Below are 71,834 nucleotides of genomic sequence, written 5' to 3'. Positions count from 1 at the left end.
CCTGTATCCCACTCTGGAGATCGGTGGGCTCAATGAATCCTTTCTTCAGACTGGCTGTAAAAGTTAATGAACACCTCCACAGTGACTCATTTCCTCTCTCCTGCTGGTAGTATTTGCTTCACTATCAAGGGATGTTGTAGGGCATGCTTGCATTGGTGTCCATGGTTCATATCTCTGTCAAATATGAAATGCAAAGTTCAAGACCATAAAAATTTGTACCCTCTAGGGACAGTAAAGAGCTCTTGATAGTTGTTTTTTTTAATAATGAGTAGTTCATGTTGTTTTCTTAGGGCTTAGAACTGGGGGAAAAAAGTTAAGACTCACTTCCTGATCATATAGCCTCGTCACATCTTTCACAAATCCTTCTAAAAGACTTCATTTGGAAAATATTCTCTTAAAATGCATTCTTTGATCTCTTTTTCATGTTTACCATTCCATTCAGTGCTTTCCACAGCACTACCAGTGATTGAGGCTCTTCTTTCATGATAATCTAGTACTTAGATGTAAAATAATAATAATGATGATGATGATAATAGAAACTTTGAAAATACTTTGGACCAGAAGCAATAATAAAATAGAAACTGTTCATTAGTTAAAATAGATACTACATGAGTTGCTGTCATAGCAAAGCTAGAAAAAATTATCCCTGAATTCAAATGAAGAAACAATGAAGGGTTTCACTATTTGACTCAAAAATGGAGCTTATCAATCATTTAAGGAGAAAGTCAAGGGGTCACTGTGATCTAAGCTTCATCCAAGGAAAGTAAAGCCAGAAAAAACATGGTAGACTTGATGAAAAATTCAGAACTCAGCTTATAACATCACACACAGTGACAAAGCTTTCTCATCAAAGTGTACTTTACTTGTCAGCAGAGACCCTAAAGCTTAGAGATATAATTAACTTTGGCTTAAATGCAAGTTTGACAGCTTCCTTCCATACTCCCCACAGTTCCTTCAAGTTCTTAGGACTTACCTGTACAAGTTTTCCTCTGTCCCTAAACTTCCCTGCAAACAGAAACAATTTTTCTTTTGGTATTCATCAACTCATCTCCACAAGAAATTGGTTCCCATCTTGCTGGCCTGCATTATCCAATGTGGTAGCCTCAAGTCACACATTGGCATTTAACAATAAATTTTATTATTAAAATTAAATAAAATTTAAAATTCAATTCCTCATCATCACAAGTCACATTTAAAATACTTAATGAACATGTGCTTTCGGTGACTACCCCATAGATATCACAGATTGGAGCATGTCTATGAGCATAGAATATTCCACTGGATAGTCATACTAGTATGTCATGAATTGGTGAGAGCTCACTGAGTATTTGTGGACACACGAGAAGAGGTTCTGGGAGTGGATTCCAGAGCCTTGCACATGCTAGGTATGTGCTCTACTATTGAGCTATATCTCCAACCCAATGGAAGCATTATTTTTTAATATATATATTTAGTTGTCATTGGATCTTTATTTATATGCGGTGCTGAGAATTGAACCCTGTGCCTCTCACATGCTAGGCAAGTGCTCTATCACGAGCCATGATCTCAGTCCCTAATGGAAGCATTTTTAATCATGCATCTTTTTTCTGGAATGTACTATCCATAGAGATATATCAATATGTATGTTCCCATTTGGAAGGGTCTTTTAGGAAGCCAAGTGGAGTCATTACATCACTTAAGGTATGAATCCTTCCAAGAGAGGAAAGAAAACATCTCTCCATGAAAAAGAAGTGAATGTCTTCTCCCACAAAAAGAAAAAAATGTTAAGTAAAAGGGGGAAAAATGATCAACATGAGCTGACTTGTTTTCTAGAATGTGTGGAAACGCCTTGGAAGGAAAGGGGCAGGTTTGGAAGCAGCTGTCTTTCCTGAGTTCTGGGTCAGTTTAGACACTAAACTTTCTGAGCACAAGCTTAGAAAGTTGAAGGAGGTACGTTTCTTCTTTGGGAGTGGCTTAGAGATTTATTGACAAAGGCATAAAACTGAGACTTCAAATGCAAGGATGGGGCACATGAGCCGCAGGGGAGGCATCTCCACTGTCCGAGAATGGAATAAGGAAAAAACTTCCAAAAAGTTGTGGACCAAAGCAAGCTGCCATTGTTGAAAGCTCTCACATGACAGGGATAGGGTCAGTGTTCTGGAACTTTTCTTACTTCTTGTTCCCTTCTTCATGGTACCTACACCCATGCACCCAGATCCTTGCAATCACATTTGCTAATTATTGGATTAATTAAGAGATGAATAAACACCATCAAAGAAAGAGAAGAAGGCATTGCAAAAAGGGAATAGCATGAAAAAGGGCACAGAAGATGGCCCTGGGGGGAAATACTGACATGTGGTATTGGGGGAACAGAAATTCAAGTGTATGGGGGCAAGAGTGACAGGAGGGACTGGGATGTGGAAGGGGTTTCCTGCTGTTCTAAAAGTCTGGGTGAAGGTGGGGCTCAACTGCAGTTTTCCTTCATAACCACAACAACACAAGTTTGCATGTCAAGAGTACTCTGGTAATACATATACTCAGAGTTCTAATAAAGTCTAAATTTAATCCACATCTGATTTTAGAACATTTTAACTTTATTCCAAATTCTCTCTAATCTCAGTTGTTAATTTCTGGTATTTTAATTCCTGTTCATATTAAAAATAAAGATACTACCAATCGTATTCTAAGCATAATTGTAATTCAGTCAACACTCATTTCTTTATTGATTCACATACTTTTCTTCTGGGGTCATTCTATGTTCTTGCCAAAGGAGATACTGGTGCAATAATTGAAACAAAACAATAAATAAAAACCTTTTAAGATCATATGATTTCAACATGTCTTTATCCCATACTCACCCTTAGTGATTGGTTGGCTAGGTGTAGAATTCCAAAGTGCTTCTCTTCACACTTTCAAGATAGCTCTCTCAAGCTGCCTGGATCCTCTTTTATTTCTCCATTATGGAGTCATTCTGATCTTTCATACCTTATACGTAATTGTTGCTGATTTGTGGTTTCTAGGGTTCTTGCTTTCTAAATTTCACAGATAGTGTGTTTTCATGAAAATGGCACTTTCATTTTAAACTAATTTTACTCCACATTGGGTGGATCTTTTTGATCCAGATATTTTTCTAGTCCATCATAGTCTTGTCCCAAAATTTCAGGTATGGCCAGATGTGGTGACACATGCCTATAATCCCAGAAACTAGGGGGGGCTGGGGCAGAAGTATTACAAGTTCAAGACCAGTCTCAGCAATTTAGCAAGGCCTTAAGAAGGGGCGGGGGGAGTTTCAGTTGTATTCTGTGAATGCCCTCATTTGGAACTAATCAAGGGAGGATTCAGTGAGAGGCTTCTTAAGTTCTAGAAATGGCTAATTTTATTAGCTGTTCTATTTCTCTCTCCTCTTTTGTTCACTATATGAAATCTTTATACAGTGGCGGAGAATAGCAGAGCAAGGGACAGGGTGGAGTGGGAAGTGATCTACCTATTTTGTAAAATTACCTATTTTGTAATCACATATTTTGTAAAAGCTTGGTTTTTGTTTTGTTTTTGTTTGTTTGGGCTCTGAGGATTGAACCCAGAGGCACCTCACCACTAAGCTATATCCCCAGACTGTTTAATTTTTTTTTTTCTATTTGGAAACATGATCTGGCTAAGGTGATCCATCTGTCATCCTTCTGCTGGGATGGCAGGCCCACACCACAATTCCTAACCTGTAAAAACTTTTCTGTATTACATCTGGACCTGGGTTTTGGAACTTAAAAGGCTTGGAGTTACTCTCTTTGTTGTCCATTGTGCTGCGAAGGAGTGGTGATTCCCATCCAGCTGCCTAACAGAAAAAGGTTTGTGTTAAACAGGTAGTGCATACAATGAAATTCATCTGGTAATACCATCCTTCCACATACCGATGTGAAATCCAAGGCTCAGAGAGTTTCCATAGCATGTTCAGTGCTACCCAATGAAAGGGGGCCAAGCTCCATGGGAAACCAGACCCCCAGAGCATCATCAGAGTAGAAGTTAAAACGTCCTTTGTAAACCATTAAAGCAGAGCCTTCTCAGGTCCTATCATGACTTCATGCACAGGTTGGAAAAATACAATCAAAAAAGGCTCAGTAGCATTTTTAAAAACAACACTGAGCTTGGAGCATGGAAGCTTAACTTCTGATGTCAGCTTCACCTACAACCAACTGTGGACTGAAGAGCTCAGGACCCTTCTCTGGGCCTCAGCTCCTTTCCAGTAGAGTAAGATTTGATAATTATCACAGTTCTTTCCAGGTTCAAGGTTTAAGTTTTCCAAACACACAGACCCTTTACATACTTCAAGACTAATGACTTCTGGCAACTACAACATTGTTTAATACTTTGCCACCTACTGCTGGAAAGGAAACCTTGTTGCCCTTTCCAAAAAGTTTATTTTTTCAACAAGACCATGCTTCTGCAAGCAGGGCCATATTTTGAGTCAGAGGTTCTAGTTCCACTACTGGCCAGCATTGAGAACCTGTGCCCGTTTCCTAATCTTTCTTGACATTGGGTTTCTTGAGGGTGTAATGGGGATGCCTTGTCCTACATTGATCATAGGGATTTTATTAGGATTTCATCTGATGATCTAAGAGATACCATTGTAAGATATTATATCCACAAAAGATATTTTGACATCATTGCCCTGCATAAGAACAAGATTTCAGTATCTTGTTCTACAGGAAGAACTCACATAGTAGAAATCTGAGAAACCCAATGCATGCTGGGAGAGAGGAGGTTGGGCTTCAGAGAGGGAATCCTGTAAGGCAAACCACACGGGTCATGACACATAGGTCCATCCCTGATGGCAAAACCTGTCTGCAAGGATAGAAACATGATTCTTTGGAGCTAAAGTGGGGCATCTTTCTAAAAAGGAAGGGGAGATACGGGCAATCTGTAACAAAATATATATAAAGACAGAGAACAAAAAAAATAATAAGTGAAGTAAGGGGAGAGAAAGATGGGCTATCAACAGACTGTAGGATACTGTTGATTTTTATAACATGGGATATAAAGGAGAGATTCTGTTTGCATACTGGGAGAGGTTCCTTTTCTGGCTGTTCAAAGCACAAGTTGCCTCTATCCTTAAGCCATCACTTGCATGGTTACATGGTGAATTTTCTTCTCTCTCATTTTTTTTTTACCCCAGATAAGGCTTATTGGTTGGCAAATAACCTTATTGCCCCTATGATGAAAATTAAGGTTATTAAATCCTGAAGCCAGATGATATAAGAGCTCCAGAAATTTTGCCTGGGACCACTGGAGACGCTGAAGAAGGCAGGGTTCTCAAAGCCTCGGGGCCAACCAGGTAATGATCCTCATGGAAGCAGGGTCAGAGGGCTTTCTTTGGACTTCTGTTTTCCTCTGCTAGAAATTACAAATCATAGCTCTCGTGAGGTTAGTGATGCTTTTTGTTGCTGTGCTGTCTGATTTGAATTGCTTATTTTCTTTCTCCCTCATTTTGAGGAGCATCTGCTTTGGTGTCTCTCAGTGTTGGGTTAAATCACAGCTCTGCTGCCTACCAGCTGTAAAACTTTCGAAATGTGACTTAATCTCAATGAACATCACTTTCCTCACCTGTAAAATAAGGTAATGATTCCAGTAATGCAGCCTAATTGTGGGACTTAAATACCATGGCATAGGTATCCACTAGACATCAATGATTCATTTAGATTGATTTTTTTTTAAAAAGCTGCATCCTTCTTCCCCCAGACATCTTGATAGATAAATTTTAACAATTTGCATATAAAGGATTTTAGGACACTGATAATACTCCATTACTTGTGGGAGGATATAAGTGTGTATTCATGTAATTAATAAAAAAGGAGGGTATACAACAGTTCCACACTCTGCACCTTTTGTTTTCTCCTGTTAACGCTCATGAAAGTGTTCATATGGACCCCAGATTAGATTTTCCAGGAAAGTCTTCAGTTCAGATCTGTAATTCCACTATTCTCCCTAAGCCATCTATTCTTTGATAGTTCTACCATGTGACCTGACTTTTTACCATAAATTATGGTCAAATAAAAACTGAATGGGTCATTCACTTAAATAATTATTTGACAAAGAAAATCTAGAACCCAGTTTCAGACTTACACTAACATAAAGCCTAGATAGATGAAAAAGAAGGGAATAAGGATGACTATTTTAAACTTATGCAACAGTGACGGTCAGATAGTCTGATATAAATTCCAAAAATTCTAAGGGAGATCATACATAGGACAATGTAATTTTTTGAAAATTTTAGAATGGTAAAAAAATATGAACCAGAGAAAAATAGAAACTGGGAAACACTGTTAATAGCATATAAAAGACATACAAAAAGGTGTCACAAATCATGATCAAAAAGAAGGATGAATGCAAAGTGGTGCACGCCTGTAAGCCCAGCAGCTCTGGAAGTTGAGGCAGGAGGATCGAGAGTTCAAAGCCAGCCTCGGCAAAATTAAGGTGCTAAGTAACTCAGTGAAACCCTGTCTCTAAACAAAATACAAAATAGGACTGGGATGTGGCTTGGTGGTCAAGTACCACCTCCAAAAAATGATGAAATAGAAAAATATTAAAAACTGTCCACTTAAAATTCACAAAAGAAAAACAAAAAGCTAATCATTATTAAAAAAAGATGATTTTATTAGCAACTTTAATATAGTGACAAAATACTGATGTTTTCTTTAATATACCTAAATTAGGGGGAAAAAAGTTGGTGGGGGGTGTGGGATTTTGGTGTAGAGGTTGGAGAAACCAACATCCCTGAAAACTACTGGTGGAATACCTGGTAAAACCTTTCAGAAGGAATTTCAGCAGAGTTTCAAAACAAAAATGTGCACACTCTGTTAAGTTGCAACCTGGCATAAGTGAACTTATATGGGAATCAAAACTGCATGAGGAAATGCGACTACAAGAACACCATTAAAATCGATCTGTTTCTGAGAAACAAAACCATAATAATGAAATTTATATAAAATTGTACAAAGAGATTCATAGAAAAATGTCTGTAGGGCTATTCACTGAATAGTTTAGTTCTGAGCAATGGTATTTAATTTTTACTTTCTGGTTTTGCATTGATGTTTTCATAACATATACTTTTTGATAATGGAGGAAGATAACAAAGCTACTAAAAAAAGTGATGTCAACAAACTATAAAAGAAAAAGTGCTGGGTTGAAGTCAGATCTAGCTGTAACTAGTAAAAATGAGACTTCATAGCTATAGACCTCAAGTTTTTTTACCTTTAAAATCTGAATGTTGGGCCTTATGTTTAGTTTGAACCTTAACATTAGTGTTGGAACCATTTGATTTGCTTTTCTTGACTTTAGAAAGCCCATCACTATCTAGTTGAGAAAGCTCGCCCTCTGCTGGCTCTCCTGAAAATAACAGGAACCGGCTTTCCTGTAGTTATTAATTGCCTTCTCCATTTAGACTATTAAACTGTTCAGACTGCTGTAGTTAGGTCTCCGGCACTGGTCCAGAATGCCTTGCAGGAAAGAACAAAATCGTTTAAATTAAGTTTTCCTATCTCTACATTAACTTGATATTCTCTTCATTGCAAAATCTGGATTTCACCAGAAAAAATATTATTTTCCTCCATTAAATTCCTAGGTCCTTTACATTGGTGCAAATGTGTTTCTGATTGCAGATCTAGGAAAATCTAGGAGTTGCAAAGAAAAACTAACAAGGACTCTGAGATTCTTGGAGTTGAAGTATCGAAAGTACTGTCCTTAGGGAAAGAGAAAGAATGGCATCCAGAAGTATGCGACTTCTCCTGCTGCTGAGCTGTGTGCTCAGCCCTGAAGTCCTAGGTGGTGAGTAAGGCCATTGAGCGGGACCTGAGCCCATGGTTGATCCCACAATGCTCATGATACAGTCGTGGACTTTCCCTCTCCTGCCCCCACCTCCAAAGAAAGCCATTTGAGCACTGCAGGAAATACATATTAAAGGTGCAAATGAACAACAATGTGGTAAAAAGTTCAAGGGCTCTCGAATCAAACCAACCCTAGATGGTTGTAAGCCAGACTTAAATAGAATAAATTTTGAAAGTTTATTTTGAAGGATATAGAAACTGTTGAAAACACCATACACCTAGCAGACCTCCAATAAATGATAGCTATCGTCAGAACGTTGTAATATTTAGGCACTGTTTTCCTAGAGTTCCACTGAGCAGGAGCTCCAGTTTGCAAGAAATCTGCAACCTATTTGTAGAGATGACTCTTCCACACTTACAGGCCAGGAGTCTAGTACAAAATAGCATGTCGACAAAATGGGAAGCAATGCTATAGAATCTACCAATGGAGGAAGTGGGGGATGGGGAACTGAGTGTGCTAAGAATAAATATCATGGAATATCTGAAATCTTCCATTTCCATAAAATATGGGTTTATATGATGTAACTCTTTTGTTCTGCTTATGAGAAAAATGAGGTCCAGAGAAAGGTGGAGACTTGCCCAAGATCACACAACAAGATGATGTTTTCCTCTGGCTGGCTCCTGGCCCTAAGTGTCTGGTATAATCCCATGTGGCCTTCTGGGAGTTGTATGTGCGAGAGTGAAGAATCCTGACTTGAGCATCACTTCTGTTGAGAAGCAGGGCTTCTGAGGGACCCTTAACTTAGCATTGCTGTCCATAACTTAGCATTGTTCCCACTTACCCTTGGAAGGAAATCTGAAGGAAAGCAAGCATTCTTGGGTACCATGTTGGCCCCCACAGTTGAAATCTGTGGACCTTGCTCTCTTCTACTCTTTATACATCCTTGTACTACGTGGTTCTCTGTCCTCAACCTCACAACTATTTCTAGCTACTAATTCTTTCAACCATTTATGGGTGTTCAGATTCTGGGAACTCAGTCATCTTTTCTTTCCTTTCTTTCTTTCTTTCTTTCTTTCTTTCTTTCTTTCTTTTTTAGAGAGAGAGAGAGAGGGAGAGAAAAAGAGAGAGAGTTCTTTAATATTTATTTTTTTAGTTTTCGGTGGACATATATCTTTATTTTATTTTTATGTGGTGTTGAGGATCGAACCCAGTGCCCCATGCATGCTGAGCAAGCACGTTACTGCTTGAGCCACATCCCCAGCCCTTCCTAATATTTCTTATTGGTGCATTATAATTACACAGAATGGTGGAATTCATTGTTAAATATTTATATACGCACATGATACATCAGTGTTGAGGATCAAACCCAGTGCCCCATGCATGCTGAGCAAGCACGTTACTGCTTGAGCCACATCCCCAGCCCTTCCTAATATTTCTTATTGGTGCATTATAATTACACAGAATGGTGGAATTCATTGTTAAATATTTATATACGCACATGATACATCAGTATAATTTGGCCAATAGCGTTCCTTATTATTTTCCCTTTTCCTCCCCTCTTTCCTCCTCCTAATCCTTTTCCTCTACTCCACTGATATCCCTTTAATTTTCATGAGATCGTCCGCCCCCCACTACCTTTCCTTTCCTTTTTCCTCTGTGGCTTCCATACATGACAGAAACATACAACCCTTAACTTTACAAGTCTGGCTTATTTCACTTAACACAAAGTTTTCAACTTCCATTCCTTTTCTTGCAAATGGCATAATTCTATTCTTCTTTATGGTTGAATAAAACCCCATTGTGTATACATTTTCTTTGTCCATTCATCCATTGATGGACATCAGCCACTTTTCTGAACTGGGCAAGAGTATGCAGGACTGCCCTGAACGCCCCTGCACGGTTACCTTTGTGGCCATTTCTACATGGACAGGTAGTTTCTTGCTGCTCTGGTGCTGGGCTGACCTCAGACTGGGGCTTGGCATTTGTGTCTGCTATCTCCTGGGGAATAATAAGCAAACCCGTATTTCAGATTTCACCAGCCTCTCTAGTTTCCCTCTTTAGGAGCATATGATGTAAATATGTCATATAGAGAATCTGTATATTCTCTGTGCCATGGCTTACGGGAAAAGTCTGATCTTGCACTTAAAGGAAGTATGGAGAACTTAGAAATGAATTTTCTCTCTCAGCAGGACCTATGGTCATGATTGTAACTCTTATTGTTTCTGCAATGATTTCTTTGTTCTGGACTGTGTCTGTCCTTCACCTTGGAGCAATGCACAGGACCAATTCAATGGTTAGAGAGCCATAGAGCATCATGATTCAGAGACAACAAAAAAAGGATTCATCTAGTTAATATTTTCAACAATATCACACTGACTACAGTAATAATGATGATTTTAATAGCAGTGATTCTATCAGCTAGTATTTATTGAACAATTACAATATACTAGGTTCTGTGCTAATCACCGTATATTCGTTAAACTAATTAATCCTCCCAGGAACTCTCTGAAGAAGATATATATTGTTAAGCCCACTCTGCAGACAAGAAAACAAGACCAGAGGAGGTTAAACAATGTTCCTAACATTGCTCCTCTGGCAAGAGAAGCAGTGCCTCAGCATAACACTCCTGGTAAAGAAGTTGGTCTCTGGTGGAGAAAGTACAGACCAGATAGATGTCAACAGCTGAGACTTCTTGTCACTGCATGCATATAATGAGGAGCTCTAGCATCATGAGAGGTGGGATCTGGGGTCTAGGGCTGCTGGAAAAACATTGATCCCTTCCTGAGGGTCCACTACACTCCCCATCTGGTGACTTCAGAGGGTCTTTCTGAGGAGGTCTCTTCATCTGTACAATGAGATACCCATCCCTATGTCTCAGGAAGGGTCTGGTACTTAGGGCATTCTGAAAAAATGTAGTTGGTTTTAAAACAAATAGCTTCAGAATAGTAACTAAGATGACAGGAGCTTCTCCCTGGAGTCAGACTCTCTGGGGTGAAATCTTGTCTCTGTCTTTGCTATGTGATCCTAGGACATGACCATTTCATTTTCTCATCTGGATCATGGGGATGAGTATCTAACTCATAGGGTTATTATGTGGATGATTGGAATATATGTAAATCGTCTGGAACAGTACCTGGTACACAGCAAATGCTCCATGAATGTGTGGAGCAGTAGGAAGCACAGCAGTGCCTCAGCAGAGCAGCAGTTGGTTGCATTTTCTAGGAGCTGAAATGTCTCCACCAGGGGGCACATGGCCAGAGCTGCACTCCTGCGGGGCCTGGGGGAGAGGAGGGGTAGATGGAGAAAGAACAGAAGGCGAACACAGAATTGCAGATAAAGAGAGACATACAAGCCCTTGCCATTAGGAGAGAAAGTAGCTAAGTCATCTTTAAAGAGTAAGAATGAAGAATCTTGCTTAAAAAAAAAAAAGAGTGTCACCCAGAGCACAGAGACCAAAGAGAAAGAGAGAGACAGAGAGACATGGAGACAGAGAAAGAGAAACCAACACTTAGGAAGACCTGGAGGTGCACAGAGACAGAATGGGGAAAATAACCGAGATGGTCAGAGATGGAGAGCAACCCTCAAAGAAACAGACACAGAGGAAGGAATAAGGGGAGAAGAGATTACTGAAAGGTAACATTGGGTCTCCTTTTCCCGACACCCCACCCACCCACTCTGGATCCTCTGCCTGCGCCCCTGGGATCTCTGCTGTCACTACCCAGCGTCAGGAGAAGGAAAAGGCCACCGCGGTGGAGGATCTGTCCTGACCCATTTGCCCACAGAACCCCAAGGATTCTGGCATTTCAGGATTAATGAGGAATTCCGATCCAACTGCACCAAGAATGTTGGGTGTGAGGTCAGGGCTCTTTGTCCTCAGACTTAGGGCAGAAGACTGGGCTCTTCTTGACCCTTCTTTCAGGATATCCCCACCAATATTGAGACAGAAGCTTTGCCTCTGAATGTGTCTTCAGGCTGCCCCTTTCAGACATCGGAGCCCAGTTCATCAGCTCTGTCTTTACGGATGATGATCAATGGCCAGCCTCCCTCTTAAGAAGATCAGCTTTAACTTCAAGGGTCAAGGATCTTCTTTGCTTTCTTTCCTCCTGATGTCGTAAGCGAGGCATCCCAACCTGCTGATCATTTCTGTTGCCAAATTCCTAATTTCCAATTATTTCGTATTTATTGAAGGTTGCGAGAGTCAGTGGCAGGAACATGGAATTTTAAGTCTTAGAACTGAATCTGAAAAGCAGCTTTTCCATGTTACTGTGTGACCTTGAGCAGGTGACCACCTCCACCTGTTTCCTCATCTCCCTAAATTATTCTGGTAAAAACATAATATGGATAAGCCCCTTTGCCTAGTACCTGGCACCAAGTAAATGATTCCTATGTAGAACTTGGTGATAGTGGTGACAGCATTAGGAGCAGCAGTGGTATAAAGTTTTTCTTTTTCACGTAACATAAAGTTTTATCCAATTTTCTAGAGGTAGTTGAACACAAGGCATTTAAATAAATGAATATCTTTGCTGCTTGGTCTCAGTGCATTTCTGGTACCCCTCAGCACTTTTCCTTCTTAGCTGGGTGATCATTACCCATCATTCATAGACACAACAGCACATGGGAAGGATCTAAATCTATCATGAGCATCTTGTTCCAAGCCACAGCTGGGACTTACAGTACAGGAAGATGTGGCTGGATACTAGATTGAGAAAGTCCTTAAATGCTAATGAACAAGAGCTTATGTGAAAGCAGTGGGGAGCACCTGGAGATGAAACAGATCAGAAGGGCAGGGCAAACCAATGACAACAGTGTCAACTGATTGGGAAGAGAAGAATGTTACTATGGTAACTAGTCCGTGGACAGCCACTGTGGGAGGAAAGACCCTTGTACCCATCCAGGGTGTCAGAGTGTAGCCACATTGTCACAAAGCCCAGACTGCTAGCTTGACATTCCCTTTGTCACCTAGCCCCCTCTGTACTACCATCCACATCCCCTTCATAAACTTCCAAGTCAAGTGATGTGGCCCATTCACCAGTTGGTGAACAGAAAGAGTGTGAGTTGCCCTGAATCATGGCTTTCTTTGCCTCAAGGCCTCTTCTGCCCAACCCATCCCCTTTTCTTAACATGTCCCCTCCCCTTGCAACAGAAGCACAGCCCACCTGTGCCCTGCTTCCAGCCAAGTTGCCTTTGAACCTGTTCCATGTATCTCCACCTAAAGGATTCTTTCCTCTCACTGATACCTAAACCCACCACTTTATACCCCTCCTCCAGTCCTGTGTGGCCTGAATCATGGTTGTTTGGTCTCAGATACCAAGGTGGTTTTCTGCCAGATGCTGAGTATGTTTACCCAGTTATGCATTTTAGATCTGAGGAAATGACCACAGTTGGTTAGCGGACCCACTGTGAGACAGACCTGAGCCAAAATTCCATTGTTCACCTGACCTCTATAAGCCCCACTCTATCACAGGATCATTTTGGGTCTCCTAGAATTAGTGTCAGTTCAGAGTCAGGGTCCAGCAGTCCCAGAAAGCTCTGACTATTTCCTTTTCTCCACTGCACAGCTCTTCTGGTAAAAGGCCACCAGTCCCTTTGGGGAAGGCTGAGGGAAAGATCAACAGTGTACATTTTTAGCAATGCAGCAGCGTCCTTCTGAAGAAAGGGCTCTTCTATCTTCTCTTTCAAAGGGTTCTCATTCTATAAGCTGCATCAAGTCTGGGCTTGATTGTTTTTGCTGTCATGACTTTTGATTTTTCTTGCTTTTGTTAATGAACAGATATCATCATGAGACCCAGCTGTGCTACCGGATGGTTTTACTACAGGTCCAATTGCTATGGATACTTCCGGAAGCTGAGAAACTGGTCTGATGCTGAGGTAAGGGATTTGAGCATTTGGCTTCTCTCAAGCAAGGGGCCGTCCAGAGCCCCAGATCTCATTTGATTCAGAATGAGGAAGAGATCCCCCTTGGCATTTTGAGGAGAAGCCACCTGGATGGTGAAATAAAGAGAAGAGGGTTGCTGTGTTCAACTCATTCCATATTGTAAGCACTGATAAAGCAGATAGGATATGCTCAGGCCCTGGATGGGCTGCAAGGACACAAAAATGAATAAGAAACAGCCCCTGAGCTCAACATAGAACAAAGGAGAATGAAAAGACCAGCAGCTTGCAGGAAAAATTAATTGAATTCTTGAGTGAGGTTTACCAGAAAGAGAGTAATATGTAGAAAGGCATGGAACAAAGGCCTAGGAACTTCCTAAAGAAATGGAAGTAATCCCAATAAATGGGAGGTTTCATTGCTCTACACAACCCCAAAATGTATTGATGTTGTTTCATTGAGACTTTGTGTGCAACATCCCCAAATAACCAGTCCCAGTAAGTGGAGATTCACTGTTGCCTCTGAATGTGGTTTGTTGAAGCGACTGGCTGGGGAGGCCATGGGGGTATGATGTGGCATGATCTGGTCTCAGAGTCCCTGCACATAACTTAAAAGAAATAAAGCAAGGGTGCAGCACTTGCCACGTGATAGCTACTGAGGACTCCAAAAATAATCTATGGCTTTAAAAAGTACAGGATGAGTGAGGATTGTGACATTTGAACAGAAAAGGCCAACACAGCATGAGCATAGATGACTTTTCTAAGATTATACAAAAAAAATGACTAAGAGGGAAAACCCAGGGAAATCTGCAGTAATGCAGTGCTTTCCTGAGTTGAGTCCTGAATAACCAGAGAGAGAGAGAGAGTGTGTGTGTGTGTGTGTGTGTGCGCACGCGTGCAATGGAGGGAAGGAGGGAGAGAAAGAGTGTGTGACAGAACATTAAGCAAAGGAATTTCCCAAACTGCAATTTTGAGGAAACTGAACCTCAGAGAGGTGAAGAGACTTGTCAAGGTCACAAGCACTAACAAGAGGCAAGACCAGGTCATCAGGCACTTCCTCTGACCCTAAATCTCTTGCCTTCACCTTGCACTGCCTGTTCCTCACAGACCTGACTCTGTGGCATTGTTTTTTCCCGTGGTGACAGGAGTCTCCTGTGGGATTTAGGTCTTAGTTGCTGGAGGAGTAAAAGGGGTCTATGTGAGTCCCTTCTGCTTGGCACACTAAGGCTCCAAGGAGAGGGCTGTGCTTTGGAACGTCAAGGCATCATTAATGGGACCTCTCCTTGTGTGCAGCTTGAGTGTCAATCTTATGGAAACGGAGCCCACTTGGCATCTATCCTGAATCTAAAGGAAGCCAGCGTCATAGCAGAGTACATACTCGGCTATCAAAGAACCCAGCCTGTATGGATTGGCCTGCATGACCCACAGAAGGTAACCCCAGACATGGCTCACAAATGCCTTTTGAAAAAGCCAGGAAGATAGCCCCTTTCTGGGAGATGGCCTCATGGCCCACTAACAGGGGCACAGGTAGTGGCTCTTCTGTCAGGTGCCTCTAACCGATAAAAGCCAAGACATCAGGGTCAGGAACCCAGATCTGGCCTACAGTGGACGATATAATTTAAATAGTACCATTTTACAAACTTCTATCTAATTAAGGTCCTCTTGAATCTGAAAATGTGAAATTACCAGCTTTCTAGACCCTTTCAAAAAAGAAATTAGGTTGGTGTCAGTATGTGTGTGTCTGTCTGTGTGTGCATGTGTGTGTGTGTGTGTGTGTGTGTGTGTGTGTGTGTGTGTGTGTGTGCAGGGAGACTTATCATGAAACTCAGATTTATTACATCTTCATTAGATCTAGAATGAAAATTGAAAACTCTTTGCTGATCTTTTTCTCAGATGCTGTTATTTCTTTTCATTATCCTTGAGTTTTTTCCCACTGAACTCTGGCTGTACCTTCCATCAATACTTCATTCTAAGACATGCCGTGTGAGGTCTCTGAAAGGTTGCTGAGGTTCTGCAGTTTATAGATATTTTGTTGAGCTTTGGTTCTTAACTCACAGGGACACAGGAGAAAACCCCAAAACTTTGTTTCTTGGTCACACTGCAAGAGATACCAGACATTCATATCACATCTGTCGTGAACACATATTTATCCTTTAGAATGTACCATAAATATCTTCCTGTTTTTTCTCCTCTTGAATAGTATGAGAAAACCAGTAACCTTTGGTCATAGTTGCTACAAATATTTTATACAGTTACTCATCCTTTAATGATATTTCTTTGATTATCATAAATTTTACATTTTTATCTATTCATAATTGCTGTTAAATAGAATTCTGCTCTTCAGAGATAGGATAAATATTTACATCTATTTCTAGAAGAGCTTTGTAGTTTAATGTTTTATATTTGTGACCGAGAAAAATAAGTGACAAATAAACATTTTAAAAATTGAGTAATGTCTCTTGCAGTCAAATAATGTAAATTAAGATAATATAATTTAACTTGTTAGATTGTCTAATTTTTGCTTTGTCTTGATGAATATTTTTAAGTATATTGAGAAATTGTCCTTATGCCTGGTTTGTAAGCATGTAACTTCTACAACTGAACTATTTTGAAACATACTTTGTCAATTCATATCAATAATCCCCAAATATTCATACCCTTTAACCCATTAATTCTACTTCTGAAATTCTATCATAAGGAAATAATGTAAAATATGAAACAGCTTTATGAACTATTTATAAAGTATTTAGAGCAGTATTCTTTATAATAATTTAATTTGGAAATAATATAAATGTCAATAGAAGAAAATAAAGGGAAATTATTGTACATTTTTTCCATTAAAAATATTTGGAAAGCAAGTTACAAATTGAATATATATTTTAATTTATTGAATATATATATACAACATTGGTAAAATACTTCAAAACAATGATATGGGAAAAGTTGTTATTGTTTTTTTTTTTGGATAGGACCCAAAAAAGCAAAGGCAAAAATAGAGAAATAATCTCTGAAGAGTAAAGTTCTGTTTAATAGTAATTATAAATAGATAAAAATATAAAATTTATAATAGTCAAATAATCATCAAACTAACAAGCTTCCCTGTAGCAAAAGAAACCATCAACAGAATGAAGAGACAGCCTGCAGAATGGGAGGACATATTTACAAACTATTCACCTGACAAAGGATTAATATCCAGAATATATGAGGAACTCAACAAACTTAACAAAAAAAAAATCTAATTAAAAAATGGGCTAAAACTCTGAATAGATGTTTTTCAAAAGAAGACATACAAATGATCGATCAGTGCTGGAAAATGTTCAGCATCACAAATCATCAGGGAAATGCAAATCAAACCCACCTGTCACCTCACCGCCATGAGAATGGACATTATCAAATAGAACCAATAATAAAGGCAACGGTTAGGATCTGGGGGAAGAGGGAACCCTGGAACACTGTTGATGGGAATACAAATTAGTACAGCCATTATGGAAAACAGTATGGGGCTTCCTTTGCAATTAAAAATTGAGTTATGATAGGGCCCAGAAATCCCACTATTGGGTATTTAGCCAAAGGAAAAGAAACTATTATGTCAAGGAGATACCTGTACTCTCAAGTTTATTGCAGCACTATTCAAGTAATGGAATCAACCTAAGGATCAATAGATAAGGAAAACGTGGCCCTGTATACAATGGAATTTTATTTATCCATAAGAAAATAAAATCCTCCCGTGTGCAGCAACATAGTTGGAACTGGAGATTGCTAGGTTAAGTGAAATAAGACAGACACAGAAAAAATGCCACATCTTCTCACTCCTCTGTAGAAACTGTGAAGAATGGAGTGGAACAGTGGTCACTAGAAACAGGAAAAATCAAGTCTTCCTGCCCTCCAGGAGAGGGAAATGATTGAAAATTGGGCACCAAAACACAGATTAGAGGAATTTTTTTCTGTCTTTCCATAGTGCAATAGGGTGACTGTTGTCTTCAGCAATCCCTGACATATTTCAAAATAACTTGAAGATTATCAACATTCTGAACACAGAGAGATGATTAATATTTGAAGAGATGGAAGTGCCTTTACCCTAACTGATTATTACCCATTATATATGTATGTATTTGATTATCACATTATAAGTATATACAAATATTATTTCTTTATGAGTAAACAGAGAAATGCAATGATCCATGAAAATATTCACTTCAGAAGTAAGTTTGCTGAAATAGCAGCAATTTTCTCCTCTCAGTGTTTGAGGGCAGTAACTTTTCTATTTTTCATTCTTTACATATTCCTGTACTTCCCAGTTTTTACAGTGAAAACTACTTTCAAAAAGCCTACTAGGGTTCAGGCTTGGGATAGTAGGCTGGCTAACTTCTGTCTCCTGTCATTGCAGAAGCAGCAGTGGCAGTGGATTGATGGGGCCTCATACCTGTACAGACCCTGGAGTGGAAGGTCCCTGGGTGGGAACAAGCACTGCACCGAGATGGGCTACAGGAGCAGTAAGTGAACCTGCATTCTGTACCTCTTCCCAAAGCACGGCTCCTTGCCTTGATCTGTTGAGAGCAAAGATGGACATTGTCACATTTTCCCTGTCACACCAACAATTGTCTCCTACAGGACAATGGCATTGCCAAAGCAAATGCTTACCAAACTTCAGTCGTCTGTGACCACTGAACAGTCTTTGCCATGTCAATATACAAGCTGTTCAACAATTTACTCTGCATTTTCTTTAGATCCACTCTTACGTATTTTCTTAAATATATTTATTTTAAAATCATACTGTATACCCTGAAGGGGACACATGTCCCGCTTTGGTAAATCCAGGCTGAATCTCAGCTGCAAACTGCATACACTCAGTCACTTGGGGTTCAGGCTTGCCTTTGCTTGCTTTCATTCTTCTCTCTTTATGATACTAAGTTATATTTTCCAACCTTAATACCAAGGACCAATGATGTGGAATGGAAATTCATTGTTGGGGGTGGGGGCTATTCTGTATAATCTGGGAGGTTTAGCAGCATCCCTGGTCTCTCTAGTCCATAGATCCCATAAACACCACTCTCCTTCCCAGGATGTGCCTACCAAAAAAATCTCTCCAGACATTGCTAAGTGTGTTCTCTGGGGTCAGATTCACTGGGCATTGAGAACCACAGCCAGTAAGTGAAAGGAAGTTTTCAGTGGCAAAATAAAAACACAGAGTTTTAAAGGTGAAAGAATATGTATATTTGAGAACATCTTTGTGAGTCTAAAAGACCACCATAAGTGACACCAGACCCCTCTCTTAGCCAAAAAGTGGACTGGTGCAGGGACTGGGTCAAGTACTCAGCAGCTGGGTGTAGGGTAGAAAAGGGACCAGGTGCTTTGGTTTACTGCTGACTGAGGGATAAAGCTCATAAGAACAACAACAAAAAAGAGTGAGGGAACTTTCTAACAGCAAAGGGGGTGGGGAGGGTGGACATGAGGAGACAGACTTGAGGAAGACCCTCAGAGACAGAAAGCTGGAGAGGGGATTTTCACTGACCATCAGAGTCCATACTGCTGTACAAGGCATCCAACAGCTCAGCTGAAAGAAACACAGTCAGGACCCATCAGCAGAAGCTACCAAAATGTGGATGCCTACCCATACGAAGGAGAAAGCAGAGCTTTCAGCACCATCCAAACACACCCCAGGCTCGCCCAGGAAGTTGTGATAAACCCACTGCTAGAGCCAACTAAGCAAAAGGTGGACATCATAGTTTTCATTGTAGTTGAAACATTCAGAGTGTTTGGCAAGAAGCTTAATGGCACACAAAAGATCCACTGGGGAGCATGTTAAACTATGAATTCCAGGTATTCATTTCAGATCTACAACATAAGACTCTCCGGGGCTAGAAGATGGACCAGCTTTGGGGAAGTGGTATACCAGATGCCTCCCAGAGTCCCTCGCAGACAGGTTTCTGAGGTTTCCACTGGTCAAAGTTCTCAAACAAAAAAGTCTTTTCCCTGTCAGCCCTTGATCAGATGACCAAAAAAAAAAAAAAAAGCCATAGAGATGTCACCTGTATGATAATGCTGGGAACCAAGACCCTCAGTTTCTCTGGAGCATCTGGTCTGTTGCATCTCCTTCTTTCCCTGTATTTACTTACCTCAACTTGACTCCTAGAGAACAGGCTCCCAGAAAGAAACCACAAGCAAGGAACCAAGGCTGAGTGAAAACCAGGTGGAAGGTAGAATTGGAAAGGACACGGTCTTCAACCCCATCAGTGTCATTTCCTATGTAGAAAATGGATTTTTGCCCCCAGATTCCCTTTCTACTTTTTAATTTTAAAATTCAAAGTGTGTAATATTAATCTCCCAACTCATAGTGACATACACATTCTCCTCTCTCAGTGTCAAGGCTCATTCCTTTTGATGATTTCTATTTAGAAAAAAAAAATAACAACAGAAAAAAAATAGGAAATTTTATTCTGTGAGTCCTTTGGTCATCCTCTGGGACCTTCTGCTTTTATACCACAGTGTAACTGTTTTGTGACTCCCTGGTGGTGTTGTGTTTCCTGACTTATCTTTGGTTCACTTTGAGATATTTAATAATGGTAACTACATTTTGCAGTTTATAAAGAAATTTCACATTCAATCTTGTTCGTGGACAAGAGCAGGGGTTCTGTATTCTGAGTGCCCAGGTAGAATTCCAGCTCTTCCCATTCCGTTGTGCCTCAGATGCCTGAAGGAAACAACAACTTCACCAACATGTGAAGTGCTTCCACTGCAGTGCAGGCTGGGCTCATGACTCCTGTGCCCCAAAGTGGAGGAGTTTGATCTTTACTCCCCCTTTCCCTGCACTTCCCCTCCCATAATGGAGAAGGAAAGAGGAAAGAGAAAAAGATTTCTCTCTAGGTGGGTACCTGGGGTGAGCTGGCTGTTCTTGGTTACTTGAAGCTTCAGTTACAGTTTATTTATGGAATCTGTGTCAACTCGAAAGGACCCAGTAAGAACACCCTCCATCTCAAGCAGCACCCAAAGCATTTATGCTCCAAACCAGACTCAACCAGACCCCCTTGGGGTAAATTCCATGCTAGTGACCTCATGCACCATTTTTTTGCCCTGCACTGTGAAAATGCCCAATAAGCCTGCCATCTCCATTGCATTTACACTATGTGTCTCCAACTTTGGGCTCCATGGATGCGAACATGGCCAGTCCCTTCTCTGTGCTTCCTGAGATCTTGGAATGGGAGAGGGAATGGAGCAACATCCCTCCCTCCTAGGCTTTCTCAAACCCAAGAAATACACACTGCCAACAAGATCATGTCTGCTGGCCAAAGCCCAAGCAGACACCGAATTGGGGAAAGATGCGTCACTCTGTAGCAGAACACCCTGGGATGACAGGGGACTCTGAAGAGCTTGATTTGGGGGGAGTGAAATAGTTGAGCCTCTCCTCAAAAACATCTCAAGTCCTTCAAAAGGCTACCTGCTCCTGGCTCCATTCATCTTTATAAATGGGTAGCCTGGTGGGATGTGACTGGCTTCAGCAGCTTCCAGTTCTTTGAGAAGAAGCTTCTTAGAGATCAACTATGGACTTTACGAAGGAGCACCCCCAAGTCCTCACTGTACCCTTTGTCAAACATGAGACATTTTCAGTAGACTCACGTCAAGCCTTACCTTCCTCCAAAACAGGATGGAATGGAGCTTTTGCAAGTGTGTGTAACCTTTAAATTGTTCTTCTTTCTGTTAGTATTTGCATTAGTAAGAGATCTCCAGAGAAACACAAATAAAAGGATGTATGTATATAGAGAGATTTATTTAAAGGAAGTGGCACATGCAATTGTGAGGACCGGTCAGTCTGAAGCATGCAGGGCAGGTTGGCAGACTGAAAATTCCTGCAAGAGTCAACACTTCATTCTCGAGCCTAATGACAGTCCAGAGGCAGAATTCCTTTTGCTTTAGGGGACCTTAGTCTTTCCTCTTAAAACCTTCAACTTATTAGACAAAGGTTCACCCACATTATGGAGGGTAACTTGCTTTACTCAAAGTCTACTAATTTAAATGTCCATCATAACTAAAAAAAATACTGTCACCACAGCATCTAGACAGCTAGACAACTAGCAACTGCTAGACATCTGGACCAAAAAACTGGACCTCATAGCCCGGCCAAGTTGATACATAAGATAGATATAATTAGCCAGGTGCAGTGGCACATGCCTGTAATCCCAGTGGCTTGGGGGGGCTGAGGCAGGAAGATCACAAGTTCAAAGCCAATCTCAGCAATTTAGTGAAACCCTGTCTATAAATAAAATGCAAAAAAAAAAGGGGGGGCTGGGGATGTGGCTGTTTGGTTAAGTGCTCTGGTACCAAAAATACAAAAATAGAAAAATAGCCATCACTGGGCTTTCCCCATGACTAAAAGCAAAACAACAAGACAACATGGGAAAGCTCTGTACTGAACTGGATTGATGATTGATTTAAATGTCTGTTTATTCTCTTACAGACTTTGTAACTTGGAACAAAAATGAATGCAGCAAGCGCCAACACTTCTTGTGCAAGTACCGACCATAGAGCAAGAATCAAGATTCTGCCAGCCCTTGCACAAACTTCTTGCTCGTCCTCCTCTGCCCTGCTGTCTAAATCTGATCATTGTCTCAGACAGTAGACATAGCCACTAAGGTGGATAAGGTCTTGGTGCACGGATTTTATTAGGCCTAGAGACAGAGATCTCAGGATTGGTATGCCAGTGGCTTCTAGCACTAAAAGCTCACCCTACAATCTCTTTCCATTGTACTCTTTTTTTTCCTCCTCCTCTCTCTCTGATTGTCTCAAACAGGCTAGGGGTGTGCATTTCCAACTGAGGAAACAGCTAGGTCTTTGGCTGTAAGTGTAAAGATTCAAAGACAGCAGAAACATAAGAAGGAGCTTCTACCCACTTCAGCTTCTCCACTCTCTCCATAGCTCATGCCCACTCCATCAGCCACTGGCATATTCTTCCTTTTACCATGGAAACATTCATCACTAGAGTCCTTAGTAGACTGAGCTGGGCTATGAATTCTTTTAATAAATAGTTACATATATAGGAGGATTCTGTGTTCCAATCCAGTGAGTAGAAAGGTAATATTAGACTCAGAAATACTCCTAAGCATTTCTTCATTTTTCTCCTTTGAGTCTCTGCCTCTCACCTGCTCAGCAGTAGCCCTGGCTGGAATAGGGGAGAAAAGGAGGTGACATGCCTGCCAACCTCAGAGCAGGGATGAGTGGTGGTGGGGGGGGGGTCATTGGATTATGCATACTTCAGATCTAGGAGCTGGGAAGACAATCACAGATAGTGCAGCCTAGTGGGCCTAGGAGTCACCTACATGGCCTTTCTCAATTCTCTTTTGCTTTGACAGTTGAAATTGTTGTATGGTTACTTCAATTATGAGGAAATAATTGTACCCTCGAACAGACTATGTCCCCTAGATCATAAATCTGCATAGCAATCTAAGAAGAAATAAAAAAGACTTGATTATAGAAAGTTTTTCTTTGGCAGGATCACATTCATATTTCTTAGAGGCAAAAGCAATGGGAAGGTCTTAGAGCCCCACCTTGCAGTCAGGCTGGGAGAAGGCAGCTGCTTCCTCTATTGGCACAGCAGCCAGTAAACATGCAGACTCTGCTTCCCTAATTTGAAAACATTCCTTATCACCTCAGCAGTCCAAGACCACCCGCTGAGTGCTGGCTGAAAGAAGGATTCAGGGAAGAAAGGACCATACTCTTCCTTGCCAAAGAAGAAACCATCAAAAGCAATGAATTTTTCCTCTGAAGCTTTAGAAAGGATTGTCCATATAAAAGATAAATCTGTTAATAGTGAGATTTCAGATGAGATGACAGGCAAGTGGCAAAGGGTCATCTTTTGGAAGAATAGAGTTAGTTTTAGCAAAATAGCAACTACCAGTTCCTAAAAGGTCCCGAGTAGGTTGCCGCTGGGGAAAGAAAAGTACCAGATTCTTGGATAAAGAAAATAGATAAATTCAGATTGCCAGACTGATGTGCGCCAGAGAAGCCTGCTGAGTTAAATGCCATATATGTCAAGGAAATATGGATGAAAATATACCCTCAAAGTAGATCTCATTTTTTTTCTAAGACACATACCAAGAGATAAAAGAAAATATGGCCCACCTTCCCTTCTTAATTTATTTACATTTCCAGGAGGAATAATGCCTCATGATAGTAAAAGTAAGGATGAGCAACATGAGAAGCCAAAAAATAATAGACAGTAGATACATCAAAATAAAGTAAAATCTGTCATTCTGTAAATATACTAAAAATATTTAAAATACATTTTACACCAATGAAAACTCAAAACCAAAAAAAAAAACCTGATAAAATAAAATTGAAAAAAAATATTTTAAAGTAATTCCAATTGAAAAGCATGGCCACCTTAACAGTCTTGATGATGTAATAATAATACAGCACTCTCCCTGGAATTGCTGAAATACAAAAGATCTGCATGTATACATTGGGATTCTCATGACATTGCTAAGAATTGACAAGTAGTCACCTTTCTTACTACAAGGAGGCTTGGGCTGGAGGTATAGCTCAGTGGTAGAACACTTGCCTAGAATATGTGAGGCCCTGGGTTCAATCCCTAGTACCACAAAAAAAGAGAAAGAGCACTAGGCTAGTCCACGGTTAACTCTAGAACTGTGATGATTTTCACGTATGCATTTGAAATTTCAGTTATCCTTAGTGATTCACTGAGTAGTTACATCATTCAGCAAAACTTTACTTAACACAAATTGTGTACAAGAACTCGTTTTCGGGGCGGAGAATCCAGCACTGAACAAATATCACTGAACAAACAAAACATGGAGCATGCATTTCAGCAGGAGTAGGGAATAGAAGCAGACAAGTACTAAACTAAATAAAAAATACAGTATGAGAAGATGGAAGATTCTGTAGTGAAAATAGAAGGCCAAGACAGGGTGCAAGAAATAGAAATGTGCTGGGGTATGTATGGAATAGCTTATGACAACCAAATGAGAAGAGAATTTATTGGTTTATGCTATTTCACATTCTATAAACAAATGGGAGATTCAGGTATAACTTGACCAATGGCTCAATAAAATCACCAGGATAGGTTTTGTTTTTTTGTTTTTCAAAGAAAGTAAAATTTGGGAGGGGGGGGCGGCTAATTAGGATTATAAACAGAAAAAACAGATTCAAGTAGTTTGAAAATGTGCTGAGGTTTCACAAAATAGCAGATGTATGTATAGCTTTAAACCACAGGAGCATTGGAAATTACATCTCTTAAATGTTTTTTTTGTCCTGATGCATTATAGTTATACATAATGGTGGGATGCATTGTGACATATTTTACATGCACATAACATAATTTGGCCAATTCCATTCCCCAGTACCTCTCCTTTCCCTCACCTCCTCCCTTCCCTGGTCTCTTTCCTCTATTCAACTAGTTTTCCTTCTGTTTTCAAAAGATTCCTTCATACCCTCTTCCTTCTTTGTTCTCCCTAGCTTCCACATAATGAGAAAAAACATACAACACTCAACTTTCTGAGTCTGGCTACTTTTTAAAAATTTTATTTTTATTTACTTATATGTTTTTTATTTGTTTGTTTTTTATTCAAATTTGTTATACATGACAGCAGAATGCATTGCAATTCATATTAATATACAGAGCACAAATTTTCATATCTCTGGTTGTATACAAAGTATATATTCACACCATTCGTGTCTTCATACATGTGCTTAGAGTAATGCTGTCCATCTCATTCTACCATCTTTTTTACTCCCATGCCTCCTTCCTTCCCCTCCCGCTCCTTTGCCCTATCTAGAGTTCGGCTGGCTACTTTTTCTTAACATAATGCTGTCAAGTTCAAGGTTAAGGTTTTCTCTGTTCATTTTTTGGTCATTTTTGCTGGGAATTAGCTTCATTACCAGGCTCCATCTAGTTGCAAGATGGCTATAGCAGCTCCAGCACTCATCCCTACCAGAAGAGAGGTCTTCGTCCCTCACACAAAAGCCTCCAAATGAAGTCTCATTAGCCAGGAGTAGCCTGACCTGAGTTATGTGTCATTCCCCCAACCAGTCACCACAGCCAGGAAGATAGAATGTGATGATTAAGTTGACCAAGTTATACCACATGTAACTCCTCTACAGCTCAGGAATTTACTCGGCTTACCTGGAAAGAGAGGACCACTCCTAGCCCACATGTTGACTTGGTAGAAATTGAAAAGGGATCACTCCTTATTTTCATGGGAAAAAACAAACCCATGGGCTCATAGGGCCAAAGCAGACTGGATTTTAGCCACCATTTGCCCTCTTAGCCGTGTATTCTTGTATTGTGAACAAACTCCACAGCCCTATTCTGAGACTTTGCTGACATACATGGGCTGAGAGTGGGTCAGAGTGATTCTTTACCCAAATAGCCAAGAGTCCTTTGAGAAATTCTATCCTAGGTTTCCACTACAAGACCTGAGACTTGGGAGTCTAAACTAAAACTGGAGAAGCACCTGACGTGAGAAAGAGAAAATTCAGGTAGGTGTTATTTCATGAGACGGGTCCAGTTACGTAAGAGTCCCATCTCAACCCATGGGGGTGAATTACAGTAGGAAGAACAGAGGATCTGTCTGGATCTGTCTGACATCCCCAAACTGGTTGTGTGACCTAGAGCTTCATTTCTCGATATTTGTCTTCTTTTCTCAGGGATTTGTGCATTAAATTAGTTAAGATATGAGAAGAGTTTGGAATGAGGACAAACATTATTGTCCTCTATGGAAGTCACAGGAGCAGTCATAATTAGCTGCTAGACCACAGTAGCTGCCAAACTATAATTTAGCACCCTCTACTGGAGTATGGGAGGACTGCAATAGGAAAACCGTGGGCTCCAGCAGGCTCTGTGGACAGAGCGGGCAGTATAGACACAAGATAGCCAAAGAAAGGGAAGACTGAGCATTATCTCAAAAGTACAACGAGCACTTCCACCAGATTTATTTATGTGAAGTCTTTGTAGCCATTGAATCAATAAGTACAAAGTAACCTGATCACATCAAGACAGACAAACCATTGATTTTTAGATTAAAAATGGGTGAAAATTTGTGTGTGATCTCAGGTGACATTTCTTAGGACACAAAAAGCACAGGGTATAAAAGAAAAAAAAATGACAAATTTGGCTTTGAAATGTAAATCTTTGCTCTTAAAATACACTGTGAAAAATCTGAAAGACAAGCTGGAGAATGGGTGGAAAACAGTTGTACCACACATGTCTGGTAAAGGACTGTGACCAACAAGGGGAAAAAAAAAACACTTCAGGTTTAAATCTATCTATTGACAAAAGCCCACCCTGATCATGTTGCGTACCTTTCATCCTCATCCCTTGTCAGAATAATTGTTTTGTTTTTATTAGTGCATATAGTTACACATAATCTGGGGGATTGTTTTGGCACAATCATATCTGTATGGGATAAAATTTGCTGTCCTCAGAATTTCCCTCATCAGAACTCATTATTTTCCATCCAAGCCCTGCCCTCCTGTGTACACTCTGTGGATAGGAGTTACTTCCTGAGAAGAGCCCACTTAAGTAAGACTCCAGCCAGGGCCTACTGCAGTTTATTACAGTAGGAGGAGCAAAGGGTTTGGAGTTAAGCTGTTCTGGATCTGACAGTCCCAGACTAGCTGTGTGACCTTGTGCCTACTTTCTTAACCAAAATACCAAGGCACTTAACCTTGGCAACTTCTCAAAGAGCCCCGGTGAAGTGAAATGAGAAACCCATGGATTAATCACTCTTCCTCCTTTAAAACACATCATGACTTGTAGCGGAAATCCCCAGAACTCCTCCAACTGCTATTGACGATGCAGTGTCCCACCACCTCTAGGCACCTATCCTGCTTCTGCTAGCCTGTTTCTCTTAGCTGCTAGAGCACACGGCCTCTGCCTATTTAATTGTCATTTCTGATATGTGACTCTTTCCCAAACCTCAGTGTCATTATCTGTAAAATGAGGTCCTTGATCTAAACTCCAGCACTTACAGGGTCTTAGGTGTGAATAAGTGTAGTGCTCTGGTGTCAGGTAATTAGGACTGGGAAGCTAGCATTAAAATGTATTTCTTTCAACTAGGTGTGATCCAAACAAAGTGGGTGTGTTGCACTTTGCCCCTGAGGGTAGGTTGATAACCCTGGAATGAACAATCCCTCTGGCTCCAATGCTCTCTTGTTCATTTGTATCATGAACATGTCATAGCATTCCCTGTCCAGGATCAGTCTCGGAAGTCATTGGGAACTTTTATAAAAGTAACCGTGACCATAAAATAAAAGAACATACACCTTAATGAAGGATTGATGTGTTTTATTAGCAGTCAATCCAGGCTATGTTGCAAACAACACAGCACAGGTGAACAGATTATGAAAGCAGAAGTTTATGACCAGGCTTAAGGCCCTACCCTGCAGCCTGAGGGCCCCATGCAGGCAATTGGAAAGGAAGATTTAGGGATAAAGTTCAGGCAAAAAGGAGGCTGAGGTGGAAGCCTAGATTTGAGAGTATTGCTTTGAATTTAAGGCTGTTTAAGTTTCTAGAATATAGTGCTACACCACAGTAAATACATAGTAAATACCTGATTGATTGCATCTAATTAAAACCATTATTGCTTCAAAAATTTCCGAAGATGACACTCAGTCAAGGAACGGGTCTAGAATCTAATAACCTAGAATGGTATGTTATAGGCAATGTATAGATTTTCTTTGAAACACAATTTTTTTCTACATTAATAATTAAAATGAAATCATCACAACACCTATGAGTAATTTATTGCAAAAGAAAACAGGAAGGCTGGGGATATAATTCAGTTGATAGAGTGCTTGTCCCACATGTACAAAGCCCTGGATTCAATCCCTAGCACCACAAAAAAAGGAAAAAAAAAGTGAAGAAGAGATTAATAACCTAGAGGGTAAAAAAAAAAAATCTATCCCAAGAGGAATTGCTTAAGGAGGAAACAAGGAGAAATCAGAAAAATAATTCCACATTTATTCAAATAAATTACAGATAATATGTTAAGCACTACATGACTAACTCTCAAAAAGAGATCGAAAGAGAAATACAAGAGAATTCTAGGAAAGAAAGAAAGAAAGAAAGTGCTATAGTTTGGTCCTTAAATGTTCCCCAAAGGCTCATGTGTTTGGAAGCTCGATCCTTAGTGTGATCCTTTTTGGAAGATGATATAACATTTAAAAGGTGAGGCCTAGTGGGAAATCTTCAGTTTATTGAGGGTATGCCCTCCAAGGGGATTATGAGTCCTCAGTCTCTTCTTCTTTCTCTTTTCTTTTTGCTACCCAACCAGGAGGTAAACAGTTTTACCCTGCCTTATGCTCCTACCATGATATGCCACCAAAGGCTCAAAGCTTTGGGGGTTCAATCAATCATGCACTAAAACCTCTAAAACTGTGAATCAAAGTAAACCTCTTCTCTTTGTAAATTTTTTTTCTTAGATATTTGTAATCGTAATGGAAAGTTGACTCACACAGAATGAAAGTAGCACTAAGATGAGAGCTAGAGTAGCAACGATTAAAAGTAGAAAAATATTTCTAAGAAAATGATGTAGCATGGTGACTTGGCTGGAGGAAATCACATAAAGAAAAGAAAAATATCCTCACATATTTAAGTGTTAGAGAAAAGGTGACAGGTATGGAAAACATAAAAGAATAAATGTGTGATTTTTTTTTTGTTCCTGAAGAAGAGACCAGAACATACAGAACAGAAAAAAAAAAAATCAAAGATAAACTACAAGAAAATTTAAACTCCAGAATAGAATCTGCTCACTGAAAAGACACAAATGTTCCTTTGAAAAGATGATCCAATTTTTACTTCTCAGGTCTGAGGATTAAAAAAAAATCCCAGTGGATATGCAGGCAAAAATAAAGTCAAATGTATAAAATACATTGCTAATCTCCAACTTCTTGACAGCAATGCTCAATGGCAAAATTCAGTGAAGTTAAAATGCCTATAGTCCAGACATTCAGGAGGCGAAGAAGTCAGCAGGATCACTTGAGCCCAGGAGTTGGAGACCAGTCTGGGCAAGGTAGTGAGACCCTATATAAAAAAAAATCAGTGAAGTAACACTTAAAAACTTGTGGAGGAAAGAAATATAGCCAATAGTTGTATACACAAAGTAAAAAGGTACTAAACACTGAAGCATGCAAGATCTCAGGAGATCCAGACCCTATGAGGCTCTTTCCTGGAAAGAATATCCAGTAATGAAATATAAACAATCAAAAGAGAAAACAAAATAAAGAACTCAGCAATGGAAAAAAAACATAATTCAAAATAACAATAGTGATTAATTAAAATCAAGATTGTCACTATTGGTACTCATTGACTCCATAAAACTAGGACTGAGCAACTATGTGAATTATGGTAATGGAATGGTATGCAAGTGTTTTTAACCTCAACAACATGAAAAACATTAATATAATATTAGAAATATGAAGGGGAGGAAATGAAGTACAAATGTATAAATTATCTCATTTTTTTTTTTTTTTAGTAAGGAGCTAATAGGTACTCTCTAGAATTGAAATGTGTATTTCTTACAATAAAAGTTGTTAGGGTTCTCAAGATTGTTTTAAAATGATTCCTCAGATAGTAATATTTTCTATCAGAAAGAACATTTATCCAAACTTGAATTCCTTTAATTTCACTGCGCAGTTATTTCTTTTCTATAAAAACCAAACTTGACACTTTTGTTTAAAATGTTGTATCTGGTATGATCTCATATCTGTAAAATTATTTCCCTCCCCTTCCATTTGCATGTTTGTAGAGAGATAGTTAAAACCATGCTTATCATTAGCAATGTTTATTTTTTGCAGTAGTGGGATTGAAGTACACTTTTAAAAATTTACTTTCTCTGTATTTTTTTTAGAATTAATTTTTATAACATGCTCATCTTTTTTTTTCCAAAAAAAGGTAAAGCTTTTAGACTTTAATTTTAAAACATTTTAAAATTTGAATTATGTTCAGATTTTATAGAGAGGAAAAATTTTGTAGATCTCCAGTATATGAGAAAATCATCTTCTTATGTTAAAAATAGGCAGTCATGAAACTAAGAAATATATCCTTGAAGCTTGTGGCTCTTATAAAACCAAAAAATGACATAGTAAGGAGAAATAAACTACATTTCTAGTAAATTTCAAACTCACATCAATTTGGCCTAGAGGATGTGAGTTTGTTGTAACTCAACTTGGCTTATGAAAGGAGCCTGGACTGTCTTGCTCTGGCTCAGGTTCTCTTGGAGTTCAACAATCACTCTGGCTCAAACATCAGTTTATTTTTCTCCATCCAGACCATGTGGGGTTTTCATTCTCCATGACCTCTACATCACGACACTTGGGAAGTGAGCTATTCAAGTAGAGTATTCAAGTAAACACTTGGGAAGTGAGCTATTCAAGTAGAGTATTCAAGTAGATACATCACTTGGCGCCAGGGAATCTTATCATAAATGCAAAACAGCATGAAAATCTCTGGAAATTACTCAGAAAGTAATCAAAGTAACCAAAGTAATCTAGAAATTTCCTTTGTTTTCCCCTACACATTATCAGCAAAATGAAAATCGACTTAAAAAGGGGCAGAGGGGGCACATTGGGAGATAATGCACAACTTTGTTACATTGATTAGCATGATGGTTTTTCTTTAAACACATCAAGTTGTACATATAAAAAATATACAGTATTTTATGTCAATAATACCTCCAGCACTTTTTAAACATAATTTTTTTTAAGATTATTTTTCCCCAGAAAATCGGCAGCAAACACAAAATATTCCTACAGAACACAAGGTTTTGCAAAACACCATTCTTCGGTGTTTTGGGTTCGGAAGACAAGTCTCCACATTCTCTTCTTTCATGTCCATAGACAAGGAAAAAGAAGGAATTGTGTAGTCAAACACACTTGGGTCCCCATCTCAGCTTTACCAACTGATGTCTGTGTGACTTTAAACAATCTTTCTTTCCTATCTGGAAAATGCAAAAATATATGACTTTGTAAGGGGTCATCAAATAGATTTAATGAACTTGTTTGTCAAGGCAGGTATTCAATGGGAACACGGTGACACCAACTGTGCCAGTTGGAGAGAACAAATCTGAAGGCTGTCCTCAAGGGTATGTTGCTCCAGGCAGTCTTTGTTCTAGGAGAAGAATTTAACAGAAAGTTCTGAGACTTGATTAAAATTCCCGAGTCTCATTATGAAAAGTTGTTGCAGGAAAGAAGTGACTCTGCATCAGCAGCTCCAGCGCAGGGATAGTAGCTGTGCTCCAGAGAGCGGAGAATGGCCTCAGCCCAGCTTGCGACTGAGTCTGCCAGCTCCAGGAAAGTCGCTCTTTCAACACAGTGGTTGGGCTTCAGGTTCCTGGTAGAGCATGAGCAGGGAACCTGAGAGAGTGGTGAGCTTAGAGCCCACCCATGAGCCACCCTTGGCCAAGTCCCCTTCCCCAGAAGTGAACCCAATGCGTCAACTGAATATGCCTAGCCATCCTCTTATAGGCTGAACAAAGTGAGACCAAGAGCAATGGCAGCAATAATCCAGAATTTAGCAGAGAGCTGCCCTGGGAAGGATTCATATGCAGGGGTGATGTGGAGGCTCAGAGCTACTGCACATCTGGGGAAAAAAACTGTGGACTGTGATGAGATGGAGTTTAAAGGAACCTACTGGGAGACCATTTTAAAGTGGGACAAATATAAAATGGTTTGCAAAATTATTCACAGAAAAGGCTAATAAAACTTTATTAGGATATTTATTTATTTATTTATTTATTTTGATTTCTGGTGTGGTAATAGAGGTAAAAAATAACTAGAAAGTGACTTTTTAAGATCCTAACTTCATCCAATTTTTTCTTTAAAGATGAATCCTTTTCTTGGGACATGAATACATATAATTGTGGCCTGAGTTGCAAAAGCATGCCTTTTGCCCAAACTGGGGCCAACCAACAGACATGGGAGCTGGCAGGTGGACAGTCAGGATAAAAATTCACTCAGCTGAATGGAAATGCTGAGATGAAAGAAGAATGACCCCATCATCCCACCAACCTCCAGGAAAGAAATCCTTGCAACTTGACTGGAAAGAGCGCTGAAATGTTAGAGTAAGCAGATATCAGGGAGAACAAGAAGAGACAAACACAGTTCAGCCTCCAAAGCTGGAGGGCAGTTTTTAGAAGCTAATCATGCAGAGCTGCCAAATAATTCTGTTAAACTTCTCATAGCAGAGATGAGAACCTCTCAGCCTTACAGTATTTTGGAGGATTGCCTGAATTCATGATATAAATCTTTGATATACATGTTCAGTAAGGAAAGAAATTCATGTACTCTATTCCAACACAGCTGACTTTTGCAATGAGCCTGGAACCAGATCTTGTGAACCTTGACCTGGTCATGTCAATGGGAAAATCGGGCTCTGCTAGATCAAGCCCTCCAGAAGGAAGTTATGGAGGCATTATCGAAGAAACTTGCCTTCACCAGAGAATTATTGGGCCATCTGAATATTCACTTTTAGTGAAAACAATTCAAGAGGAATAAGAAAGCACAGCAGTATTGGCTGTCCTCAGATGATAAAAATCAGACTAACGTGGAACTGGAGATGTCTTTGATGCCAGATCCTTGCCAGCAAGGTCCTAGGGAGTAAGGAGAAATAAGTCCTCATCTCTGGTCAAAAGGTTGCATGGAGAATTATATCGTTGTTAACAAATTACCACCAATTTATAGTGATTTCATTAGCTTCACATTTATTAATCTCAGGATTTCTGTGGGTCCAGAACCCACAGAAATGGCTTACCTGGGTCCGCTTGCTCAAGGTATCATGAGGCTGCAACCATGATGTTAGCAGGGCTGCGTTCTCATCTGGAGCTTGACATAAAAAAGAATCCACTCCCAGAATTACTCTGAGTGTTGCCAGAATTTCTTTCCTTGTGGCTGCAGGCCTGAGGTCCCCGTTTTCTTGCTGGAGATCAGACCCAACTTCTAGAGGACAATGACAGTTTTGTCCTATGATCTTCTCAGGTGTCTCAAACATGGCAGTCTGCTTCTTTCCAAGCAGCAGTAGTCTTTCCCTGGTCTACTGTATGGAACGTAATCCCAGGAGTGACCAGCTTATCAATTCTGCCATATTCAGTTGGATAGAAGGAAGTCACAAGTTCTATACATACATACATACATACTCAGGGGAGGGTTTATGCAAAGGCCATGACTCCTTGAGAGTCACTTCAGGGGATATCTGTCACACACTAATATACTTTATTGTATTTTGTGTGTGTGTGTGTGTATGTGTGTGCACACTGGCATGTGGGTGTTATAGGTGAGGTAGTTCACCACTTTTCTTTCTAGTTCCCAGTTTTGATTTGGACTCCGTAACAGAGAAGTTCAAGTGGAGCAGTTCTATTTGGGAGATGATCTAGGAGACATCTTCAAGGGATATAGGGGGTTGTAGAATTGAGATAGGGAAAGAAGGGCAACCCATAAAGGATCTCAACAAATTACAAATGATGGGCAACTTCAGCTTGAATTCCTCTGGGGAGCTCAGGAGCCCACATAATACAAGTTCCCTAGAGTATTATCCAAGGGCAAAGGAGCTGAGGTATTTACTGGCTTTTTGACTTTTTATTGAGGCAGGACTGAGAGGATCCAAAGCCCAGACAGATATTTCACACTCATAATATCATAGATGTTATCACTAGACGTGCACCCTTTATGCACCCTTTGGACTTAATGTCTAACTTCCCTGAGAGAAGGAAAGGAGGGAGCAGGAGGAAGTTTGGACTATGAATTAGTGGAATCTTGTCTAATCCATACCCTGAGGAGAGGATTCGTGAATCCAAAATTATGAATGTTTGCAAATGTGCTTTTCAGGTGAGGATGTGATGAGATGAAGAACATTTTGTTCACGAAAACTCTGAAAAAGCATAGGACAGAAGGTCAGGCAAGGTTGTTGTCTAAGAGACAATAGGAAGACCAGCCCCCTCTGGGGAGCTACACAGGACAGGGCTGGTGGTGTGTGTGTAGCAGGAGCAGAGAAGACAGAGAAGGCTTCTGAGTACAAGGTAGGAGAGATGCTCAGGAGGGACTTTAGGAAGGGCAATAATGTCTGATAAAGTTTCTTTGACTGTTTTTTTTTTCTTGTGTGTGTGTGGGGGGGTGGGGTACACTGGGCACTGGACCACTGAGCCACATCCCCACCCCTAGTTTGTATTTTATTTAGAGACAGTGTCTCACTGAGTTGCTTAGCGCCTCTGTTTTGTCCAGGCTGGCTTTGCACTCACCATCCTCCTGCCTCAGCCTCCTGAGCCGCTGGTATTACAGGCATGTGCTACCACACCTGGCTTTTCGACTTTTTATTGAGGTATATAATATACAAGCAAAAGTGCATTTGTATTAAAAAAACTTCACTCCTGGTACATTTTCACCAACAGAACACACCCACAGAACTAGAGCTCTAGAAGCTGTCCTCTTTGTGCTCTTGCACTCAGGACCCCTCCCATAGGGTAACCAGCATTGTGACTTAGAACAACATGGGTTAGTTTTGCCTGTTTTGTATTCCATGTAGAACCAGAGAGTAGGTGTTTGTATTTGCCCAACTTCTTTGACTCAGTGTTGTTTGTGAGATCACCCATGCTGTTGTGCAATTGTACATCACTCACTCTCAGGCTGTGTAGCAATTCCATTCTGCACTTTATTTTGCTTGTTCATTTTACAGATGATAGGTATTGGGGTCATTTCTTAGCAGTATTTTAGTTTGTTTACTCTGGGCATGCAATAGTTTTCTTCTTTGTCTCAGTGCAGCATCTTTCTTTAAGGATGTGATACGTGAGGGAGTTCTGCAAGGGAATGTGAAGCAGTGTCAAGTCCAGTCCTGGGTTGGTGTGGGACAGAGGAGAAGCCATGTGAAAACCAGCCACAGCAGGTTGAAATTTTTTGTTCTAATGTTTTAAGTTACTTATTAGATGGCTTTCAACAAAAGTGCATTGAATCTTAGGATGACAGGAAGTGGGCAGATCTGGAGAAAGTCTGGTGGATATCTTGTGGTTTTTCTTCTTTGTTTCTCTTTTTGAGAAATTCTGTGCAGTCTATAGCTGCTGATTATAAAATCTCACTTGTTTCTCAATAGAATGGACATGTGACCTCAAAAGACCAATTGAATCTTCCTTTCCAGGGATTTTTCTTTCTTTTTCTTTTTCTTTCTTTCTTTCTTTTTTTTTTTTTTTTTTTTTTAACAGATCCTGCCTCTGGATTTATTTGTACAAAAGCACAGGAGGACACCAGTCCTCTGTAGACAGGGGCCCAGGGGTCACATTCTGTCCTCACATTCACAGACAGAGGCTTTTATCATGGAGCCTTCGCAGGGACCTGGGCACCCTTGGGGGCCTGGGAACCTTTGGGAGCAAGAGCTGAAGCTGGAGCCAGAGCTGATACTGGATCTTGGGCTTGGGCTTTGGCCTTTAGCCGGCAGAGTCTATAACCCCTGGCCATGTGGGCACAAGCACACTTCCCAAGCTTAAGGCGGGCAAGGAAGGCAAGGCGATCAAGCTTTCTGCTGGTATCCTTTATCATCTTGGGCTTAATCTCCTTGGGCTTTACCAGGGCATGTGCACTCATCACCTTGGTTTGCCTGCATCTTTTTCAGGGCTTTCTTGTTATGCTTTTTGGCAAAACGTATATTTCTCAGAAACTTGGGGTGTACCCCCTTAAGAAATTCATATCTAACAGGGAGTGGTGGTGCACGACTGTAATCCCAGCAGCTTGGGGGGGTAGTTAGGCAGGAGAATCGCAAGTGCAAAACCAGCCTCAGCAACAGCGAGGCACTAAGCAGCTCAGTGAGAAACTGTCTCTATATAAAATATAAACTAGGGCTGGAGACTTGGCTCAGTGGGCGAGTGCCCCTAAATTCAATCCCAAATACCCTCCCCCCCAAAAATTTATATCTTTGTGATCAGGGTTTCTTGATGCCGTTTCTGTGCCATTTGGGGGCTGGTTGTATGTGGTGTAGTTCCTGGACTTGGCCATGTCTGCACCATAAGCTGCTTCCTTCCCAGGGATTTTAATATTTAGAATCAAAATGTGTTTGGAACTGTGTTACCTAATGTGCACCCTCAACAGATGGTTCTTGAACTGTGTTTCTACAATTCCCTTTGGGTCCCTGGCTCCTGCCCTTCCTAAGTCATGAACAGCCCTTTCTTCTAGTCTGCTTAGAGTTTAATTTGCCACCAAAGACCTGCATGATTACAGCATCTCTGACCAAAAACCTCTCCCACCATCCCCAGCCTGAGATCTTTTGAAATTCCCATATTAGTGATTCCTTAAGGAAGTTACACAGTGAAAAATCAATGAAATACAGCTATCATATGAAAGCACTGAGAAAGGGAACTCTGTTAAGCTAAAATCAATTACTAAGTCATTAGTTGTCAAAGTTTTATCAGCTTTCATTTAGGGCCATGAAGGAATAGAGAGTGGAAGGAGATGCAGAAGACAACCACCCTTAACATCACAGCTTGTCTTAGTTCTCTGTAGCTCCTGGCAGGTGGTCATGAGTGTCATCTCCTATCCAGAATAAATGGCTCAGGAAGAGCATTTTCTGGCTCTGCTCTATTCTGGTGGATGCTCATGCGCGGCAGGTTTGGAATCTAAAGAGTTAACATGACTTCTTATAATAACATTGCGTGGGATATTGCCCTGTGCTTTCTATTGCTCATTTTATATAACAGTTTTCCTGAATTTTTGGAAGGTGGTATGATTTAAAGTAGCTGTTGGAAGTTTTGCAGAGCTCCCTAATTCTTTTTGTTTCTGTAGGGTGCTCAGAAATACAGTGGACGGTTCTCTGTGATTTCCTGGCTCTGTTCCACCCCTCTCAGATTTCCTGGCTCTGGCCCATTCTTTTTCCTTCTCTGTTTCATTCCCCAATAAGTAGAAAAGAAGGTTGAGATTCCTTTCCTTTGCTGCAGTTGTCCTTATTCTGCTTGTTCGTCCTTCACCCTCAGTGGTTTCTGTGGCCAGTCATGGAAGAGAGCCCTGGTTCTTTCCATTGTTCACAGTGGACTACCACCTTACAAGAATCAATTGTATAAAGCTCTTTCCAACTTTATGTTCATGTTGATAGCTGGCAGTTCACTATGATGACAGTGTGTACACCATAGAAATCAGCCAGTGCTACCAATCACACAGTTAAACAATAACCCGCACACCCGTGGTGGTGCTATTCCAGCCTGCAGGGTGTGGAGCGTCATTAGCACTGGGTGGGTCAGATCACTCCCCGTGGGGGCTGCAGCTCCTCAGTGTGTCTGCCTGCTCTCCAGTGGGCTCTCACAGGCTCTTGAGAGGTTCTCCAGTTCTCAGATGCCTCAGACATACCATAGTGTCTGTCCTGTGCTTTCTCCCTCACAGATGCCACCACAGCTTTCGTGGCTGTTGGTTTATGCTCACCCACTTGCATTTGGGGGATCATGGGGATATGCTGTCAATCACATTATTGCGAATGTTTTTGAAATTCTGACATTCCTCTATTTATTTTTAAATGGGGATCCAAAGATTCAAAAATTATGCTACTGTCATCTTCCCAGAATCTATTAGTTGGATAACTTCTCAGATTCATTCCAGTTCTTGAAATCAGCTGGGTTCAGATCACTGAAATCTCTTTTGTCAAATAGTGACTTGGACTTAGAGCTATTATTGGCCTCCCATGTGGCCCCTGCAGGCCTCCTGGGGGCAAGGACTAAAGTACTACTGGCCTGTTACAGGAAAGGTCTTCCGTTAAACATTTTTTTTTTTTTAGTGGGGGCCAAGGGTGGGGGGAGTGTGGGGGGGAACAGGTGGGTTCTAGGGATTCAACTCAAGGGCTCTCAACCACTGAGCCACATCCCCAGCCCTATTTTGCACTTTATTTCGAGACAGGGTCTTACTGAGTTGCTTAGCGCCTTGCCATTGCTGAGGCTGGCTTTGAACTCTCAATCCTCCTGTCTCAGCCTCCTGAGCTAAGTGGGATTACAGGCATGCACCACCGCACCCACCCGGTTAAACTTTTATAGAATGTACTTCCCCTTTTCTATGAGCTGTTGGGGTCTGGAGCTTTCTCCTTTGAACTTGTCAAACTTGTGCCTACTCCATACAGCCTCTGATTTTCCCCTTTCTGGTCACTGTTTAACTCATCAGATACCAAAGCAATTATAATAAAAATTTAAAAACAGGGTGTGAAACCATCACCTCCAAATAAATAGCCACTTTTCTGGAAATGTTCCCCCACTATTGTAGGGACAAACGAGGCAGGGCACCGAAGATAGCAGGAAACAGTTTTATTTGGCTGCAGCCAGGTTCAGAGGGTACAGCTTTTGCTGTTATCAATCAATCTCCTGAACCCCAAGTTCAGGGAGTTTCAGAGTTTTATACCCAGTAGATAAGGGGAGGGGCTCAGAAGTTCACAGTCTGCACAAGTTCACATAAAAGTAGCTTTTTCTTTCACTGTTCTGGACATATTAACCCTTCAAGGACAACACCTGAGAAGGGGAGAGCTTCTTCTCCCCTTTCTTTCCTCCCCTGCCAGCTGTTACCATGGAGCCCATTTGTAACTTATCTTAAAAATGTAAACATCTCTGTGAAGCCCAGCTCAAGGCCAGAGGCCTTGTTTGCACATTTCTATAAAGTATTATACTGGATATGTTTGTGAAAAACTAGTAAGGGGGTGTCCAGCACCCAGAGTGCTGGTATTTTCTCGGCCAGTGGCCAAGCAAACAGGGTGACACGAAAATAAGAAGTTTATCTACATCGAACTCTTTTGCTGACAGTCCTAAAATCAGCCAGGGTGAAGAGGGCTTTTCTGTGGAGAAAGCGGGTTCCACCACTTTACCACCAGAAAAAAAATAATAATAATAAAGGTTCTAGGACTGTGGTTTCAGGAGATTTCTGTTAGAAGACTTAATGTCAGTTTCTTACTTTGCAAATAAAATAATTTTCCACAGGACTGAATGAGACAGGGAATGAAGATATCTTGAATATACAGAAACGCATCAAGATATAATTTTTAAATAATGATATAAATAACTGTACTAGTCAGGGCTTTCCAGAGAAACAGAACCAACAGGGCATTTGTGTGTGTGTGTGTGTGTGTGTGTGTGTGTGTGTGTGTGTGTGTGTGTGGTTTTATTTTAAGGAACTGGCTTACACAATTATTGAGATTCACTAGTCAAAAGGTGAACTGGAGACCGGGGGAGATAGTACTATAGTTCTGGTTGGCATCTGAAGGCCTGAGAACCAGGGGAGCTGTTAAGATGGCTCTAGTCCAAAGGTAGTAAGCTTGAAACCTAGAAAGAGATTACTTCTCTGAGTTCAAAGGCAAGGAAAGGCTGATGTTCCAGGATGATGGTTGTCAGGTGGGAGGAGTTCCCTCTCACTCAACAGAACTTTTAGTTCTGCTCAAATCTTCAAGTGATGGGATGAGGCTCACCATGTTAGATAGGTCAATCTGCGATATTGAGTCTATTGATTAAAATGTGAAACATGCTGGATTCTGTGATCCATGCCTGTAATCCCAGTGACTCAGGAGACTGAGCCAAGAAGACTGCAAGCTGGAGACCAACCTGGGCATCTTAGCAAGACCCCTGTCTCAAAATGAAAAATAAAAAAGCACTGGGAATGTGGTGGCTCAGTGATGGAGTGCTTGCTCAGCAGGCACAGGCCTTGGGTTCAATTCCTAATACTGAAAAAAAGTTAAACTCATCCAAAACTATCCTCACAGAAACACCCATTAATACTATTTGGTCCTATGTTTGGGAACCTCATAGTCCAGTGCACAGAAAATTAACCATCCCAGTTAACTCGTACTTATTGAATATTTTTCAAGTATGTTACTTGTAAATTAACTCATGTAACCCTCACAACAAGTTTAAATATTTTAATTGTATTATTCCAGTAAAAAGGAAGTTAAAGTTTGGGAGGTTAAAGCTTGGGAGGTTAAATAAACCGACTGAGATGGTACAGAGAGTAAATAGCACAAATCCAACTCCAGGATATTTAATCCTTTCTCCCTTTCTCTCCCTCCCTTCCTTTCTCCCCTCCTCTCCTCCTTCATTTCTTTCTTTCCATTTTCTATATTTCTTTTCTTTTTTTCATCAGACACCATTGCCTGAAGAAATTAGCTGCTCTTCCTTCACAGAAGGTAACGGCTCTTTGTGTACTGATTTCTATAATATGAGGATGAGCACTTTCAATAGGATTAGAAAGAGGAGTGTGTCTAATAAAATCTCTCAGCCCATACTGAGATGGTAGCAGGAGAGGAAGTGTGAGGGAGATGGCATTGTTTTGTGGGGATTCCAGAATTGGTGAATTGGGACTAGGGGGCTACTGAAGAACACAGTTCTGCCTTGAACAATCAATTCCTGAAGTCAGAGAATAGAGACATCAGTGTAAGCATGATGAATCATCTGGCAGGTGCCAGTGGACCCATCTGGAGGATGGGTAGATTTGTATTGATGACAGAATACTTGGGAAGCACACCATGAACAGTTTAGCAGTGTAAAAACAGAAAGTGAAGAAAAAGTGGCTTTTAAATTAGAACGAAAAAATCATAAGAATAAAACAAACAAACAAACAAAAAAAATAGCCAGACATGGAGGAACACACTTGTCATTCCGGAAACTCTGGAGGCAGAGGCGGGAGGATCGCAAGTTCAAAGCCAGACTCAGCAATTTAGCGAAACCCTAAACAATTTAGTGAGACCTTGTGTCAGAAAGGGGCAGGGGAACAGCAGGGGATCTGGGATGTAGCTCAGTGGTTAACTGTCCCTGGGTTCAATGCTTGGTACCCAAACAAAAACAAAACAAAACCCCAAAACAGCAGCAACAAAACATGTACTGCAAAGAGGGATATCTGATATCTGATATAAATTCTCCAGCCCCCTATCAGCTTCAAATTTTTTGCATTGATGTTACATTTTTTTTTTCAACTTTAATGTGTCTGTTCAGGAACCGTCCATAAACACATGAAAGTGTTAATCACGTCCTTATAGAATCATGGTATGTTTTTTGTTTGCTTGTTTGCATTTTGCTGAAATGAGTGTTTTGTCTTTATATGGAGAAGAGAACAACTAAGGAAACTGACTTTGGGGGGAAATATTACATTTGTTCATGTTTTTATTAGGAAATACAAGCATTTAATAATAATTTTGCAGGCTGCAAAGTTTTCCACAGGAGTAGGAGTCCAAAGTCCAGGCAACACCACTGCCCCAGCAGTGAACACGTGAGCAAAGCATTTGTTTTCTGAGTATTCTGTCCAAAGGCTTTAACACTGACTTTTCCTCTACATCCTGCCCACCCCCATACCCAAACACCGACTGATTTCAAAAGGAAGGAGGGAAAATGTATTCAAGTTTTAAAAGTTTTTCTGTAGAAATCTTGCACAGATCTTGGTCAAACTAATGTTTCAATGCTATACATTTTGTTTCCATTGTTCATTCACGTTCATCTTATTTCCTAATCGGTGAATACTCACACAGGGAAACCCAATTGACATTGTCTCTGGCAAGTCTGATGAATCATCTTTCCCTTTTTTGCTCTTAGATATTGATGTTTTTGTTATCACTCCTCAAAATGATTTTTAGTTCTGTCCATCCTATAATATTCCTCATCTAGCATATATTTTATTTCAACATTATGCCTAATTAGTTACATACATAATTCTTAGTTATGATTTCTTTTTTCGTTTGAAAAAAGTTTTGAAAGTGTGAAAGTTTTCTTTGTCTTCTGAAGTACACCTAGAACGATTTTCCTGAATTCCTGTTTTGTCTGTTTCAAGACTTCTGTTTCAGTGGGTACACGCTGTGCTCTCTCACTCCTCTAGCCCTCAGGCATTGTTATTTTGGCATGAGAGTTTGTGTTTGGGGCCAGGAGTAATGGCTGTTCTCCCCAGTGCTGTGTTGGGGAAGCATTGGAGTCTGTGTTCCTCAGGGTGTATTTACATGGGGGCGGTGGAAGTGGGTGGGGAAGGGGGTGGGGATAAGCACTTCCCTGGTGAAGAGCTCCAGACCCTGCAGAACCTTTGTGGACAATCGGTTTGCTGCCACCTCACCAGGAGATGCCCAGGTTTAGCATTTAAGCTGCTAGGAAGCAACAGTCCTGGGAGAAGATACCAGTGTGAGGATTTAGAAATGAAAGTGACATTTTTGGAGTATGATTAGTCGATCTGTGGCTCTTTTTAATCCACTAGGCACCACAATGGGGTTTTTATGACATTTTCTCTCCCACACCCCTTCCCAGCCATCCTCCACCCCAGGCTCCAGATATTTCCCCTCCCCTGTCCTGCCTCTGCCCTGATATATTTATACTGGGCATCCTGCAGATGCTTCAAGAATTTTTCAAGAAATTTTTTTTTTCTTTTAGTATGGGGTATTGAACTCAGGAGCACTTAACCACTGAGCCACATCCCCAGCCCTTTTTTGTATTTTGTTTAGAGACAGGGTCTCATTGAGTTGTGTAGGCCCTCACTAATTGCTGAGTCTGTCTTTGAACTCACGAGCCTCCTGCTTCAGCCTGCCTAGCCTCTGAGATTACAGGCATGTGCCACTGTACCCAGCTCATGAATTTTTAAAGTACCTTCAAATTTATACTTTTCCCCTTGTTCAGGTGCTTTTCAGGTAATTCAGGAAGAAGCATTCAACACTCTATGGCAATCACCATATTGCCAGGCAGTAAGTTTGACATGATCAAATCTTTGCAAATGTAAGTTGTGATGATAACTAGAATAAATATTGTTAATTATCTATGAATAAAACTCCAAAAACTTTAAAGAGAGAAAGAAAGAAAAGGGGAAAGGAAGAAAAAGAAATTACTCTTGCCAGTTGGGCATTTTTGTGACTTATTATTTGTTATTGACATAAAATGGTTGTGAAAACAGAAAAACATTTTTTTTTTAAACTGTTTAAAGGTATGTGGAGGTGAATGCTTGACAATAGATGCTGGAGAAAAGATGACACAGGACACCCTCACTGATGATCACGGGCAACTTCACCACCTCTAACTAGGTTCCCCCTCGACCCATGCAGATGCCAAGTCACTCCCACTTGAGACCCCATATCATCTTGCTAGGTCTGTCCCCTGGAGGGTGTATAACATACACAAGGACACACCTGGCACGGGGAAGCAGACACTAGTACTCCTTGTTATTATGAGAAACTTCCTTCCAGCCCATGCCCTTTCCCCTACTTTTCTCAGCAACTCTGACTCAGTGAGATAGGAATCTAAACACACTACCCACAGGGCTCAACACTCCTTCCTCACCAAACTCTGCAGGGTTTGGAACCAAAGGTCTGTATTTCACCCCAGGCGTCATAAAACGAAAGACGTGGCAAATTAGAGATTGGCCTAGCCAGCAGCAAAATCACAAATATTGTTGGCTTTCCCCTTTCCACAACAGAACCCGTATGTGGGTAAAAATGAAAGAGCCCTAGATTTGCAGCTGTGGCAGTTTAGATCCATTTTCAGCCTCTGTCACTCTTCACACACCCCATAGACAGGTTATTTAATCTCTCAAAGCCTCCATGTCTGTGTCTTCTGAAAGGGACGTTTCTAATTCAGGTCAACTTCACGGAACTGTTGTAAGTACAGACCATGTGCACTTGGAAACTGAAAGAGCACCAGGTATACTTGCTCTGGATTAGTATCATTATGAAATAAACAATTAATATCCAAAAATATAACATTAAAATGTAACACCAAACATATAACATCTCCCTAGGTCTACACTTGCTGTAGATATAGCTTTTGTGCCCACTTTCTGATACCTAGAATTCCAAAAGCTTTTTTTTCCCTTGTGGCTGAAGTTAAAAGTGCCAATCTGCATAGAGGAGATTACTTTGATTGATCAGTCATGGGAACGTAGGGAAAGTGCATTTTCAGGGCCTTTGTTAAAAGGACTATGGCTTTTTGAGGTACAAGAAACACAGAACTTTTGTGGGCAAAAAGAGGAAAAAATCTAGATGCTCGGGAACTCTGTTTATGATTTTGCTCTCCTAAACCAATTTTCTTAGCAGCATTGCTTAAAAAACAAACACTGGTTTTGCAATATCTTGCCCTAGATGTCTAAACTTTTTAATCCCATAATCAATTTCTCTGACTCTTAATGTTTATAAAATACCTAACACGCATTTTTGATTAATCCTACATTTCATTAATACTCCATAGGAGTTGAAGGAGCTCAAAATCTCAAAGCAAAAATGAAAAGTCTTTTTCCTTTAAGAAGCATCAAAATAAATGTGGATTCATTTAGGGATTGGAGAGGTGGTGTCTTCTTTAGATGCAACAATTATGATGCATTCTCTTCAAAAGTGCATATCACGTGCTTGGTGGCACATGCCTGTAAACTCAGCAGCTTGGGAGGCTGAGGCAGGAGGATTGCAGGTTCAAAACTAAGCTTCAGCAACTTAGCAAGCTGCTGTCTCAAAATTAAAAATAAAAAGGGCTGGGGATGTGACTCAGTGGTTGAGTGCCCCTGAGTTCAATCCCTCATACAAACAAAAACGGGGGAAGGGCCTATCAAAGTGCCTGAATTATATTATACACTAAGTAAAGTTTGTATTAGAGTGGATGATTTTGATCTTCAAATTGACTCATTCTGTGCCCATAATCCTACATGAATATTTGAGTAAGAGCCTAATGTTTCTAACCAATTCTATCTATCACCTTAGTGAAAAAAAGAGCATATGAGTATTACCTGGAAGGCAGCTTCAAGGATCGATCAGTGATTTAGAGGAAGACCATGGAACTGTAAGGTCTTGTGGGCTAAGTGGAAAAAAAAAAAGTGCTTTGAGGCGAAGGGAGCACAGCTTTGCTCCTGAGAGGTGTGGGAAAATAAAGGTTCAGGACCAACCATTGGATTTGGTGTAAAGGTAATCATTGTTGACTTTGATAAGATGTATTTCAATGGAGCACTGGGAAACAAAGTCTAACTGGTTGTTTAAAGACAGAATGAGAGGTAAGGACAGACTTTTTTTTTTTTTTTTGTACTTGGGGCTGAACCCAGAAACACTGTACTACTGAGCTCCATCCCCAGTCTTTTTTTATTTTTTAATTTGATAGAGGGTCTTGCTAAGTTGCTGAGGATCTCACTAAGTTGCCAAGGCTGGACTGGGACTTGTAATCCTCTGGCCTCATTCTCCCAAGTTGCTGGGATTATATGCATGTGGCCACCAGCTGAGGACAGACATTTTAATAAATTTTGCTATACAAGGGGACATAAAGTTGGTGGTACAACTCAGTAAGACATATTGGGCCAAGAGAGTTTTTAAAGATGGGGTGATGCAAGAACAATAAGATAAAAAATAACCTAGTAGAAAGGGAAAATTGAACACAAGAAAGAGGGAGGATAACTGTAGGACAGACCTTATGCAGAAAAGAGGCAAGTAATCACTGTATAAGTGCAACTTTGGCCCTGCACCAAAACGGGGCTGGTTCCTCTCTGTAGGAACAGAGAGAAGGTAGAGTAGGGACTGCAAATCAAGGCAGGTTGCTGAACTTGTTAATGGGAATTGGAGTAGCCCTTTTCTGATTGCTGCTATATTCTCAAAGAAACAAAGGTCAAAGTGATCAGCTGAGAACAAGCAGAGAGGGGATCAAGACAAAAGGGACATTGTTACTAGCCTTCTTGGGATTGAAAAAATGCAGCAGAATGACCAGGCCATGCTAAGGGTCTGTCCACTTGACGAGCATGTTTGTAAATTTAAAGCTTAGCAGTCAATATGACATTGTGTTCTAATTAGCCCGTGTTAGGTGCTCAGCTGCAAGTTTAGAATAGATCAGGAGCTGGGTTTATACACAGAAGAAGGTTTGCTGGGTCAAAGAGAATGAATGGCAAAATGTATCCAAGGAATTATTTATGATATGCACCATGGCTAACCTGAGCTGAGTAAGGAAAGAAAAGATGTTATGAGCTATGATAAAGGGTGCAAAACTAGGAGAATCAATGGTGGTACCCGGGGAAGCAAAGATGAAGATATTTTAAAAGTGAGCTGGAAAAGTAGAAGTTGTTAGAAATTGGGATGCATGAAAATGAAATTTTGGAGGTGGTATGGGTACTGTAATAATAAGTCAAGCTTATCACCGAGGAGGGAGAAGCTGAAGTCATGGCAGGATAAGAACATGGAAAGGAGAGCTTTACCAAATGGCCAAGGTGGATGCGAGGACTGATGGTGGAGAGGAAGGCTTGATCCATGTGCTTAACTCTTTATGAATGGGGGAAGTAGAGCAAGACTCTTAGTGGACTATAAGAACAAAGGTGCCCTCAGTTGCCAGACTAATGGTGTGTGCTTTAAGTCAGTGGGGATTTTTGAGAACATGAAGAGCAAAAATATTCTGGAGTATCAACAGAGAGCAAAAAGGATACATGCCTTTTTCTAAGCGCTGAAATGCACTGAGTGTTTGTGGCCAGGGTGTGGGGCTTGGGAGGAAACAAAGCACACAGCATTTGAAAGAGCTTCGGGTTGACATTGACAAGAAACCATGGGCATTTCAGAGAAGGGGTAGGCAATAAAGTAGTTTCTTGATGATAGAACTTTGCAAAAGGCTCATTGGAGTGACAGAATGAGGTGGGAGACTGAGTTAGAATAGTAATGAACCAAGATGCATGGAGACAAGAACCTAAAGATGATAGTCCTAGGGGTCTCAGACTTTTGGGGACACCTAGAAGTTCTCTGTTTTCAGGAAACTCTGTCTCCCTAATATAAAAATCACTTTCGATCTTCTGTGTCCTCCCTTCTGTGTTATATTAGAGAAGAGTGGTTAGCTGAATGAACTAATAAGTGAATACATGACCCTCATAAAAGATAGAGGAAGGGCTGGGGATGTAGCTCAGTGGTAGAACACGTGGCTAGTATGCATAAGACCCTGAGTTTGATTCCCAGTACTGCAAGAGGGGGAGAGGGAGATTGATGCTATGAGAGATTTACTTAGAATATCAGCAGGAAACTTTGTATTGAGAAGTAGAAGAGCAACATGGAAAGACTAGAATCTAAAGTCAAAAGATAAGGTTGAGCCCTACTCTGCAACTCACTAACTGTAAGTTTTTGGGAGAAAAAAAAATCACATCTCTCTACATATTTCTTATATCATTTTTTAAAAATATTTTTATAGTAGATGAACACAATACCTATATTTTATTTTTATGTGGTGCTGAGGATTGAACCCAGTGCGTCACATATGCTAGGCAAGCACTCTAACAACCAGCTATATCATTTTTAAAATAAGTCTTTTTTCCTTAGGAGAGCTTGAACATCAAATGACAGTAACCTCTTTGGGGAGTTCTATACATCTACTACAGCACTAATCACACCCCAAATGGAAATTGTGTTAGAACTATACAAACAAAATGATGGCAATAAAGGTAGAAGAAATGTAACTAGTTCAATATAATCTTACACATAGTCCTTTGCCTCTGTGCCAATACCCACTCCCAACTACTTGAAGAGCTACTTTTTTTTTCAGAGAAAGAGAAAGAATTTTTAATATTTATTTTTCAGTTTTCGGTGGACACAACATCTTCATTTATTTTTTATGTGGTGCTGAGGATCGAACCTAGCACCCTGCGCATGCCAGGCGAGCGCGATACCGCTTGAGCCACATCCCTAGCCCTTGAAGAGTTACTATTAAAAGATTAATTTCCTTTAGTTTTGAAAGATTTTTCTTTTCTTTGTTTGTTTTTTTGTCTTTGTTTTAATACTGGAGATTAACTCCAGGGATGCTCTACCATTGAGCTGTGTCCCCAGACTTTTTTTTTTTTTATTCTTTGAGACAAGAGCTCATTAAGTTGTCAAGTTCATCCTTGAACTTGCAATCCTTCTGTCTCAGTCTTCTGTCTCAGTCACCCGAGTTGCTGGGATTGCAAGCTCCATGCCTGAAAAACCTTTTAGTCACTGTACTTTATTTAAAAATTTTCTTATAATGCATAATACATGAAACCAGTAATAACTAACACCACTGAGAGGATTATGGACTATATATATATATATATATATATATATATATGTATGTATATCAATCATCACTCAGATGAGGAGTCAGGGTCCAAGAAAGGCCAGTTGGGGTTTCCACAGATGTGTTAGAAGAAACATCAAAACCTCCCTATTAGGTAGCTGGACAAAAACAAAGCACCCAGGAGAGACTGAGAAAGGAAGAACCATTCCCACACACACACCCAGGAATAGGGCAACTGTGCACATGTTGGACAGATGATGTTTTTCTTTGACTCACCCATGTTCTGAGGGAGACCTTTGGCCCAGTTTTAGAAGCAGGCTGAGCCAAGCAGAGGCGGGGCTTCCTGAGGCAGAAGTTCTAGGGCTCTATAAAGCCCAACCAATCTTTGCTGGGCATCTCTCCCAGGGACTGTGAACGGTTAGCTTGTCTGCTTGCTTCTCTGGAAATGCAGCGGCTGTTGACTCCAGTGAGGCGGGTCTTGCAGGTGGGAAGAGTGATGCAGGAGGCTGCCATCACACCTGCTCGCCTGCTCCCAGCAGCCCACCAAAGGTGAGTCGCCTTCTCCCCAGGGTCTGGACAGATTACTGTTTGAGAAGTATCACAGACCAGTGAAAGATAGGCACAGGGCCTGCCAGAGGGAAAGCTCACTAGAATCCCAGTCAAAAGTTGGCAAGATTTGTGCACAGCCTTAGAGAAGCAACTTATCAGCGTCTCAGTTACCTCATCCTTAAACAGACAGGTCCATTTCTACTCTAGAATTGGAGGACCCCAAACCCCTGACACATGCTGTTTGGGGGACAATAGCATCGTTTACCCTGCCAGCTGCAACAAACAGCAAAATTATCAGTATCAGGATCCAGGTCTCTCCTCTCCTCTACTCTACTCTTTGACTACTACCCCTGTCCTGCTCCTGACAAGCCATGCAACTACTATATTAGTAATACCACTGAATTTAAGTTGCTTCAGCAAAATGCAAAGTGGATTGAGGATAAGAAGCTGTGCTTCTTGGTGCTCTAATTTTATACAAGGGGGAAATGAAATGTAAAGATAAAGCATGTAACTTGTTTATGTGTGCGCATGCATGTGCTTGGGCAAGAAGAATACACATATTTCTTTTCTTTGTAAATATCTACTCAGTCTCTTCTAAGTGTCTGCAATCTCCCAGTGATGATGGTAACAGCTGTAGTTAGTGCCTTGGGCTCCCAGCCAACTGTGTGTTATTATCTAGTCCCCAAATCATCAACTACATCTCAGGACTAGCCCTATCTTTTCTTGCATTTTTACTCAGCACTCCATAAATACCGAATGCGTAGAAAAAAGATTTTGTGCTAGTGTCTTCTCTTATCTGACACTGGGAATCTGCACACAGGGATATGGTGGGGGGAGAGGCTAATGCTCATTAGCCCCCTTATTTTCCTCATGACTTCATCATCATTTACATCCCTCCTATCCCACCCACCTTTGCCAAACCACTACATACCCCAGCTCAGAATTTAACTTGTCTCTGTATTTGTAGAGAAGCAATTAGCACGGGTTTGCCTATTTCAATAAGCAACAGTTGGCCAGTAACCAAAAGACAAACCTCAGTCCTCAGTGTTCTGATATCTTTGAATCAAACTCTTAGAATCCTCATTTGCATCTAACTCCATTATCTGTGGTCTGAACTTATACCAAGAATGCTCATTATGGGTCACATTTTCTCCAAATGTCTAGCTCCTCTAATCCAACCTGTTCAGTTTTAAGTCCAACCCAAGAACTAGTCCTGCCTTAGAATCTGCTTCTCTGCTTCTAAAGTTAAGCAAGGTCATGGCCCCAACTGTCTTATGTTTCTCACTATTGTTCCCTCCTCTCCGACCCACCCTCCTCTCCAGGTTCCCTAGTCTGTTCCATCAACCCTGCTGTGACAACGACCCTTTCATCTCCTTCCAATTCTTCATCAGCAGAAACTTCCCCATCCACCAGGGCTGATCTCAAATGCAGCCTCTCTCATGAAGCCTTTCCTTATCTTCCCACCCATGCAAATCTCTGCTTCCTTTGAACTGCAGGATTTTGCCCATATCTTTTTTTTGTGGTCCTCGCCACATTCCACCTGGTAGTTGGGTTATGCACCTGCTCATCTCATTTCTTGCCCTGATAAAGGACATCATCATGAACCTTGTGCTCTTTTTTATACAACCCCTTCACCCCCAGGCCAGCAGAGTACCTGGTCTGTACTAGTTCATTTTGAAGGAGGCAAGATGGAGTAAAGGAAGAAAGGTTTGGTGCACGTTCTTGAAGGAAGTGAAACCAGAACAAACAGATTTTAAATTACAGTGATTATTTCGCAGAGAAAATGCAAGATTAAAAGGACACTCTTCACTCCAATGCCCTAAGGCTTCTGGAAACCTTGAAATAATCCTTGTTTTCAAGCCTCTGAAATCCATGTCCAGAAATTATCCTACTAAGACAGTTACAAAGATACCAAGTGACTGGTTCTTGGAAACTCTCCTTGAGCCATAGATTGCTAATTGGGAAAAGAGGAAGGAATTCAGCCTAGGAGAGGCAGAGTGAGAAGGAAGCTGGGGAAAGCCAGCCAGGTTGGCAGCTTCAAGGGCTGGCTAACCATTACCTCCTAGGTACTGGGAAGCTCCTCCATAAATATTTGAAAGTACAAATTCCATTTATTTGGGGGGGCACCAAATAAATAGGGCAGATAAATGAACTGCAAACCTCCCCTGACAGATATTGATGAGCATGTTATCACTTTGCCTGCTATCTTGTGATCACAGGATCCAGCTTTGCTTCCCAGCAGTCCCTGAAAGTGACCTTCCTGAATCTGGTGCTTCCAGAGGCACAGAATCCTGAAATGAGGAATAGAACCATTTAATATAAGCTGCAGCTCTTATGGCATAGGGATAAGGTTATAAGTCAGGAACCCAAGGAAGTGAAGGGATGGAATATTTCTAACACATGAAAAACTCTGACATTCCCCTGAGCACACGATTTCACCAAGGTGTGCCCTGATTTCACCATCTGTACAGTAAAGAGTGTCACTGAAGTGTCCAGTGCTCAAGTGCTTTCTCCACGGGAGCCTGTGGGAAGTGGACTTGGTGAGCTCTACACTTGCAGCTGGGAGGAGAAACTTCAGATTTTTCACCAAGAGAATTGGAGAGTCAGATTGAAGAGAAATGTATTGGGTCCAGAAACAGATTCTCTTCCCTCTTCTACTGACCCCCATTTTTTCTCTCTGCCCTCTGTGATTTTGCAGGTGGCTTGCTCCACTATGTGTTGATCTGTGACAATGTCTGCCTCTTCCTGGCCACAAAGGATGTCTGGTTCACTATTGTCTGTCAGCCCTGGGTTGGGTGTCCCCAAAAGCAGACAGGATGGAATAAGCAGAAAATGTCCTTAAAGAGCAGGAAAATGGTGATTATGTTCTTGGGTGGGAAAAAGAAAAAAGGAGGAAAGGGGGAGGTAATAAGAGTGACATTTTAAAAACTGAGTGACGTTGTTCTCTTTTGGAGTTTTGATAAAATTTAATGGTGAAGCCAAGTATGGCTTTTTTATTTGTTGGGAGACTTTTTATTACTCATTCATCCTTATTTCTTGAAATTGGTTTCTTCAGGTTTTCTTTGTCCACATGGTTCAATTTTAGTAGGTTGTATGTGTCCAGAAATTTGTCAATTTGTTCTAGGTTTTCCAGTTTGTTGACCTGTAGATGTTCATAATAATTCCTAAAGATCCTTTGTATTCCTGTGGTGTTCGGTGTGATATCTTCTTTTCCATCTCTGATTTTATTTATTTGGGTCTTCTCTATTTTTTCTTGGTTAGTCTAGCTAAAGGTTTGTGAATCTTATCTTTCTTTTCAAAAAACCAACTCTGTTTTTTATTCATCTTTCGTATTTTTTTAAGTCTTTATTTCACTTGTTTCTGCTCTCGATATCTAATTTGGGGTTTGGTTTGTTCTTGCTTCCCCAATTTCTTCAGTTGTGTCATTGGGTTGTTCATTTGGAATCTTTCTGTTGGTTTGATGTAGGCATTTATTGCTGTAAACGTTATCCTTAGTACCACTCTTGCTGTATATTTTCATTTTCATTTGTTTCAAGATATTTTAAAATTTCCCTTTTGATTTCTCCATTGACCTACTGCTCATTCAAGAGAATGTTGCTTAATTTCCATGTAGTTGTACAATTTCTAAGGAGCCTCCTACTGTTGATTTCTAGTATTATTCCATGTGGTTAGAGAAGATACGTGCTATGGTTTCAAGTTGTTTGAATTCATTAAGACTGATTTTGTTTGCTTATAATACAGGTCTATCCTGGAGAATGTGCCAGATACTGATGTGAAGAATGTGTATTCTGCAGCCAAAATATCCTATAAATGTCTCTTAAATTTATTTGGGCCATAGTCTAGTTTTAACTCTGTTGTTTCTTTATTCCCTTTTTTTTGTCTGGGTCATTTATCCATGGATGAAGGTGGGGAGGTGAAGTTGCCCATTATTGTTGTGTTATAGTCTATTTCTCCTTTTGATCTAATAATGTTTGCTTTATACAACTGAGTGCTCTTGAATTGGGTTCACATATATTCAAAATTATCTCCTCTTATTGAATTGATTCCCTTATTAAATAGTGAGCCTCTATAGCACTTTCTACAAATTTTGACTTATAGTCAGTTCTATCTGGTAATTTTGGTTTCCTGATTAGTTTTGGTTTCCATTTACATTGTACATCTTTTTCTATGATTTCACAGTAAGTTGATTTGTGTATTTACTGGTGAAGAGGGTTTATTATACAGAGCATATCAATGGATTTTGTTTTCGTTAAATCTATTTAGCCTAGCTATATCTTTTAATTTAGAAATTAAATATTTTCATTCAAGGTTACTGTTGATAAGCAAAAGCATTTTGTTAATTTTTTTCTGGTCATTTTGTCTATTGTTTGATGTTTTTCCATATTGATAGGGTTTTATTCTCTTTTGTGTATCTGCTCTACTATGAAGTTTTGTACTTCTGGATATTTTCATAGTAGTGGTTATCACTTCACTTCTAGTGTAGGACTCTCTTCAGTATTCTTGATGGGGTTAATCTGGTGGTGATAAGTACACTCAAGTTTTGTTGTTGTTGGAAAGACTTTATTTTTTTTTTCCTTTTGAAGGATACCTTTGCTGTTTATAGTATTCTTGGTTGACAATTTAACAGATTTCTCTAGCTCAAGTTTCTGCTGAGAAATATGTTTTTGGTCTAATGGAGATTGCCTTATATGTAACTTGACACATTTCTCTTGCTGTTTTTTTTTTGTTTGTGTGTGTGTGTGTGTGTGTGTGTGTGTGTGTGTTTTCGTCCAATCCACTAGGGGTGCTTTGAGTTTTCTGAATCTGAACATTCACATGTTTTCCAAGATTTTGTCAGTTTCATTTTATTGAATAGATTTTCTGGGTCATTTCTTGTCTCTTATCCTGGAACACCCATAATGCAAAAGTTTGCTGGCATATACATCACATAAGTCTCAAAGGCTTTCTTCATTAATTTTTGTTTCTCTTCCTCCTCCTTCTCCTCCTCCTCATCCTTCTTCTTCCTCTCATCCTCCTCCTCTTCCTCCCCCTCCTTCTTCTTTTCTGTATTATTTTAAAAGACCTGTATTTTCAGATTCAGAAATTATTACATTATTTCTTCTCACTATTATGCTGTTGAGCCTCTCAATTATATTTTTATATTTTTAGCTCCAATATTCTCCTTTGGGTTTTTTTTTTAATGATCTTACCTCTTTGTTGGATTTCTCATTTATGTCATGAATTATCTCTCTAATTTCATTGAATTGTCTATATTCTTTTGTATCTCATAAAGTTTCCTTAAAAATAATTGTTTTTTATTCTTTTTCAGGCAATTCATTATTTTCCATTTCTTTGGGGTTTGTTTCTAGAGTTATTTTGTTCCTTTACACGTTTCACATTACCTTGGTTTTCATGCTCCTAGTGTCCCTACATTGGCATGTGTGCATCTGGTGGATCAAGAAACTGTGACTTTCATGGTAAAAGACTTTCTCCTCATTGTGTGTCACATGGTATTGGTTAGATATGCTGAAATGGGTTGGTTCCAGGTGGGCACTTTAATGTAGTGACTATTGTAGCTTCATCAGCTGTAATTAACGTCAGTAATATCATTGGGCTATAGCAGTTACAGGATCATATCATTGGATGGAATGCTGCTTTCTTAGGCAAGGAGCAGCTCTAGGTTTGGTGCTGTGTGTGTGTGTGTGTGGTGGTGTCAGGGGCTTCTGTTAGTTTCCACAGATGATGTGGGGACAAGTTCACTCTGCAGGGCCGAGGCATGTGTGGCACTGCGTGTTCAGAAGTGAGATGGGTTGCTTGCCAATATCTGAGGGCTACATAAGACCTGAGCAGTACCAGTGAGCCCAGACAGGGCACCTGTAAGGGGCTAAAGGCTATGGATGTCATTATGTGATCTCCAATCTGCTTATCTGCTTCTCAGGGTTTTAGTGAGCTCTGCTGAGCTTCTCAACTATTTCTTGAGGGCTTCAGGAAGATAGGTAGGGCCACCGGGCTGCTTCCCAGGGCCTTTGTGAGATGAGCCACTTAGGGATGACTATTTACCCATCTGCTTCCTAGGGATGAAAGTGGGTAAACGGGGCCTCACAGCTGTTTAACTGGATTGGGCTGGCCAAGCTGATGGGGGCAGTTGCCCAGCAGTTTCATAGAACCTGAATTGGGCAGGATCTCAAAGTAACACTATGCAGCAGGAGCATGGGTGAGGGAAGGCACTGTGTAAATTGGGCTCTTTCTTCGGGGCAATATAGGAGTGTAATAAACCAGCAATGCCATGCACTTGGCTGCAGACTTTTCCAATAGCAAATATCATAAGATGACTTAGGATTTCTGGTTGCCTCCTGCTTACCCTTTCCCCACTGAGGAAAAGCCCTCTTTGTTCAGGGTGGATAGAAAGATAGGTGCTATTGTTTAGTTCCCTTCTTCATAAAGTTATCATGTATCTCCATGCTGTGCAATGTCTTTGCCACATTCCCATTTCACACTAGCATTCTTCTATCTAAAATATGCCCATAAAATTGCTATAGTTTTTCCTTGTAGAGAGAAGCACCCATGTACTTCTAGTCAACCATCTTGATGATGTCACCTCCTTAGTAGAAGTATTAATTCAACAGAAAAATACTAAACTTTTACTCATTTGATAACATAGCTTCAATACATATTAAAACATGAATTTAATGGTTGCTATAATACTGTTTCTTGAGGAAATAGGGCCACAGACTATTAGAGGAATGATGATTGCTGTCTTCACCACAGGTTTGCCAGTCTCTCTGCCGTCCCCCTGGCCAAAACGGATACTTGGCCAAAAGATGTGGGCATCCTTGCCATGGAGGTTTACTTCCCAGCCCAATACGTGGACCAGACTGAGTTGGAGAAGTACAACAATGTGGAGGCAGGGAAGTACACAGTGGGCTTGGGCCAAACTCATATGGGCTTTTGCTCAGTCCAGGAGGACATCAACTCCCTCTGCCTGACAGTGGTACAGCGGCTGATGGAGCGCACACAGCTCCCATGGGATGCTGTGGGCCGGCTGGAAGTGGGCACGGAGACCATCATTGACAAGTCCAAGGCCGTCAAGACAGTGCTCATGGAACTCTTCCAGGATTCTGGCAACACTGACATTGAGGGCATAGATACCACCAATGCGTGCTATGGTGGCACTGCGTCCCTCTTCAATGCTGCCAACTGGATGGAGTCCAGCTATTGGGACGGTAAGTACCGCCAGGGGCATTATGTAAGAAAGGAGCTTGGGTTGGAGGCCGAATCTTATTAGATTTGTTCTTAATTCCTCAGGGGGCTTCATCCCAGGATGGAAAGACAACTCATTCACATAGCTGCTGTATCATCCAACAGCCACAGTGTAAATAACCACTTAGACGTGGATAGCTTTATACAGTTAGTCAGGTAGCATGTTCACATAGCTGTTCATTTACTCCTTACAGCAGAGGAGGATGTGGGTGTTACATCTCAGACAATAAAATGAAAGATCTGATAGCTAACCCGCAGTGAGTACAGAGGCAAGACACAAATCCAATCCAATACATTTCTCCCTTTTACTGAACCTATTTCTCTTAAATATTTCCTAAGTCTCTGAGAGATTGGTGATGGTGAAAAGTTCATACAAATTTATGTAGTAAAGAAAAATTTCTATGGCAGAGAATCACAGGAAAAACTGTTTGCATAATATTTTGCTCTTTCTCTCTTGCTTGACTCCTAGGATATTGATTTTCTTAATGTATTAACAATACCTTTGTCTTATTTATATCTTCCCTCAAAGCTATAATGGAGGGATACCATCAGTTGTGATGGGACAAAAATGACAAAGGGAAAGAATACAAGATGAAAGTTGGAAACCCTAGCTCTCTCAGTAATTGCTGACAAATCCCTTAACCTCTTGGAACCTCAGGGTTCTTATTTGCCTATCTGCCTTGCAGGGCTGGTAAGAAACTTTGAATAAAATAATCCAAATGTATATAAAACACAGTAACTTGCCCATCAAGGTACTCTGTTTGCTGAGCTTAAAACTAGAACTAAAATCCTTGAGATCCATTGTAAACATTAATTATTATAAGAATAATCATAAAATTTTAATGTTGATGGGAGTTTAGAAATTTCTTTCTCTTTTGAAGCAGGGCAAGGGGCGGATACTGGGAACTAAACTCAGGGGCACTCGACCACTGAGCCACATCCTGAGCCCTATTTTGTATTTTATTTAGAGACAGGGTCTCACTGAGTTGCTTAGTGCCTCACTGTTGCTGAGGCTGGCTTTGAACTTGCCATTCTCCTGCCTCAGCCTCCCAAGCTGCTGGGATCACAGGCTTGCACCACTGTGCCTGGCTGCATTGTTTTTTAAAAAGCTACATATTATATTCTATTGATGGATACGGCAAACTTTTTTAAATTCATTTTATACTGGTGGATATTTAGATTTTTAAATTTTGGCAATTATAAGTAAAGTTTTTGAACACTTTACAATAGCTTTACATGCCAGCAGAAATATGGTATAAAAATAGAATTCCAAAAGTTGAATTGTGGGATATGTCTATTTAAAGGTTTGTTTAAAATGTACCAAATTGATCTACAAAATATTGGGTTAAACTGCATTTCTACAATACATGTTTTCAAGCCTTTTCATCTTTGTCAATTTAATAATTAAAATCATAGTGATTTCTATTCGCTTTTCTTTTATTATAAGATACCTTGAATATTTTTTACAGTTTCTACAGGCCATTGTTATAAGACCTTTATAAATGAAGGAAAATAGGTATTGCTGTCTGTAAATCTTGTAAATATTTTACAAGTTATTTTCTTTTTACTTTGTTCCTGATAGAAGGTATTGCTTTTTAGGTAGTCAGATTCTAGTGTTTTTCTGAATTGTTTCTAAGTTTCTCCCTATAGTTTTTCAATTTTGCACAATGTGTGTGGAAAAATATAGATATATGAATACATATGTGTGTGTAAACACATATACACACACATGTACATACACCACTCGGGGGAAAAAGCAAAACTTTTTGTTGGGATCGTTTTGATTCTTAAGAGAAGGTCCTTGGACTTCACAAATTTGGGTAGGTATCCTCACTCTGAATCTTTATCTTACCATTTAGTTATGTGGTTTTGGACAAGTGACTGAAGTTCTTAGGGCCTCAGTTTCTTCACCTATAAAGAGTTTATTATATCTGCTACATAGGATTATCGTGAGGTTTAAATTATATGAAAATCTTGTTTCCAACACAGGATTGGGGTGAATGTTGGGGGCTTACTCATGGGTTAGATAGAACACTAAAATCACTAACATGTTTGTCCTATAGTTTTGATTTTGTGTGTGTGTGTGTGTGTGTGTGTGTGTGTGTGTGTGTGTGTGTGTGTGGTGCTGGGGATTGAACCCACAGCTTTTTGAATGCAAGGCAAGCACTCTTATCAGCTGAGCTATATTCCCATCCCTAGATTTGACTTTTGATGACAGTACTTCCATTGGATAAGAGTGGAATGAATAATAGTCTGTCACAGAGTTAGGTACTGTGAATCATTTGCAGGAATTATGGTTATTCAACATAAACTCTTCAGGGTACATGGTTTTAGGATCTAGTCATAATTTGGTTTGACTCTTGAATTCTATATATGTGACCTGAGTCAAATTTTTTAAAGTTTTTGGAGGGCAACATCTTCATCCATGAATGTAGATATTAACTGCCTCATTAGGCGTTTTGAAGAACTGTTTAAAGGTAACTTTTGTCTAGCTGGTATTTTAAATGTTAGTTTCCCTCCCTATTTCTTGGCCTTCCTTCTATGATTTGGGAGATAGTTCAGGATTGTGGAGGGCTATAAGGTGATTGATATGAACCTAAGTTGTCTCCACAAGTGCCAGCAAATAATTTTTTATTAAATTCAGGAGCAGAATTCTGAATAAATGAGCGTTCAGCAGTTAGAATGCAAGGCCACTGAGTTTTGACTTTGCATTTCAAATCCATCATGAGTTTTGCAACAGCATAAACTTCATGGGACTGGGAATTTTTTTGTTTTTTGTTTTGTTTCCTCTATTTCCAGTTCCTAAATTTGTGCCTGGCACATGGTAGGCACTGAGTCCATTCTAGATTTGTCAATGATAAAATGATTTCTTGCCTGTCTTTGCAGGTCGCTATGCACTGGTGGTCTGTGGAGACATCGCTGTCTATCCCAATGGTAATGCTCGCCCCACAGGTGGGGCTGGAGCTGTGGCAATGCTGATTGGGCCCAAGGCCCCTCTAGCCCTGGAGCAAGGTTTGTAGGAACCTGTAACCAAGAGGCTGTGCATGGCATAGCCAAACCCATAGATCCTAATCCCAAATTGTTACTCGGGGATGTGATATGGGTTTGAGGATGGTGTCGCTTGCCTTCAAAATTCTGTTTTTGGGAGCAGAAGGTGGGGAGGAAGAGAAAAGGGGAATCAGAGAGGTTTCTTCTTCTGCATCATCGTGCATTAGGATAATGATGCATGCAAGGAGTGGTGCAGATGCTGATGAAGAAAACCTAGGGAACTAAACTGGTATTGGCAAGGAAAGAAGAGAAATGGATATGAAGTAAGTCTTCCTTTGAGAATTCTGACTTCTATTCCAGGTTTTCTTAAGCCCACATAGATGGAGTGAGAGAACTGTAAACCTCATTTATGTAAAGACAACCGTCTTTCAGCTCCTTTGGAATATGTAAGAGATTTGAATAGGCGTGGTCTTGGCAGGGGAGACGAATAAAACACAGGCAGATCCTTTCACACGGTTCTCCCATCCTTTCTGTGTAAGGTGACCCGAACTGTGTGGTCTCTGAAGCCCTCTGTGTGTCTTTACAGGACTTAGGGGAACCCATATGGAGAATGCATATGACTTCTACAAGCCGAATTTGGCCTCAGAGTACCCGATGGTGGACGGGAAACTGTCCATCCAGTGCTACTTGAGGGCCTTGGATCGATGTTACACATCATACCGCCAGAAAATCCAAAAACAGTGGAAGCAAGGTAAGGGATTCAGAGAGCAGAAAGCAGGGGGTTCTATTTCCATGGGCCAAGAGTGTGTAAAAAGCTTAAGATTAGGTTTCTTTTCTTCTACCCTGAAAATGATGTCAAGAAAAATATTTTAAATCCCCTTCTAGACTCTTCCTGGGTCTGTGCTAAAATCCATTTGAAGGTCATTCAAATTCAAGTACAAAATTGCCTATAACTTAAGGTTAAAAAATTAATAAAATAAGCAAACCAGGGCTAAAGCCACAAATATGAAACCAGTGCATCCCCTATCTGGGAAGATACTCGTAAGAAAGAGTGGCCACATCCTTCTGGGATTGGCATTTAGCCCATCCAGTGTAAAATTGCTGTTGACTAATTGCTCTCATCTCTTTTAAGTTGCTCAGGGCCTTACTAAGTTGCTGAGGCTGGCTTTGAATTTATAATCCTCCTGCCTCAGCCTCCTGAGCTGCTGGGATTATAGACATGCGCCACTGTGCCTGGTTTGGTTTCTAATTTGTAGTATGATTGATGTTGAAAAGTCTTACTTACATTTTAAAAATATTAAGTGTTACCAGTGATTCTTCTCTGGAGGATGACATTACAGGTTGATTTTTTTTAATATTCACCTGAATAGTTTCTGAATTTTCCTGTTAAAAATATGCACTTGCTTTGATAATCAGAAAATGAGTATTTTTTTTAAATGCAGAAAAATCCACTTTTTGAAAAAGTATTATTACCAGTTTAGTTACAGCTAAATGGGCATTGGAAAACAGTTTTAAGGTGAGAGAAGACATGAACTTAAGCATCAGAGCGCAACCTCTTTTTTGTTCCTTTCCACTGACCTGGATGGGTACCATCTACCAGAGGTGATACCCATGGGTAAGGAGTTGACTCATCTTTACCTTTGCCCATCCACTATAAAATTGCTGTTGACTAATTGCTCTCATCTCTTTTAGATTCTTATGGCATTTTAATTTTGCTCCTTGTTCTTATAAGAAGTTTGAATGGATGCTGCTTTGATTCATAGCACTGAACTTCAAACTTCCTTAAGGGCAGAAGTTGCATTATCCTCCTATTTAGAATAAGAGGGACAGACTGTAGTATACAAGCTGAGACACCTGAGTCATAATTCAAAACCAACCTTTTTCCAGTGGAGTGGCTCTGGACCTATCACTTAATAATGTAGAGACTGTTTCTCTGGAAAATGATACAACACAAAGTTGATTTAGAGAAAGCATCTGCCATAGAGGTTAGCAATAGTAGACACAAAGACCTTTCTTTCCCTTCTTTCACATGATAATACATGTAAGATGAGTGAATAGCTGAATGCAGTGGTGCACACCTATAATCCCAGTGACTCAGGGGCTGAGGCAAGAAGATTGCAAGTTTGAGGCCAGCCTAAGCAATTTAGTGAGGCCCTAAGCAATTTAGAAACACCCTGTTTCAAATTTAAAAAAATAAAAAGGGCTGGGGATGTGGCTGAGTGGCAAAAGCACCCCTGGGTTCAATCCTTGGTAATAAAATAATAATAATAATAATAATAATAATAATAATAATAATAATAATAATAATAATAATAATAATAGAACAAACTTTATGTGCATGTGCTGGAGGTAGGAGGTAGTTCCCCGGGAGGCTTAGAGTCCTTTGGCACAGTTAGAGCTCAGAGAGTAGATCTAAGTGGTGCATCATCATGTCACCTCCTTGCTGTCACACTTACTTTTCCAGCTGGCATCGACCGGCCTTTTACCCTGGATGATTTACAGTATATGATCTTTCACACACCCTTTTGCAAGATGGTCCAGAAATCTCTGGCTCGCCTGATGTTCAATGACTTCCGATCATCCAGTGGTGACACCCAGGCTTTATATCAGGGGCTGGAGGCCTTTAGGTAAGCCCTTTATGGGGATCCAGGAGGCTGGCAAGGGGTGAGCCAAGGGGGGGGGAATTCCCCACTCCCTGAGTCTGGACTACAGGCATTATTGTGGGGGAGCAAATGGCAATCCTACAGTGCAACAGAGAGGATGTCAAGCTCTGGCATGGAGAGAGAGGTGGGCTAAATCTGCATGGGGCCCTCCTTGGGTTAACTCAGGGGAGCATGCAGAGTTTACCTCACCTCTGCATCTAGTGACTAAAAGAAGCCAAAGAGAATAAGAAAAGGGGATGGGGGAAACAGAGTGTGGCCATTTCATTCAATTGATAGATATTTTCTGAACATGTGATATGTTCTAGGCATTGTACTTACTGTGACTCCATGATCCTTTCCTAGGAGGGATCTCATAGTCTACATAGACACAGATGCACAGAAGCAAATAATCATAGTACAGGATGGTAACCCAGTGTAGGGTCCCATTCTCACTTGTCTTAATGTCTTGCTTGTGCCTCAATTTCTCATCTACAAAATGAACATAATTCAGCTCACCCCCTGAGATGTCAAAAAGCAAGCAAAATGCTATTTATTGGCACACTACTCTATGGTATTTAGAAAAGAGGTGTCTGTGGTATAAGAATTCTCACTTAAGAGGGAATCTTTCTCTTCTTGGTGTCTGTTTATTTCAAGTTTTGAACTACCCACATCTTCCTCGATTGCTTACTACTACAAACCCTGACACTAAAACATCAGAATCAGCACAAGCACAGCTTCTGAGACCACTCCTATCAAAATAAAGTGTCACATTTGCAAAAGAGAATGGCTTAATATCTTTAATATATAAAGATCTCATCAATAATAAGGTAAATTCTCTAGTGGAAAATGAACAAAAGATATGAACAAGAAATTTCCTCAAAGAAGAAAAGCATATCATCATATTTTAAAATGTTTAAGCTCAATAGTAAAAAAAATGTAAGCAGGTTACCATAGTCTTTAAAAAATCTGAATACCTAGAACTGATGAGGCTATGGGAAAACGAATAACAGTGAATTGAAAACTGATACAATATTTTGAGGAGTAATGGAGAACATGGAGCAAAGTCTTATAGATGTGCATAGTTGTTGTCTTATTAATTCCATATGTTAAAAGAGCATGTAGCTATTCACTATAATATTTTAACTAGTGAGGAACAGGAGCAGGAAGACTGGTTAAAGTAGGATATACCTTGTCATGGACCCTGCAATGCTTAAAAATAATGTTATAGGGCTGGAGGTATAGCTCAGTGTGCTTAGCATATGCAAGGCCCTTTGTTCAATCTCCGGCTCCAAATAATAGCAACAAGAATAATAATGATAATGTTATAGAAGGTGATTTAATGCCATGGAGATACACACACACACACACACACACACACACACACACACATACACACACACATATATAAATAAATTAAATCTATCTATCTATATCTATCTATCTATCTATATATATATATATATCAATCCATACCTGTCTACATGTATATATCTATATTATAAATATCTAAATCTATATAACAATTTCCTCCCCTGGAAAATCATACAACATAGATTGATTTAGAGAATGCATCTGTCATAGAGGTTGGCAATAGTATATATAAAGATGTTCTTTCCCTTCTTTCCCTGTATATGAAGATACTTAGTAAATATACCAAAATGAATGGACAGAGCTTATGATTATTTGCTAACTACATATTCTGAGTTAAGAAGGCTTGTAAACAGAATGTGTCATATAATTTTATTCCTGATTTTCTAATAGACTTTTATGAAAGGAGAAATTGATTCCACAAGAAAAATCAGCCATAAATTCTATGAATAGTAGAACTGTTAGTACTGTGTTTTCTTTGAGATTTTCCGTATGTCTGAGTATTGCAATAAAAATACGTACCCCAAAGCCTCCTTTCCAGGTGCTGTTTCTTTCCCCCTTGTACCCTCTCCCCTCCCGTGACCTCTGAACTGCTACCTCTGCTCCCTCCAGGGAGCTAAAGCTGGAAGACACCTACACCAACAAGGACCTGGACAAAGCACTTCTAAAGGCCTCTCTGGACATGTTCAACAAGAAAACCAAGGCCTCCCTTTACCTTTCCACACACAACGGGAACATGTACACCTCGTCCCTATACGGGTGCCTGGCCTCACTTCTGTCCCAGTGAGTACTTCTTGTGGCCCACCTCACACTCTCCTATCCCATGGTGTCTGAGGAGACAACCAAATCCGGCTCCTCTTCTGGTTCAGACTTAAAAGGAAAGAAGGGAGAGAAGTGGGAGGAAAGGAAGAAAGAAAGAAGATGAAAGAAACTTGCTTTGAAGTTGTCTGTATAGGCGGACTTACTATTTATGTTAAATAGTGATCCCCAAAGTGTATTGCAGGGGATAGCTATATAAGATCTCCTTGGGCATAGCACAAAAATAGTAGAAGTTGGGTACATATCTTCATTTCATTTACTTATGTACTCTGTATTTAGGAGAAATTCTGGGTTAATAGGCTCTAGCTTTAGAGCCCACAACCTGGATTCAAATCTAGAATCTTCAACCTTGCTTGAAAACAATACTTAACCTGGGTCAGGCATGATGACTTATTCCTATAGTTCCAGCTACTTGCAATACTGAGGCAGGAGGATTGCTTAGAGCCCAGGAGTTCAAGGTCAGCCTGGGCAATGTAGAGACCTTGTTTCAAAAAAAGCAGTAAAAACAACCAAAAAAGTAATACGGTATGTGTCTCACTTTCCATACCTGTGAAATACATGTATAACAATACCTGCTTTTAAAGTTTGAATGAGAATGAAAACTACATTTTTGGGGGGGGTCTAAGAACAAAAGTACAATTCTCAGCAGACTCAAATGTTAGCTGTTTTTCTTTTCTATTTTATGAGGTTTATAGGAAAACATTGCATATGACATAGAAAAAAAAATTTATATGGGAGCTTGATCAAATTTTTACTGATGGGGGGGATCAAAAATCTGAGTCCATTACCAGTCCACTGGGAGCCTTAAGGGTGAGTCCAGGGGCCTGCTTCCACCTGGATGCACCTTCACTGAATCCTGCTTGTCATCATGAGAGGGAAGAAGTTCCTTTTACACCTGAAATTCTGTTGTGCTCCTTGTGCCTTATATGTTTTGGATTTTGCTTGCTCTCCTTTGGGCAAGGTTTCCTACATCTGGGCCTATCCCCAGGATCTACCAAAAGGCCCTCTTTGTGTGCAGCTCTAGGAGTGCATTTCTAGTTGCATGAGGTACACGGGGACAAGATTGGGCTGATAGGCAGATCTTTTTTTATTTGAAGTGTCAGATATAATGCTGGCCGTGTCATTTGTTTTAATTTCTTTCCCCTGCAGTCACTCTGCTCAGGACTTGGCTGGCTCCAGGATTGGTGCCTTCTCCTATGGCTCTGGCTTAGCAGCAAGTTTTTTTTCATTTCGAGTGTCCCAAGATGCTTCTCCAGGTGAGTCTTCGATCTTTATCAGCCATTCCTGACAAGATTCATCTCGTGAAAGAAGCCATCTTCTGCCTCACCTCTGCTGGAGGCTGTTATGTTTTGATTAAAACCAAATAAAAGACCATTGAAGATATTTAAGCAAGGGAATAAGTTTGTAATTTATGTATTTACAGCACTTCCCTAGCTACTATTTAGAGACTAGGTGAGAAAGAATAAAGGTGGATATAGGGAGACCATTTAGAGTATTCCTGTGCGATAGTCTAGGCGAGAGTTAATAGTGGTTTAGTTGCAACTAGCTAGAGACAAGTTGATGGATTTGAGATTTCCAGTAAGTGTTTGTTGATTACTTTATGATTGGTATAATCCAGGACACACATCCAAGCACTTCTAAGATCTAACCTAAACTAAGTGAGTTTGTCTGCCTGTGTGTTGTTTATCATTTCCTGATAGTCAAAGGGACACTAAGACACTTCCCCCAGGGTGCAAGCTACCACAGAACCTAGCACTGTCCTAGTGTGTGATGACAGTATACAAGGCCTAACCATCTTGCTTTGGCTCCCCAGGTTCCCCACTAGACACACTGGTGAATAGCGTATCAGACCTGCCCAAACGCCTTGCCTCTCGGAAACGCATGTCTCCCGAGGAATTCACAGAAATCATGAACCAAAGAGAGAAATTCTTCCACAAAGGTAAGGAAGAGGGCAGAAGAGAGGAGGAGGAGGAGAGGCAAATCCTCTCGTGTTCCAGGCCAGTAGCTGGGGATCCAGGATTCACCAGAAATCTAGCTTATCCTGGGCCACAGTCCAGACTTTGGTGACTTATGATTAGGACAAGATATGTTGTTAAAAGGAGTAAAAACTCCCCCCCCCCCCGGGGAAGCAGAAGACAGAGTTGGGAAAAAGAAGGAGGCAGCATGGTGCTTCTCAGCATGGATTATAGCTATGCACACTTCACATACCAGTCAATGCTGTCCCAGGAAAGCTATGATTGTCTTTGAAAATGTTCCTGTTTAAATGTTGCAAGATCCCAGACTTTAAAGCAAGATATCTAAATCTAAACTTGAGCTGTGTCATTTACTATCTCTTTGTCTTTGGGGAAAAAATTATTGAACTTTTCTCAGATGTCACATTTCTAAAATCACACTAACTGCAGGATTTTCAAAGAGATTCAATAAATTAATGGACTTAAATAAATTACCAACAGATATCAACAAATATTATTATCTCCTCCCAATGGACCCCTTTCTCCATCAAACATAAAAAACAAACAAAAAAGCTCCCCAAAAGCAATAGGTGAAAAGGAAAAAAAAACTGTAGAGATTAGATGGAGATTTTCAAACAATGGTAACTAGATATTATCAAGCAAAACTTGAAGCATATGATTTTCAGAGTGGTCTAAAAAGGAGAAAGAATATATGGAACTGGGAATGTTCCCAAGACCTTGACCCAGTGGTCGTTGATCTCATCTGGAACAGGGACATATTAGAGTGAAGAAAAACAATAAAAATAAAAATAGGCCCCTCTGAGATGCCCATTAATGGAAAAAGCACTGAAGCACTATAATGAACCAGAGCCAGAGATCTTACAACCAGGAAGGTAGTATTTATTAGGGAATAGGATGTTCTGAGATACACATCAACCTACATACCACTGGCAAAGGGATGGATATGTGAAGATTTTAGTGGATTAAGGGCAAAATGTTAAACTCATATGATGAAATTGTTAATAGCTGGGTAGCCTGAAGTATCTGATCCAAGATGATGCTTCTTTGGTTCTGTGTTTTTTGTTTTTTGTTTTTTTTTTTTTTTTTTGGTACTAGGGATTGAACCCAGAAGGGCTTTATGGCTAAGCTACATCTCCAGGCCTTTTTATTTTTTTATTTTGAGATAAGAGTCTTACTAACTTGCTGAGGGTCTTGTTACATCTCTGAGGCTTGCCTTGAATTTGTGATCCTCCTTTCTCAGCCTCCCAAGACCTTGGGATGACAAGACTGACCACCTTGCCAGGCTGTATTGAAGGTGACCCCGAGTCGGGATCACTGAATTGTGAACCCGTAGGCACTCCTATTAATATTCCTATTAATATTTTCTCTTCCTCTTTGTGAGTCTTGTCCCTTTTCTTCATTCCACAGTAAATTTCTCACCACCTGGAGATACAAACAACCTCTTCCCAGGTACTTGGTACCTAGAGCGAGTGGACGAAATGCATCGCCGAAAGTATGCCCGGCGTCCCGTCTAGAGGTGATGAGCGAGAGCTTGCAGGGTTGGTGGTGATGCCTTCCTCTGGTGACATACGAAGTTCTGTTACCAGGAGAGAGAAGATTCATAGCTTCTGATATTATGGGGGGGGCTGGGTTGTACTAGTTGGGAAAATGAAAAGTCTAGGAGCTGTTTGCCTTGGAAGGGCAAAAGAGAGGGACATGTTCTGAAATCTTTTGAATATGAAGAAAAAACAATTCAGACTTGTTTAACTCAAAAAAGAGCCTTAGATAGAGCCTCCTCTAGAGCCTTGATAGAAACAAACTTAGCATCTGTAAGAGGAAGTTGGCAGTGACCCTGAGCCTAAGGAACTCATTGCTCCAAGGAGACGAAAGCAGGGACAAAAATGATGGCTTCAGAAAGGCAATCCATTAATGTGTTGGGGACAGTCACGAAGGAGCTGCGGGACTGTGGGTTTCTCTAGAGCCAGAAGCCTTGGTGGGAGGGAGCTCTAGGTGACAACTATGTGACAATTCTTGGGTGTTACAAGATTCTTTAGGGGGAGAAGAAGTGAGACTTGGGACATTAGTGGGATGAGCTTAGGGAGAGAAGAGAGTTTACTAGAAGAGGACTGGGGTGAGAAGAAAAGTGAAAGAATTATTTATTTATGGCATTAAAGTACTCAAAATTGCAATCTTGTAGTCCATGTACCCAGTGTGTCTTCTTCCGTGTATCTATCAAATAGATACACAGAATGAAAGAACAAAAAGCAACTTCTTTTACAACCTCAAATCTCAATGAATAACATCGCCATACCCAAGTTTTAAAATTATTTTTTTCTGTTCCTTTGGTAAATGAAGTGAGAAGAATAAGAAGGTATGTCAAGGGTAGAGCAGGGAGCAGGAGGAGGAAAGGAAGAAATCCGTGGATAAGGGAGAGGCACAGATAAGCTTCATGAGAAGAGGCAAGAAAAGTGCAGGACAAGGTCCCCTCAGTTTGACCCTAACCCCTGGAGCATTCTCTGTTGCTTAGCCTCCTCAGCTAGGCTGCTGAGGTTCTGTAGCTCAGATGTTAGGGACTGGGCAAAGTGGACAGGGGGCTGACAGGCCAGGGCTGCAGGATGAGGCTGAGAATCAGCTCAGAAGACTTGGGTACAACCAGAGAGTTTGAAATAGAGTTCTTTGGGGACAAATCAATCAGTGGCAAAGAGGCAGCTATTAAATGTGTTTAACTAGTTCAGTAGCCAAGAGACGGACAGAGACAGAGAGAAATTGCTCATCCCTCTTCCTTTCTGCTTATCTATTGGGGTTTTCAAATGAGAATTTCTTTTTTTTAATTTGTTCTTATTAGTTTTACATGACAGTAGAATGCATTATATATACAAGTACATACATCATACATAAATGGAGTGCAACTTCTCCTTTTTCAGATTGTACATGATGTAGATTCACAAAGGGTTGTGTAGTCACATCTGCACATATGGTAATAATGTCTGATTCATTCTACTGTCTTTCTACCCCATACCCCCTCCCCTTTCTTCTCTCCCCTCTGCCTAATGCAAAGGACCTCCAAGGAGAATTTCTAAATCAGGATCCTTACTTCACATGTGTCTAGATGGCGTTGTGCCTATAAAGGGAAAACTGGGGCTCTTGTACTTTTCTCGTGCTGATTATTCACATGAGCAATGAACTCACGGTAATGAGATTTTAGCTAAAATGAAGGTCTTACGTCAGTGTGGAGCTCTGTGGATTTTTTCCTGCACTGTTCCAGGCTGCCTAGGCTGTTCTCGTATCACAAGCAGAGCTTATAAGGGGGGGGGGGACCACCCCCCCCTCCAGACTTGGCTCCTGCAGCTATGAATGCTAGGTCCCTCAGGCGTTTAGGATTGAAGCTAAACTGGCAGTTAGAGCACCCTAGAACTCAGGATGCTGCTAGGGGAGCACCTTTGCACAGCTGTGCCTCAGCCAAGGCATAGGTACAGGGAGTCAGGGTGCCTAGGATGAGACTCACAATTGAATCTTTTTTTGTTTCTACAGAATCGTGGACTGGTTCCTGGGGAAAGTATGCTAGCAGCGCTTCTGCCCACGAATCATATATTTCAAATTCCACCCTTAGCTGGTAAATAAATCAGAAATGACACAGTAGCCCCCATAAGCATTGACCCTGTAGTGAGGGACCATCCTTGGCAGGTTCTTCTACCTTTTCCTGCTGCAGTCACTATCACAGGCTCATGGTCCTATGGACCAGGGCCCCTTTTTGAAAGAGGGATATGGAGGAAAGGGGAGGAGGCCTCTTCCTGAATCCCTGGCCTCCAAGAAATGTGGCAGATTTGTTGTCTCCTTCAAGATCCAGATCAAGCTCATTTGTTACAGCTTTGTTATTATTATTATTATTAAACCTCTGTGCTGTTATATTTTTGCTCATTTCTTAAGGTTTCCCATGAATTTCTCAATTTTGTATCTTGTTCTGAGCTAATATACGGCAATTAAAAAACTAAGGAGGAGGAAGTGATTCTTGTGTTTTCTGGAACCTAAAACACAAAACACAAACAAGCCAATAGGTACGTCAGCCCACAGGAATAGTCTCGTCCCCTCTATTTCCTTTCCAATGCCCATTTAATTCTGTCATGTGTTGAGTACCATGGAAAACACAAGGTAGATAAATATGGTGACACATAGCTTCCCCCAATTCTCTGCTCTACAATCGTGATCCAGGCAAGGGACAGTTGGAGCTGTGGATCAGACCTCCATGCCATACCTGGCCAGTGTCAGCTACCATGATCAAAAAAAGAAAATGAAATTTTTTTTTTATAGGTTTGATGCCTAGCAGGAAAATTTCTGTTAAAACAATTTCCCCCTCTTGGATGAGGACACTCCTTTTTCTAGGGTCTTCATAACAAAGGTTCAGGGAGGCAGGGGTTGAACTGAGTAGGGGAAAGAGAGGGACAGGAAGGGGGAGAACAGGGAAGACAGGTTCTGTGGGTGCAAAGCCAGCTGTCTGGGGAGTCCGAGGGGTCCACATGGAAATGAGATGCTGGGCCTTTGCTGTTTTGCTCAAGACTGATCATGTCACACAGTCACCGGCAAATCCATGATAGACATGTTTGAGCAGCTAATCCAGCATCAACTGTTACTGCCCAGGCCTTGTCAGGTGCTGTTGGAAGACTCTTTAACCAGCTCAGCTGGTTAGCAGCAGCTCCTCATACTCCCTACTGCCTGTATCCCCTCAGAAAGTTGCTCAGGGGCCCTCAATCCTTGGGCCATCTCTGGCAGAACAATTACGGCCCTTCGTAAGATTTCTGGAGTAGTGTTTGTCTTCAAGGGAGAAAAGTCCATGTTACCTGAGTTCTGAGATGGACAAAATTTAGCCTGACCTTCCATCCAGGCTGGAGCTCTCTATAGGTTGTTGGTGTTTGGAAAGGCTTCCCTAGTTCTTAGCAACAGAACTTCCCCATTACGCAGTGCTAGGGCCAGGTCTGCCTCCACTATGGATCATTTGAACACAACCAAAAATGATCTTAAGAATATTTAGAAACCAGAATATCAGGGCACTGGCCCATCAGGGAACAGAATATCAGTGCACACTGCCTTGGTACACCAGATGAAAATCAGCCTTGGATCACATGCAGGGCACTCAGGATGGCCTTGGTCATCACTGTTGGTCACCACCATTGTACCACACATATCTTTGGTCCCCCTCCACTCACCTTTCTAACCATCTCTTATACTGAGCCCTAAGCCTTCCTCCAACAATTCTAGGATCCATTTCATTAAAATTGGCACCTGCAGGTGTGGTGGCATACACTTGTAATCCCAGCTACTCCAGAAACTCAGGAAAGAGGATCACAAGTTCAAGGTCAGCCTGGGCAACTTAGACCCTGTCTAAAGATAAGATAAAAATATGTCTGAGTTTTATTTCATGAGTTTCCAACTGTCCTGTCACCATGTGCACCCAAAGATCTGCTGATACCAGGCAGACAAAAGAACTTGCCTGTGTGGGCAAAGCATCACTCAGGAGTGACCTACAGCAAGATGTACAAGAGGATGGAGTATTAGACTAGAATGCTCATCTCAAATGAAAATGCTCAAATGTTATATGTAGACAGATGTGAAGAATGGACCCAATCCAGTGTCCATGAGACAACTTCAGGTCTCTAAGGGGACGCACTGTGCACACACATAGCTATTTCTGAATCTCAGAG

General features: G+C 40.6%; 2 protein-coding genes and 1 pseudogene across 3 annotated transcripts; 2 read left to right on the top strand and 1 right to left on the bottom strand.

The window, feature by feature from the left end:
• The first annotated feature begins 5,132 nt into the window (after nt 1-5,132).
• On the top strand, nt 5,133-23,134 carry Reg4 (regenerating family member 4). The gene is made up of 6 exons (XM_078024922.1): nt 5,133-5,305; nt 7,629-7,794; nt 13,565-13,662; nt 14,956-15,093; nt 18,050-18,155; nt 22,115-23,134. The coding sequence occupies exons 2-6, from the start codon at nt 7,728-7,730 to the stop codon at nt 22,180-22,182; spliced, it is 477 nt and encodes a 158-aa protein (XP_077881048.1). The 5' UTR covers nt 5,133-5,305; nt 7,629-7,727; the 3' UTR covers nt 22,183-23,134.
• A 12,830-nt stretch (nt 23,135-35,964) lies between these two features.
• On the bottom strand, nt 35,965-36,642 carry LOC101961746 (large ribosomal subunit protein eL29-like; annotated as a pseudogene).
• Nucleotides 36,643-48,960: 12,318 nt separating this feature from the next.
• Hmgcs2 (3-hydroxy-3-methylglutaryl-CoA synthase 2) lies at nt 48,961-70,140 on the top strand. 2 transcript variants are annotated; one of them, XM_005334942.5, is made up of 10 exons: nt 48,961-49,130; nt 55,878-56,332; nt 59,256-59,381; nt 59,944-60,108; nt 61,822-61,984; nt 63,980-64,150; nt 65,336-65,442; nt 66,000-66,125; nt 67,567-67,675; nt 69,670-70,140. In XM_005334942.5, exons 1-9 carry the CDS (start codon nt 49,027-49,029, stop codon nt 67,671-67,673), a joined length of 1,524 nt encoding a protein of 507 aa, XP_005334999.2. In that variant the 5' UTR covers nt 48,961-49,026; the 3' UTR covers nt 67,674-67,675; nt 69,670-70,140. The 2 variants fall into 2 exon arrangements, with proteins under 2 accessions (XP_005334999.2, XP_021588655.2); XM_021732980.3 differs by having other exon boundaries at nt 67,567-67,697.
• The last annotated feature ends 1,694 nt before the right edge of the window (nt 70,141-71,834 follow it).

This window comes from Ictidomys tridecemlineatus, chromosome 11 (assembly GCF_052094955.1).
Source record: "Ictidomys tridecemlineatus isolate mIctTri1 chromosome 11, mIctTri1.hap1, whole genome shotgun sequence".
Lineage (NCBI taxonomy): Eukaryota > Metazoa > Chordata > Mammalia > Rodentia > Sciuridae > Ictidomys > Ictidomys tridecemlineatus.
The sequence above is the reverse complement of the archived record's forward strand: the minus strand, read 5'-3'. Positions and strand labels throughout refer to the sequence as shown.

Excerpts from the sequence above, each read along its gene's own strand:
- Reg4 (XM_078024922.1), top strand. The coding sequence starts at position 7,728 with ATGGCATCCAGAAGTATGCGACTTCTCCTGCTGCTGAGCTGTGTGCTC. Across the intron at positions 7,795-13,564 it reads CAGCCCTGAAGTCCTAGGTG|ATATCATCATGAGACCCAGC; the intron begins GTGAGTAAGGCC and ends GTTAATGAACAG. Across the intron at positions 13,663-14,955 it reads GAAACTGGTCTGATGCTGAG|CTTGAGTGTCAATCTTATGG; the intron begins GTAAGGGATTTG and ends CCTTGTGTGCAG.
- Hmgcs2 (XM_005334942.5), top strand. The coding sequence starts at position 49,027 with ATGCAGCGGCTGTTGACTCCAGTGAGGCGGGTCTTGCAGGTGGGAAGA. Across the intron at positions 56,333-59,255 it reads GGAGTCCAGCTATTGGGACG|GTCGCTATGCACTGGTGGTC; the intron begins GTAAGTACCGCC and ends CTGTCTTTGCAG. Across the intron at positions 61,985-63,979 it reads CAGGGGCTGGAGGCCTTTAG|GGAGCTAAAGCTGGAAGACA; the intron begins GTAAGCCCTTTA and ends TGCTCCCTCCAG.